Source organism: Dromaius novaehollandiae, chromosome Z (genome assembly GCF_036370855.1).
Source record: "Dromaius novaehollandiae isolate bDroNov1 chromosome Z, bDroNov1.hap1, whole genome shotgun sequence".
Lineage (NCBI taxonomy): Eukaryota > Metazoa > Chordata > Aves > Casuariiformes > Dromaiidae > Dromaius > Dromaius novaehollandiae.
The window spans coordinates 65,210,891-65,282,979 of NC_088132.1; the positions used below are offsets into that span (position 1 = coordinate 65,210,891).

At 41.7% G+C, this 72,089-nt stretch overlaps 1 protein-coding gene across 4 annotated transcripts; it reads left to right on the forward strand.

Moving 5' to 3' along the window:
• The first annotated feature begins 14,291 nt into the window (after positions 1-14,291).
• Positions 14,292-55,215, forward strand: LOC112995749 (chondroitin sulfate proteoglycan 4-like). 4 transcript variants are annotated; one of them, XM_064502428.1, is made up of 10 exons: positions 14,292-14,566; positions 25,094-25,257; positions 25,876-29,445; positions 30,334-30,804; positions 31,677-31,853; positions 37,171-37,369; positions 40,327-40,458; positions 44,725-44,897; positions 48,703-48,886; positions 49,414-55,215. In XM_064502428.1, exons 1-10 carry the CDS (start codon positions 14,488-14,490, stop codon positions 51,465-51,467), a joined length of 7,203 nt encoding a protein of 2,400 aa, XP_064358498.1. In that variant the 5' UTR covers positions 14,292-14,487; the 3' UTR covers positions 51,468-55,215. The 4 variants fall into 4 exon arrangements, with proteins under 4 accessions (XP_064358498.1, XP_025976713.2, XP_025976710.2 ...); XM_026120928.2 differs by lacking the exon at positions 14,292-14,566 and adding an exon at positions 18,627-18,716; XM_026120925.2 differs by lacking the exon at positions 14,292-14,566 and adding an exon at positions 19,586-19,731.
• Positions 55,216-72,089: the final 16,874 nt, after the last annotated feature.

The window sequence follows — 72,089 nt, forward strand, 5'->3', positions numbered from 1 at the left end:
ACAAAGACAAGATTGGTTAAGATGTGTCCAACTCCTAAGTCCATCTTCTATCCAGGTGAACAGACTGCCTGTGTTTTGAAAATAGCTGGCCACACAGCAGTTCATTTTGAAATTGGAAGGAGATGCTGGATGCTCAACACTTACAGGGAAAGAGCGGAAACACTAAGGAAATTCTTCCTTATGCTGGAAGACGGAGAGCTCAGCCATGCATACTCTGCATGGTGATATCATCAAAAGAGGAGAATAACAGAATTAGTAATTTTCCCCTTTTGTTTTACTTTCCTCTTGAGGACTGTGACACAGATGTGGCAATATCCTGCAAAAAAGGACTGTATATGAAGGAAAGAAATGCTCTCAATATGTCTGTTTTTGAAGTCATACCATATTTAGAGAATTCTGATCAGTTACAAAACCCAGCTCCAGTCCTGCCCATACTGGCAAAATCCCTGTCTATCAGGTGGAGGATTAAAACTACCACCGTGAACAAAACCAAGAGTCAAGAGTATTTTTACAATGGATGGATTCTGATGTGCAAAACAGCAGGTACTTCTGAAGTCAAAAAGACTTGGACCTCTAAGGTCCATAGGGAGCTCCTTTCCTACTTCTAATTATTTTCATTGGATCACATGGCTGAAAGCTGTGGCTTATTTAAAAAGAAAAAAAGCCTTCATGCCATATTTAAGGGAAAAATGACTATCTGCAACATAACACTACTCAAATGTCAGCTATCAAATGACTAATTCTGTTTTTTCCATACGAAAAAGCCACATTCACGCAAAGGAAAGCAACCAATTGCTTTCTTTCAAAACTCTACGCTCTTTAAGAATTACAGAAATATCTCACTTGATCTATCAAGCACTATATTTTATGAGCATCAGTTTTATAGTCCTTAAGCGGAGTCAAGAGTGGGTTGGAAAAAATGACACAGACCTGTAAAATGCACATCACTGGGTGGGTCTGATTCTGCTCTCTTTATCAACAGTTTTCAAATACTGTAATTCAACTGAATTCAGTGGTGTCACATGAGTATGAGTGAGAAAAGAGTCAGGCTCTCTGTGGGCAGACTATTCCTCAGGAAACACCCACATAAGTAGTTAGGCATGAGATCTCCTCAAAGAAATCATATTAGATTTGGCTGACCTCTGCCACTGTTAATGAGAAAACTGGGATAATACAGGGAAAATGAACCTTCTTCTAGCTTTAGTCAGTGTCCACCTCGGACAATTCTCACCGGGCGGCACAAAAGCAACCCTGCCAGGAGAAGCCCTGGTGTCTCCAGAAGTCAACTGCAGAAGTCAGTGACCCGTGAATACAGAACTGAGCAAAGCGCAATGGACATGCATGCCTATTTTCCTCATCTTCTGGATAAAAAGAGTGAGAAAGCCAAAGTAAACCAGACATGCTGTGCTTAATAGTTAAAGTGTTTACAGAAGAAACATGGCTGGAGTATGTTAGAATAAAGAGTATTGTTCTTCTACACAGAGAACACAAATCTAGAGCCTCAGGAAAATCACATTTCCTTGCAAGCATAAAAAAGAGGGAAGAGAATCTGTGTTGAAGGGGAACAGGTTTAACTGGGAGTTTGAAGGTCTGCCTTAATAAGTAGAAATAAGTATAAGCTCTGTGGATTACCCTGGCTTTAGTGAAAATGCTGACAGACAGTAAAAATAAATTATCAATGCACCTCTTCTCCAATTCATTGGATACCCTTCTTTCTGGTGTCTATATTCCAACAATACCTATACAGATATCCACCTACTACCTGCAAGGCAAACAGGAATGCAGATATAAGCAGGAATAAACTCTTTGCCTTCTGTTTCCATTCTCCTCCTTTTTTCCCTTATACTTTTTTTTGCTTTTCTTTCTCCATCAACATCTCTTTCTCATTTTCATATCCATCCCCTAAAATATTTTCTACACCCTCCTGGTTCCTCACAAAAGACAGACCAAATATTGCCATCCAGGTTCTCTCTGTTTTGAAACAATTCATCTCTGCTTGCTTTTGTGTCTCCAGTGGTGCTGCTGTGAAGAATTTTCTGCTCTGAAACTGCTTCAGGAGCAGACATATCTTCAAAGCAGCCAGAGCAGCCTGGATACAGTTCAGGAAGTGATACTGGCACTCAGCATATTTGGCCTTATTTCTGCTCTCTCTCAACACTAATTCAGGTCCATTTGTATTATGCTGCAATTTGGAGTGAAGGTGGGTCTCCACTCCCAGCTGCTGTTTACCACTGTTGTATCAACGGCCTGCTCTGGATGGCAGTCCCATACCTAGTGCTTAGAGTGTCACTGCAAGTTTAGAGACCTTGTCTAGAACAAGTGCCCAGGTTTTACTAACGCTGAGAGAGCTGATGCTGGGTTGGCTACAGTGGGAATGTGTGGAGAGAATCTGCTTATATGAGAGCTATCATTCTTAACCTATTGAAGAGAAAAGCAGTTCCCATTCAACAGAACCCCAGAGGACTAGCAGAAGAATGGCAGGACTACACCGATCTGAGATAACTGGTAATCAAGATGAAATGAGAAATTACTGTATGTCTCATTATATTTTGATACATATTTTGCATTAAAAGACATTGCAGATGGGCCCTACAATCATCTGTGATCGGTCAGGACCTGAACCTTTATTTTTTTTGTTAGAAGCAGTCCTTCGGGAACACAAGTGAGCGACCTGGCTACAGCAATTGTCAAGCGAGACATGGTTCATGTCTCTCGGTTGATCTTGTTGCCACCCTTGGCTTTTGCACCAAATTCTCCTAGCTAAATAACAGCAAGCAGGCAATCTTTCATCAGTGATCAGTCTAAAAAAGATACACAGGAATGGCATGTGACCATATACAACTGGAAAATCACACAGAGTGACAGCAACATTGGAGGAGACACAGCCCATATCTGAAGTGGTGGTGGAGCAGCCATGTGGTGTGAGGTGGGACCATGTGTGCTGTTAAAGGGTGGGGAATTGTTAGGTTTATTGCCTGCTAACAAACAAGGTAGGGAAGCGGGTAAGAGTCCAGTATCTCATAGTCTTCACCCAGAGTAGTCAAGATACTTCATACAACGGAGTAGGTATCATTGCTGCCATTTTACAGATGGGAAAATCTGTGCTTGCCCAAAATCCTAGTTTGTGTCAGTTTCAGAACATGACTTTCTCTCTCCCAGCTCCCAGGGGCCACCAAACCACTAAAACATTCCTCAGTAGTAACAGCTCAGAGTGAACTGGCTCAAATTCAGTTGGTCTGGACAGTGGAATGGGATACAATAACCAGGCTGCTTCCAAAATGTAATCTCAGGGTTGAAATACCGCACACCAGAACCAAGTGCTCCCACCAGCTGTATTAGAGCACTGAAGGATCTGCCAGACAGGATGAGTCAAACTTATGTCAGAAGCATGAAAGGGTATCTCTTAAAACTGATCCCATCCCTCTTAAGAAAATTAATGGGTTAAAAATTAAAACAATCTTGCTCAAGTAACTGTCCTGGCTGGGAGACATTAAACTGCAGCGGATGACAAGTTAGCCACAGAATGACTAAAACTGAGGCTATGTAATGACTTGTCCTTCCAGTATGTCAAAACTATAGCTGTTAGAAATTAACTTTTAACAGTGATCATGTCACCTCAAGACCTCCCACTTTTCCATGTTTCTGTGTTTACTAAATTCAAGCCTTCTGGATTAAGTCTCAGCCCTCTCTTTTGCTGATATTAGTAGGCCAATTCTGATGTTCTTTTTATCTCCTCTTCACTCAAAATGCCTCCTATATTTTCCCAGGTCCTCTTATCTGATGGAAGGCTCCCCAGCACCTGAATGCCAGGCCAGTGTCAGAGCCTTCAAATATCACTCTCTCAAACTCACTTCCACAGCAAAACATACACAAAATACATAAAATATTAACCATAACCATACTAACCAATACAGAAACATACCCCCATTACAGAAACATACCCCAAATACATACAAAACTTTAAGGCACTTTTATATAATGTCAGTTCTGCCACTTAGCTCAGCACACCTCATTTCAGTCTACCATTTGTACTATTTCTTCATTATCTCATCAGATCTATTTATTTCCTATCCCATTGGGCTGTGGTTATTTTAAACAAACTATCCAGAGAGCAGCCCAGGACTTCTATTACTTAAGGCAAATAAATGATAATGATGAAGTGACATAGGAGAACTGGCAAAGGGTTCTGAAGAAAAATCTGCAATGAGGTAACTTGTTTAGATATGGGAACAACAAAACAACACGAGTTCTAAATGTGCACAAAATGAATGACGATGTCCACATTTTAAGGAAAAAAGAGCCACAATATTGTACATAATATAGCGTGTACTAAACAGATTTAGGGTTGCCTTAAAAAGTGTGGTAAATCCTACTGTGGCACAAGGCCAACAACAATGCCAGCTGTGCTTCACACATGTAGTGTAGGGAAGCATACGCACCAGTCTGGCAATCCCTATCAGTGTAAACTGCCATTAGGGAGTCCCTATCAGACAGCACGAAGGGGAAAGGCTGGAGCTTCTCCATAGAGGGATGAAGACAGCCATTTCATGTGACAGCTGTTGTAGCTGTCCCCTCCTTTGCCAGGTTCTGAGGTAAATGGATCTCCGCTAGATTTGACAATCTGGTCCATGGAGTAATGCAGAGATAGATCTTCTGAAGGTACAAGGGGAAGGTGTGAGACAAGGCCTTGCTAAGACCAGATCTGGACTGCAGCATATAATTCTAGTCACCTGTGTTTAAGAAAGGTGGTTTCAAACCAGAAGAGGTGTACAGAAGGTTGACAGGAACACTCAGGGTATGGAGAGTCTATTTTATGGAGGAGGCTAGATGAGCACGGCTTGTTCAGCCAAGGCAGAGAGAAAAGACTGCTATCTATATAAATACACTGGGGAAAGGGCTAAACACCAAGGGGTTGGTAACTGTATAGGCTAAAAAGCCATGTTGGCACAAATGAGAGATAAGCTGGCCATAAATAACTTCAGTTGATAATTAGAAGTTTCCAAACAGTTAAAATAATCAGGTTCAGGGGCAGCTCTGCAAAGGCGTAATCAGGCATGGGGCAGGGATGAGAACAAGTCATCTGAATGTTTTTAAGATAGAGCTCAATAAATGAATAAAAGGGATTATTGTATGATGTAATGTCTGCAGTAGCTAGGAGTGAGATTTAATGATTCAGGTGGTCCCTTCCATCCTGTGTTATTATGTACCCACAGCCAACATTATTCTGTACCTATGGTCAACAGAAAAAAAGAGAGAAGCTCATTGCTTCTAACACAGGTGCTTTAATAAGCGCAAAACAGTCAAATCACAAAAACAGTGAAAATAGCTAGCTTGAGCTAGAGAGAATTCAGCAAGCCCAGCAGCACCTGCTTAAGATTGATGCAAGACAGAAATCCAAGGCAGATGTAAAAGCTGCTAGCAACAGAGGGTATTGATTTACAAGGAGAGACAGCTTTCTGCATAGCAATGGTATGAACTTACTACAGCTGCAATTTGGTAAGTATTCTCAAAAGCAAAGCAGTACAAAAAGCATTTGCAAATGCACCTTCTAATACAGGCCACAGGAATGAGAGCCATGACTTCAGCAGGATGGCTGTAGAGCTACCACTCACTTCTAACGATGTTCAAAGCAGCACATGCAACAGCACCAGATGTTTAACCAGAATAAAAACCATGACATTGAGGACAGGCTTCACCCATCCAGGATTCGCTTTGAAGGAAAAAGATATGTAACCATTATTGGAAGAATGTGGATTGTTTGCACAGGCAAATGAGAAAAACAGATCGGTGTGGATGAATATAAATTATTTTCTTAGAGAGTAAGGGTCTAACCAAAGGGGTCTGGGGAGTTACAAACAACAGTCATAAAGCTACTGATCAACTGGAGTGGCATAAAAAACTGCTGAAGCCATATAAGATTAGTAAAACTACGTAAGTCAGTGAAGCAAAGTGCATCAGAAAAATAAAACTCAAAAGATAACTGTATGAAAGCTGGGGTTTTTTTCATTACTTTTATTCATCATTCTTACACACATATTTGAAAACATGCTGCTGCAGTCTCTGATCCCCAGGTAGTCACTATCTCAGCCATGTCGTGAAATGAGATGACGTTTTTCACTAAACATAAGAACTTAATTTCTGCAGACGTCTTGAGGGACACTATGTGCCACTGCCCTGGAACTGAAGCCTTCCCCTGGCTGTTGCTTCTCTCTTTCAACACGCTGAAGCCAGGGGTATGAAAGCCTTTTCTTCACCACCATTCCTTAGAGTTCCTCAGCCTCATTCCACCTACACAGGGGCTAAATTCCAGTCTCCTCCCTGTGCTAAGATAACTCGCATAGTTTTGCCATAGCTGTGTTTCTGTTTTTGCTTTGCTGGATTTTTGGCTTTTGCTTTGGCAGATGGGGGTGAAGCTCGAGTTCAAGACTCCTACTTCTGACAGATTATCTCCAGGGAAGCTTCTGGAATAGAAGTTTTAAATAGGTTCCCTTGAAAGAAGCGGCCTGAGACTTGCATATGGATTTGTGGAAGAGAGGGTGCTAAACTGTAACACTAAACACTGAACTCAAAGCAAATGAATATTTCTAATTAAGGCCACTGTGACAATTCAGACTCTTGCACATATGTGTATCAGTAAATATCTGGGATAAAGAAACACAACTGCACATACATAAACTGAACAAAAATTGAAAAAAGTACAAACTAAGGCTATGGAATCATTCAGTGCACTTCCTACACTTGTTTTAACAACCATATTTTGATTTCAGTAATACTCCTTACTGTGCAAACTAATGTATTCAAGGGTATATTCTGTAAATTAAGGAAACTTTGGTAGAGTCAGAACAGACTAGCACACATTGCTTTTAGGGCTTTGTGAAGAAATGATGAGAAGCTGTAATCAAAGCAAAAGAAGGACAGCTTATAAACAATTCTGGATGGGTAGATTCTCATGCATAATCGATTTGGGCTGATACTCAAAAATTCAGCTGCTATCACTGAACACCATTTGATACTGCTATTGGATTTTATAAGTTCCCATTTTGGAAACCATTAGGCTACAGCATGAAAGATAGGCTGTGACGATCTAAAGATGTTCTACCGCATACAGTATCTGTTCTCCCATAAAGGCACCAGATGTGCCTACATTTTCCTGTTAGATGCTGAATGGTGTCCTCCAGACCAAAGGTGTTAACTAGGCCACACTGGCTCTTGGACCATCTTCTGGACTGTCAGGAGAACATGCCAAGTCCTTATCATAGGGGTAAAACTGCTACAGTGCCCAGCTGTTGCAGTAATTCTGGCACTTTGATTGATCTGTAACTAGGAAAGACCACATGTGGAGCGTCCTGTATGTGCTAACATCTATCCTAAGAGGCAGCAATGCAGAGTCTACACCACAGCAGCCTCGTAACACATCCTTCTTCACTGTACTGCATTAGGAAAGAAGAGCCTTCATTAGTAACAGAGCAGCCATGGTAATTCAGGTGCAAACATGAAGTGTTACTGCAGGGCCTTCATTAGGAAGGTGACCGCACAGCCTGTGGATGTGTGCAGCTGCACTTTTATGTAATGGGCCTTATTATCCACAGGAAGAAAAAAAGAAGGAAAATGCCTAGGCCCTTGACCCATGGATAACTCCAGAGAAAAAACACAGTATCTGGCCTGCCCACCTAGCTGTGATTTTCCTCTTGCCTGCCCACTTTATTCCATGGGGGATTTCCCCAGTGGGAAACTTAGCAGCTTCTTCCCAAGGGCACACCATTGCTGTGCAGGCAAAGGGCACCACTACTCACCAGTGTCATCCCACCAGTTACTTCTCTGGGTCTTCCAACAGTCAAACCTCTTCCTCCCAGGGGCAGCTGCAACCTCCTGTATTGCGTCCCTCAGACTGTGCCACTCTGGCTGAAAAAGAGGAAGATTTACGTTTCCTTGGGACCTGCTCCTGAATGCAATCTCAAAGCTCTCTGACAGAGCTCACCCAACACCAGGAGAAGAGCAAGAGCTGAGCACTCATTCTCTGATGCCTGATCTCGGAACAGGGAGGAGCTGTATGGCAAATACCTGAGTCAGGCTAAGGGGTCTTGGTCTGAGGCATGGGCTACCAAAAGGAAGAAAGGACATATTTTTTAAATCCTTAGTAGATGCCAATGCTACCCTCCTCCTTCACACAGAGCAGAGCCTTGCCTAGCTTTAGCCTTGCACAGTATGATCTCCCACAGCATAAACAGTATTGTCAATCCCACTGACACAGGATAAACTCTGCCAGTCCTTGGTGCACATAAACTTCTTTTTAGATAACCACAACTGAATTTTCAGACCGCTAAAATGGCTTAGGAACACGCATTAACTGGCATCTCAAAGTAAGTAGTATTCCCAACTCACTCATGTACTTTTGGAAAACCCATTTTTACTGCAAATATGTAACCTGCTTTTCAAAACGCTGAGTGCTGACAGCTGCTATTGACTTCAGTAAGAATTCAGCTGTCCAGTTGGAAAAGTCAGGATCGTATAGTCTAACTTGTAAGTTTTCAATGAGGGATCATGGGGGTGTGTGTGTGTGTGTCAGATTTTGCAGAACAGGACCCTTCTAATTTCAATTACCAGAACCATGGCATAAAGGATTTTTTACTCCATTTTGGATGCTGACTTCATATACCTTCTTTACTGCAAAAATGAAGCCCTTATTAGCAATGCCCTTTCTCAATTCACTTGGGTTGCTAAATGGCGCATTGGAAAATTTGGAATTTAGAACTTGAATATTGTTTGGTCCCACTTGAATTGAATGGCTCCTTCATTTTTTCCAGAAGCTGTATTTCCAAAACATTTTCATTTATAAGGCACTATTTACTTAGGAAGTTGTTACAGGAAAAAAATTTTCTTGCAGCCTCAGGACTCCCTCTAGCGTCATTACGGCCAGGCTCTTTGGGGATCAGTACGGACCACTGCAGTTCTGTGTTTTTGATGAAGACTATAGAGTGTACATCAGTAAATGCTTATTTGTATCTGAGATGTTAAGAAGCCTTGGCCAACTAGTCTGCCACTCCACTCAGAAAATTCAAGCTAAATATTTGCCATCTGATATAGTATTTAATCAAAATTAAGACTGGAAGAAAAATGCCATTTTAATGAGATAAACAATGGGTTACTACTGCTTTGTCTGAAGGCTGTTCTTCTGCACAGGTGGAGATATTTGCATGATCATCACAGGATGTCTCCTGACTCCTTCCTGCCAGCATTAAGTTCTTCGATTAGAATTATCAAGAGTTCTGAGTGTCTGTTTCATATCCACTGCTGTAGATTTAAGCATAATTTAACCCAAGCCAAAGAAATCTGATGTAAGTTGTTTCACAAGATGTGAAGATTTAGGGGTTTTTAACTTGGATGAAAGCCTACAGGAACCCTAAGAAAGTCTTTGCTGCGGCAGCAATTTGCAGAGAGTATTGTTGGCTGAAAACTGACACAGAAGTTAATCTCTAAAGTGGTTTCTGGTACCAAATGAAACTCGTTTCTTGTCAGAGAAACCTTTTTTCAACAAAATCTGATAAAAAGACACTGATGTGTAGTGTATTACATGCTCAGTAATGTCATGCATTCTACTTTAACTAACAGACAGACAGACTGAGAGATGCACACAAGCAGACCTCACCAGTAACAGGAAAGAATCTGTTAATTACATGGTCAGTTTTTCACACTTCCACAGAAGTGCTCAGCAACAGGGGCAAGACTGCTGAATATTCAGCTGGTATATGGACAGAAGCCTACAGATGAGGAAGAAAGAACAGAAAACAGAACACTTAACATTCCGGGTTTCTGCCTGTCTGACCGCATGACCAGGATTTTTGTTAAGCAAACAAGTCCTGTCATGCATTCAAGACATAAGAAATCCTTGAGTAAAAAATGCCAAAGATGATAACAAACCCAGGAACTGCAGACACCACGCTTCAAAACAAAGAAAAATTCAGACTTATATTTCTTAGGAAATGTAAGTCTTGCTGAAAGTGAGTAGAAAGGTTTGGAAATTCCTGAATGACGTATGAAAACAGGTCTTAGACTTAGGCCCTTCTCAAAATGTGGCCTTTCCCTTTTCATAAGTCTCTTGCTATTTGTTATATTGAGTCCCTCAGGCTGTGCTGCGGAGATTTCCGTCCGAGTCTCAGAATCACAGAACCGCTGAGGCTGGCCAAGGGCCTTGGAGATTGGCTGGTCCAAACCCCTCTTCCCAGCAGGGTCACCTGGAGCAGGCTGCTCAGGCCGTGTCCAGTCAGGTTTGGAATATCTCATCTCTTGGTGACTCTGCAGCCTCTCTGGGCAACCTGTTCCGGTGTTTGACCACCCTCAGAGTAAAAAAGTTTTTTCCCGTGTTTGAGTGGGATTTCCTGTACTTCACTTTGTGCCCGTTGCCGTTGTGTCCATTCACTGGGCACCACTGAGAAGAGTCTGGCTCCATCGTCTTTACTGCCTCCCATCAGGTATTTATACGCATTGATAAGATACCCCCCGAGCCTTCTCTTCTCAAGGCTGAACAGTCCCAGCTCTGTCAGTTCCTTCACATATATCAGAGGAGATTTATTATCTTTGGAAGAAAGGTGATTTTGAAATAAGCATACTAAAAGGTATTACTTAGTTTAAGGAAAATATTAGTTCAGTGATTGCTGAGCTACTCACTAGAGTTAGAGTTGATGCAATAATTGACTGATTACATTTTTGTGACTGTATCAGTGTAGCTACAATATGGAACAGCTTTGTTCTTTTAAGTTTCACATACCCTAAAATAAATGTATCATGTTCTGAATTTCATCCTATGACATGATTCATGAAGTATTTTTAAAAATGTCTACTTCTTTTTTACAAAGAACTGTCCCATTTGATACCTCCAGCCACGTTACTCACTTGTTTTCCCCTCCTCTCAATTCAGACGTCCATCTGGTGATCCCGTCCAATACAGGAGTGTCCCAGCTTACACAGCACCCTGCATGTGGCCTGACCAGCCCTGCACGCAACACCATGGCTCCTATGCTCCCTCTGCGTTCCTTCCTGCTCTCCCTTTGATAGCTGTGCGTTCAGCCCTCAAATGCTTCTGTACTATGGAATACTCCCATTTACCTACGTTTTGCCTCTCACACAAATGTCTTTCTCAGTATGACCTTTTCTCTAATGTAATTTTGAATATTACTTCTCAAGGCTTACAGTGTAAGTGGGTCTGTCCCTCTTGAGGTACATCCAAGGACTCTCATGATAACCTTCTATACACAGGCTTAGGAAGCCAGATACTCCTAACTGGGGACATACTAAGTCAGACCTGTGCAACACAAGGACAGCACAAAGGCAAAAATTTTCCCAAGGCTACTCTCAGCAGCACAGTTTCCCTGCCACATGCATCCGCTTTTCTAGCCTTAGTCATATCATGGATCATTATGGCTGGTTACATCTTTTTTGCCCTTTCTGTTCACATCTTAGATCCTCTTGATGCTTTTCTACAGACTCCTCTCCAGAGTTTCACACATCTTCCTAGAGTGCCAATCTGAAGAGAATGAAGTTTATTAGGCCTCTGCCTTTGAAATCTTTAATAAAAGTGTTTAAAGATATCTGGGTGAAGATCACTCCCTATGATTTCCCCCTGGACATGGTCTCCCCCTTCCCTCCCATATCCATGTACACTATGCTAAAAATGTAAAGGCTGCCAAAAGCTGCTAAGGAAAATCCAGACTAAATGATGACTACAAACCTCAAAGGAAGAGAAGAACCAGACAGCTGACCCAGAAAAGAGATTCATTCCATTGCAAGTTTTCTTATTTCTGCAGTTTTGGAATATTATCTAGGTTACTTATTCTGCTTATGTAGTGTCCAATTTCAGTTCACAAATTCCAGTTCCATGTGTAAGGGGAGTAACAAGTTAAAAAAAACAACAGACCTGTTGAGACACATTAAAATGCATCCTGCCAGCTGATAACATGAGAAAAAATTTTGTGACTGCAAGGCTGTTCCTGGCACAGATGATGTATGCAACTTTGAGGGTATGTCTGCATATTTGAATTAAGTATGATAAGTGGCTTATAAGCAAGTAGTTCAAGTGTGCTCTTCAAAAGATTTTTAAAACAGAAACCTTGTGCTTTCAAATACAGGACACCACTGATGAGGTTTGAAATGCAGAACTTTTGCTGTCTAATTTAGATTACATACAGGCCATAATCATCTCATTTTGTGCTCGTTTTATCTACCTGCCACATATTTCTTCTATAAATGGGGCAAATACTATGTATTTACTGACTGTATCTAGGACAAAGAAAAACTTTAGTAAGAAAGCTGATAAGAAAAACATTTTTCATATTACAATCATAAATTACAAGAGTATTTGCAGAGTTATAGAATATCTAGAATTCTGAAACTTCCTTCTATTCTCTACAGAGATGTTTTAAAAATGGCCTTGTTGTGTGCCAGGTTTATTATCTGTCACACGTCCATTTCATATGTCTCTTCCAGGTAGGGATATAGCACCCTCACTAGAATATTTTAACGGTGTACACAGTTTAATTTATTTATCCATCCTTCAGATACTTTGTTAAGTAGAAAAGTCATGGTATATCAGTTTTACAAGTAAGGATCTGAGTCATATAGCACCTGCAGAGAAACAGCAGGCCAAAAGTCAATTTTCAAAAAAACCTTATGCATAAAAACCACTGTTGAAATGTTTACTGATCTACACGGTAGGTTTAAGGTAACTCTCTCCTACAACACAAGAATAGCATAGGCTATTCATTCTCAAGACTGTCAGGCTCAATGGGTAGTGGTTAATGGCTCACACTCTACCTGGAGGCTGGTTCCAAGTGCAGTGGTCTGTACTGCATCCTGTCCTGTTTAATATTGTTATTAATCATCTGGAGGAGAGGCCAAAATGAACCCTCATCAAGTTTGTGGACAACACCAAATTTGGGAATGCAGTCAATATGCACGAGGACAGGAACTCCATTCCGGACCTAGGACAGGCTGGAGAAATGGGCTGACAGGACCATTGCAAAATTCAACAAGGACCAATGTCAAGCCCCGTTCTGGGGAAGGCAGAGCCCCTGGCAGCAGTCCAGGCTGGGCAGGGACTGCCTGGGAGCAGCTCTGTGGAAATGCCCTGGGGGACAGAAAGCTGCCCAGGAGCCAGCCGGGGCCCTGGCAGCCACAAAGGCCAGCAGCTTCCTGGGCTGTGTGAGCAGGGGCACAGCCAGGAGAGGGGAGAGAAGTGAGTCTCCCCCTCAACTCGGCACTTCTTAGGCCACACCTAGATACTGCATCCCCTGGTTTGGAGCTCCCCACTACAGGACAGACACTGCCAAACCGGAGTGAGTCCAGCGAAGGGCCACCAGGATGCTCAGGGCTGGAGCACCTGCCCTGCGAGGAGAGGCTGAAGGACCAGGGCTCCTTCAGGCTAGAGAGGGAAAGGTTTTGGGGGACCTCAGAGCAGCCTTCTTGTACGTATGAGGAGGTCAGTGAGAAAATGGAGCTAAGCTATTAACAAGAGGTGTACAGCAGGAGAATGAGAGACAACAGATGTAAACAAAAACTGGTCAGTTCCTACCTGATAGAAAGAAAAAAATTATTGCCATGAGGACAGCTGAGCCTAGCAGCAGGTTGCCGAGGGAGGCTGTGAAGCCTCCATCCCTGGAGGTTTTTAAGACCCCATCTAAAAAATCCTGAACAACCTGGTCTGCATCCAGTGTGGACCCTGCTTTCAGCAGGAGGGTGGCCTGGAGACCATCTGCAGCCCTTTCTAGCCTGAACAAGTCTGTGATGCTAAGTTAGTACCAACAACCTGAGGAGATTTTGCTGTTGTATGCTGGAGAGCAGAAAAACGTCCACTTTGTAACTCTCCCTGTGCACCATTTCTTGTGCTCAGGTGGAGCTGCCACACACCCACCTAGGCGAGCGCGGGGACGGCCACCGAAGCCACGACAAAGGCCGTGGACATGGGAGAACTGCCGCACGCTGCAGCGTGAGCAAAACCCGGTAACTGGAAGAACATCACACGCCAGCGCTTGCGAGCTCCTCACGAGCTGCGTGAGGTTCGGGGCCGCCTGGGCCGCAGCCCCGCGGGGCACCGCGAGGGACAAGGCCCAAGACGCCCGGCACCCACGAGGCGCCCACGGGCCGGCTGCGAGGGGGCAACGCTGGCGGGGGAGGCTGGGCAGCCCCTCGCCTGGAAAACCATCAACTTCCCCAGACTTCACAGCGCACTGCGCCCGTTGGGCCGCGCGGGAGCGCAAGGGCTGGCGGCGGGGCCGGGGCCGGGGCCGGGGCCGGGGCCGCGCCATGGCGGTGTTTCCGGCGCGGGGCTGCGCGGCGCCGTGCGCGGGGGGCGGGCGGCCCGGGGGAGCCGGCCCGCGCCGCTGAGAGGCTCCCGGCGCCGCTCCCCAGGGCCGCGCCCCGCCCCCGGCCCGGCCCCAGCGCCGCCGCCGGTGGTGCCCGCTCGGGCCGCGGCTCCGGCCCCGCCGTGGCAGCGGCATGGCCGGCGGGCGGGGGGGCGGCCTGCGCGCCGCCCTGCTGCTGCTGCTGCTCGCCGCCGGCCAGCCGGCGCTCGCAGGTAGGGCTGCCCGCCGGGCGCTGCCGTGGCGGCCGGGAGCCTCCGGCCTCCGACCGGCACCTGCGCGGCGCGGGAGCGGCCGGCGGGGCCGAGGCGCGGTCGGCGGGGGGAGGCGGCAGCCGGCGGCCCGAGGCTGCCGGAGCGGGCGCGGGGTCGCCGCGGGGTGGGCGCCCGCCGCCGGGGGCGCTGGGGGCGGAGCGGGGCGGCCGCAGCAGGGCGCTCTGCCGTCGCCTTTGCAGCCCCGCGCGGCACGAGCGAGTGGCTGCAGCTGCCTTTTTTTTCAGAAATGCGGAGTGGCCCGTCCGTTTGCGTTGCACTCTGACTGTGTTTTCCCAGGATTAAAAGAGTAGTTAGTTGGGAGCGAACTCCTAACATTGAATTTTAGCTTTAAACATAATTCTCTCTTCTTCAGAAACTTATAAAGGCTCCTTTGGTAGTTTAATCAATTTCAACAAACACGATTTCGGCTACGGATGCAATCCGCCCGTCTTCTCTTTCCGCAGGAGAGTCGCGGCGCCTGTGCGGAGCGCTGCGCGGTGCTCTCGCAGGTCTTGCCGAGCAGAAAGCGCCCGCGCAGGGCGGGGGTGATTTTTTTGATTGCTCATGGAAATAGCTCACAGCTGTCATGCCGTGGAGATCTGACTGCCCCTGAAATTGCTCTAGTAATAGTAGTAGTGTTGTAAATGTCATGGTCTGAGGGTCTTGTCGTTGCTTTTGCTGGCAGTGACGTTAGGCCCCCCCCCTCCCCCCATGCTGTTCTGACAATCTGAAGTGGAGGAGCCACTTCTTGCTTTCCTGTTGCAATACCCTCTCCTCCGTCCCAGGCAGCGCAAGGCAAAGCCGGAGCCTGAGGGTGCAGCTCCAGGCCGTGCCGCGGCGGGAATCAGCAGCGCAGCCTGTGGGCTCGGGGGGACCCAGGTGCCGCAGCGCAGCGCTCTGGCTGAGTTGCCTGCGAGCCACACTCCGCTCTCCCGTGCGGGCTGGCATCCCGACCCGGCCGGCTGCCGAAGAGTCAGCCCTGGCGTCTGCCTCCACTTTCTGCTACGGCTGTGGTCATACCCCGAGACAGAGAGGTCCTGCTCCCGAAATCTTATAGTGGCATGGAGAACCAGTCAGGCTGGAAGGGCGGGGGGGAAGGCACTAGCAGCTTTTTATAGGCAGTGAACTGAAATTTAGGTGATAAATGATTTTTTTCCAACTCTTAGTAAGTTTCTTTGGCAGAACAAGACGTGAATGTTGGCTTTATTCATTTGATATTTAGTTTTTTAACCACAGGACTATCTTTTCTCTGGAACTGTGGTGTGTAAAGCATTTGTAGATTCAACACAAGGATATTCCTCAGTGTGTACGTTTTAAGTGAGTGTTAAATGCTTGCAAATTCACTTAATGTTTGTTTTACCCATAAGATAACATACATCTTACAAAGAATGGATTAACCCAGAAAATTCACTTTTGAATAAAGGTTATGTTAGCCTTAAAGGGTGTTACGGACAAATCTGGCAACCCTGGTTTCCACCTCCATTCTTCCTGTGCCCCCTATGTGCTATCATCTGCTACCAGCATGGAGGACAGGAAAGTACTAATATGAAAGTGGTATTTTTTTCATTACGAACTGCCTTATTTTGGGTCTGTGTTTCCCCTCTGTCATTCTGCTGCATTGTGTCTGGTCTTTATCCTTGTAGCAAAGCATAGCTGGCTGAACTCTTCTTTTATGAAGTGTCTGCACTTGGTTTTGGAGAGTGGAGTTTTTGAGGTGTGATCTGGGTCTGGGTTCTGGGAAGAGGCATTTCCAATGGTACCCCCCAACAGGCAGTTGTGTTGTAATGGCAATTCCTTCTACTGTCTCTATGAGATTTAGAAAAACTGTGATTTCTATCACTGATGTATTATAAACCTTATATAAACCTTCCTAAAAGTTCCAACAAAGTATTAGTCATATAAGAATATGACTAGAAGAATATACTTTTGCGTGAAAGAATTTTTGCTATAGGAAAACTTCATGTAACAAACCCTTTTTTAATCTTCAGGGCCATCTTCATATCATCTTTTTTTGTACCAGTTGGAGAAGCTTATTTCAGGGGTTTGAATATAAATTAGTCATTTTTAAAGGACGAGTAATCATATAATAGTTTTAGAGCCCAATATTTATTTCTCTAAAACATTTTGTGTATATTCTGAATTTAAGACTCTCCTATAGGCACAACTATGGTTTCAGTTATGCTACTGGCAGCTTCAGGGTGGAAGAAGGGAATGCAACTACATACAGAAATATATGTGCAGATCACAACATTTTTGAATAGGTATTTGAAATCTGTAAAAGAGCTTTGGCTCTGTTGTTCTGATAAATGGTTCCAGCTAAGTATCTCAGCACAAAAAAAAAAAAGAGTGCTAAAGCTGCAGACTGGGAGCAGGAGCAGTATTTGCGGACCACGCTGTGGAATGCACTTGGGAGAGGCCTGGCGTCCCTCCGGATGAGGGGTGCAGGAGGTGGAGCCGGGGGACCTGGGTGCACAGCTCTGTTATCTGGAAGCACCTGGAGAAGCAGGTGCAGCCCTGAATTAGTAGGGGAGTGTTGGTTTGTTTCTGTGGGCTGTCTTTAAGCACGTGTCTGTAGTACAGACTATGAGCGTGTGTGATAATTGCAAATGTATTGTTTAATCTCCTCCTGACCTTTTTCTGGCAGAGCTTTCAAAGCTTCTTACATTAGGTACATGGAATTAGGTTCTCTTTTTCACTTAAGTTCTCACCCTTCCTAATCTGGCTCACTTGTACTATGCAATCAGAATAAACAAGGCATCTAAAAGTTATTAATACCACAGCAACTTATTTATATTGGTATTAATAGGCTCCAAACACTTACTTCCATCACTCAAACCCTATCCCAAGGGAGAATCTTACTATTACATTTTATGTTGGAGGTTGCATGCTCTTTTTTCCATAGTTTATGAGAACAAAGCTGGGACCTGCATGTCGTACAGCTAGCACTTCAGCCTGCAGCTCAAGATACCTGATATTTATCACCTCTGTTGTTATAATCCTACAGTTCAGTACAAAAAAGAAAGCTTTAAGGCCTGTGCTCATGTGCCCTTCTGCTCTGTGGAATGGGTGCTGCTGCTGTCCATCCTCCTGCTCTCTAGTTCCTTTGTATTTTTTACTCTCAATTATTTCATCTTAGTTACAGCAGAAGCTCTTTGGGACTAAAGCCATCTCTTACTGTTTGCCTACAAGTGCATGGAGGCACTTAATGGTGCTTCACGCTATACTTTAATGTATCCTGAAAGTATTTTTTACTATGTGGAAACCCGCCTTCGTTTTGAGACTCCACGGCCCCTCTGCCTCTCCCTGAAGGACCCTGAAAGACTCGGCAGTACAAAAGAAGTGCATCAGCACCCGAATGCAAGTAACTGTTCTGGGTTTTGAGAGGGGAGGAACGTAGCAGGGCACAAAGCTATGCCGCTTCAGGTTCCCTGCAGCCTGGAAGTGAGCTCTTCCCGCGTGTGCTTAGCCTTAACGTGAGCAGGCGTGGGGAGGGCAGTGAGGTCCGCCCTCCAGAAGGAGAGGGCACACCTTTCTCACGAAGCACAGGGAGAAACCGGGTGTGCTCTTAGCCATAGCTTCTGCTTAAACAGCTGCAAGAGTAGAGAGCCAAGAACAAACCTCGCTTCGTTAACAGACGTCTGGGAAAACACTGTCATTCTGGAGGATAGGTGCTGATTTGAGCTGTCTGTTGTGGTTGTGTTCTGCTGCCTTCATATTTTCGTGAATGAGCTGTAGGTGACAAATCTTTAAGGCCCAGATCCCAGCCGGACAGTGGGAACCTTTTAGTCCAAACAGCTAAAATGGATGTCCTAGCCATAATGCAGGCATGGAAACCAGTACTTCACCAGTCTCAACTGGTATCATATGTTTGTTGCACTTTGCCCGAGTTTGCTGTTAGGACAGAACCTCCACTTTGACTTCACATTTTCCTCATAGGAAGATATGTAACTTTGTTTTCTTGAAGGGATGTCTCACAGTTGGGATGTCCTGGGAGAGGTGTGTGTAAAACGTCTGGCAGAATGGGGACCCCCTCCATGTCTGGACCTCTTAAGTACTGGTGCAGCACACCACGGAGTAGGTGATCAGACAGTAGGCTAAAAACTGCTGAAAGGTGATTTTTTTCCTTGTTTTTAATCATGCTTTACAGCCAACCTGTAAAACTCACTGATACAGAGTATTACTGAGGCCACAGCAAGGACTGTGGGTTTTATCTGAGGAGTTCGTATTGCACAGAATTGACTCCTCCTGTCTTCACAGTGGACTTTCGTTGTTGGCAAATAAGCCAACATCATCTTCTGGGATGGCAATGCTGAAGTCTGGAGAGGATCCTGACTAAAATACCCAAGCTATGTTAGACTAAATCCTTTGCTTTTTTGATTTTATCTTTAATCACTAGATAGTGTAATAGATTGCATGACTTGTTTTACACAGAGTTTAAAAAAAAAAAGTAATGTATAGTTAATTTCAGACTGTGTAGAAAGTTACCAGGCTACATGGGAATAATTTATCTGAGCAACAGTTATTCTGTGGCCTAATTCTGGCATTTATTCTAATGTCGAACATAGAAAATCAGTATCTTGGTTATTGACATGTTTTTTGTCTGCATCAGAAAGATTCAACATTTCTGAATACACTCTGTTTTTACTTGTACTATAGGCTTATGGCCAGAACATTGTTATAACATTATTTTATCCTTAAAGGGGTCTGACACTGATACCTGCTGACCATTTTGAAGACAAAAACATTGGTCAAATGCTCTGCTAGGTGGGAAGTAAGTCTTAGTTTTTGCGAGGGGTGTGTTTTTTTCTTCTTCTGCCTGAAGAATAAATGTTGTATTTGAAGTTTTTCATATGAAAAGGTGGATACTAGGGGGTAGGGAAGGGATATAGTATAATTTTTCTCTTGTTCTGTCTTTCACCTGGCATGAATGTAAAAGCCTTTCTGGGTTACAGGTCCAGGCACAGTGGGGAAATATTTTTCCATCTGGCTTTCTTTGGGAACACGGTGAAAAAAAGATCTAAGGAAGGTTTGAGATGTGCAGAGCTTTGGCTGTTTCCTGCCCAGAGTGGAGACCAAAAGGACCTGAGCAGACATGAAGTCTGCATTAAATTTCTTCCAACTTAGAAGTGAGCATGGAATTGTGATTCCAAGATATCCTCCTTACAATCCCTGTGCATTGCCAAGAAGACGCTAAATCTAGTCTGAAGTGAGAAATACTGGTGAAAAAAAAAATCTGTCCTTTCAGTCAAAACTTTAGCTTTGATTTTGTTCTTGATGTGTGTGCATAGCTTCTGATAACTGTGCGGTGAGTCTGAGTTTGGTTTCTTGTAGATACATTTCTGGGGTTGTTAGTTTTGGAATTAGAGAGCAGACAGGGCTTTTATTGCTTTGGATTTTGGATAGAGAAAGCAAGAAAAAGATTATCTGAAGTGTAGCTGTTTATTGGTTTTGGTGATATTTTTAATAGCAGAGAACAAATGCTGATCATGAACTGTAAGTTATATATGAACTTTGTAACATGCTGGCAAAAAAAGCTAGTATGTACAATTAGATCTTGTATCTACAGTCCCAAAAGAGCAAGAGTTGCTCAGTTGCCCTACAGCTAAAATAGTCAGATACTCAGTTATGTTGTCTAGATTTTAAATAAGTATTCCATTATTCGATCTTTAATTGCTGTATGTGTATAAATCTCCATATATGAATGTATAGCAGGATGGGTAAATTTTAATGTAACATTCTTAAATATTTCCTTAGAAAGCCTCAGGAAATAGAGTCTGAAAATATTCCTTAGAGGTGGACTGGGATACCTGAATGAAGGGATAAAATGCCAGTCCAATGCTATTGCTAGATGGTAGGCTGGAGAATACTTTGCTTTGAGATTCTGAGGACTTTTGTTGTGTCTGGCCTGACTTCTTGTGATTGCATTTAAGAAGGATGTAGTGCACAGAGCTGGTCAGCAATATTCAGTAAAATTGCTTGAAAAAAAATTTTCAAAACTTAAACTTTACATTTAAATATGATCTGTTCTGATGGAAATGTTAGGAAAGATTTAGAGACCCAATGTGCAATTTCTAACCAGAGTAGGGATGGGCTCAAAGGGAGGAGAGAGAGAGAGATGGGAATCACAAATCAGCCAGTAATTCAGGTTGGACAGATCTTTAAATTGGCATCCCAAGTGATTGGGCCTTGAGGTTTTGTGTGTGCATATGTCCATGCAGGGAAATTCTTGCTTTCTAGTTGTCCTAGACCTAACTTTTATTCTGAGCTGCTTCCGCACGTCTTTTTCCCGTGAGGCATAGTGCCGTGCTCTGGAACAGACTGCCTGCCCAGGCAATCCAAAGGGATTGCTCCTTAGCTGATGTGCTGAATTCACGTGCTCCAGTAGCGAGGGAGCTTCAAGGCTGGTGGTGCTGGTTGAACTTCACTTACGTTCCTTAATGGATGTGATTCACATCAGATGGTCTGGACAGGGTGTCCCCTTTTCAAACGCTGTGGCACCAGAATAATTTTGAGGTCACTGCTAAAGTGGTTTCAACCAGAACTCATTCTAAAAGAGCCTGCTCTAGAGGAGCTTGGTTCCTTTACTGTAACAACATGCTTCTTAGTTTGGTGGGTGCCCATGCAGAAATCACGGCAAGGCACGGCAGGTGGTCTTGGCCCAAGATCTGATTTAGTACTGGATCAGTGCCTAGGCTGATGTTGGGTTTCCTGCCCCACCTTCAGTGATGGATTCTGACTCCTAAGTGTTTTGTGAAAGGCAAAAACTTTAACCTGTATTTCTTTTTTCTTTTCGAAGAAATTAGGATTGAGTATTAATACTAGACTGTGTCCCAGTGGCACACTGCAAACTATATCTTAACTCTCTGCAACTTCATTTCTCATTATTCTAAATAGCACCTAGTAATCTGTAAATCAGATTAGCTTTTTGCTCAGTGGCTTTCCAAAAAATCCAGTGCCCCGCTCCCCCCAATATTTGAGTCTAATGAAAGTGTGATGTCTTTAAAAGTTATTTTCAAGTTCCACCAGCACTCATTAGTTTTGATGCAGAAATTACCCACTAAAATTTATGGGCTCTGTTACAGTGATCATAATGAAAATTCTGACATTAAGGTCTGTGAAAGCTTTGGATTTTATTTGTTAACTTCTGAGGAACTTCATTGATAAGATGATGGTGAAATCTCATTCTTCCTGATTCCAGAGGGGTGCTAGGGTGTCGTGTAGCAATACCAGCATAACTGCTTCCAGAACCTTAAGACAGGGAGTGGAAGGGTCTGTCTTCACTAGGTCGAACCTTCTTGTACCTATAACCTTATATTGCTGTCCTGATGTTACTACAATGGCTGAAAGGAATGGAGAAGGCCTTTGATTAAGATAGGTTATTTCAGAAGGCTGGGTTATGCTTCCTGTGACTTCCAGGAAGAGCGTTATTGTCTCTGTGCCTGATCTGCTAAGATGGAGGTCAGGGTCTCTTTCTCACCTGTTTTATTAGATCCAAAGCACAATAGTGTAGGGACAATCAATTATCATTTATCTGTATGAGATAAACAGTGACATTGCTAGCCACAGTCATAATATAAATTTACCTTAATATAAAAATAACAAAAATTTAGCTTATTTCCTTGCTCATCAATGAAGTATAATCCTCATTTGTATTGCTTTTTTTTCTCTAGTTCTTTTATTTCAATGCTTTAAAATGGAGGTCTTATTTTCTTTATTACCTGAGCAATAAAAATATGCCCATATAAAACAAACCCCCAAGCAAACAGCATTTGTTCTCTTGCTGTGTAGGTTTTATGGAAGACCTGTAAAGTTATATGAAAGCTGTTTGAGGAAAGTTTCTTTTGTGCTGGAAGTAAATCAATGGAGAAGAATTCCATTCTGTTCAGCTTGGAAATAATTCTTCTGTGCACAGTGGTGATTCTTCCTTTGCAAGAAATATATGTACCTCAGTAATCTGAAAATCTTTCCTCTATTTCTCTGGGTACTTAATATAACACATTATTACCTAGCTTTTGGCTGTAGGGTTTGCAGAAGTCTTATTCCTGGGAAAGCCACCTAGAATTTCTTATGTATCCTAAAGCAAATTTTTAGATACTATTAGTGATCGTTTCACGAAACAGCTGGTTAACAAAGCCCCAGGAGGAAATGAAGCCCTTGACCTGGTACTCTGATACGCAGAATCTGAATTGAAGAGTCACCAGACTGTGTTAGATTCAGCAGAGGGACAGTCAATATAAAGACAGGAACAACTGAACTAAAGAATCCACTCCAGAACTGTGTTAAAATGAGAAAGCTGGCTAAAAATGAAGCCAGAAGGTCCAAATTAAATTTTTAACTGGTGGCATCCTTAAAGGATGCCATCCTGGGAGGTTTGGCAAAAAGAAGCCAGTAAACAAAAGATTGCTAGGAAAAATAACAAAGCATCCTCCAAAACGGTGAAGTTGTGTCCAAACAAAGCTGAAAACACAAGCTCTGGCAGATTTAATGTGAAAATAGGCCAGAAAAAAAAAAAAAAAAAAAAAAGGAAGGTCAAGGATCAGCTAGCTGAAGGAATCAAAGCTAATAGTAAATCCCCCTTAAATACATCAGGAACAGAAACCCTGCAGAGGATCTGTGAAGACAATTGATGAAGTTACCAATATAAAAGAAGCACTCAGAAAGGGCATGGCTACTGTAGAGAAGCTAAATGAATTGGTATCTACTGCATGAGAGAAGATTCCCAAACTGAAATTGCTTTTTGGGGGGCAGGGGGCAGACGGAGGAACGAGAGGGGACTTGGTAGGTAATTTGACTGAAATTGAAATAACTAGGAGAGGTAGAGACAAAATGAATGCTGACAAATTGCAAGGACTGGTAGTAATCAGCAAGGGTCCTGAGAAAACTCAAGGATGAAATAGCTTACTTGCTAAGGGTAGTGTCTGACCTTGCACTTGAAACTTCCTGGGTGCCTGAAGCCTGGAGGGTGGCAAATGTTATGCCAGTGTTTCAAAAAAGATTCTAGAGAAGGTGTGGATGACCAGAGGACTGTAAGCCTGACATCTGAACCAGACGAACTAACAGATATTTTAACAAAGGATAAAAGGCACAGGGATAAATAGGATCTCCTTGGGGAGATTTCTCCAAGGAGAAGTTCTGCCTTGCAGATCTCTTAGAGCTTTTCTGGTGGGATTGGGAAATGTGGATATGGTCTATTTAGATTTCCAAAAGACTTTGAATAAAGTTTCTCATCAAAGGCTTTTGAGCAGCAATTACGTAAGACTGTAGGTCTTTCTATGGATAAATAACAGGCTAAAAGACAGGAAGAGGAGAGTAGGGGTAAATGGTTGATTTTTTGCAAAGGAGGGAAGTTATCAGCAGAGTTCTGCACTCTGTGCTGTTCAATATAGTGATATATGAGGCTGTAAAGTGGGTGAGCAGTCAGATGAGGTAGTTTGCTGATGTTACTGCTTTTCAAGGTAGTAAAGAGAGGAACAGAGTGTGAAGAATTGCAGGAGGCCTATACAGGACAGAGTGACTGGGCAACAAAAGGCCATGTATGAAATTAACAGTGGATAGATTTAAAGAGATGTAGAAGACCACTTAAGACTATAGTCAAGACTACACATCTAAACTGATAGACAGTAAGCTGTCCATTACCACTGGGGAGGAAGGCTGTCCATGATAGAAACTTCCACAAGAGTATCAGCTCAGTGCTCAATAGCAGTCAAGAAAGCAAATGAAATATTAGAAATTATTAGGAAAGGAAAAGGGAACAAAACAGCATCACTGTGCCCCTGTCTGTGTGCATGGTTTAACCATGTGTACTGTTCCAATTCCTTCATGTCAAAAAGGATATGCTAGAAATGGAAAAGGTTCAGAGGGGGCAGCAGGGCTGGTCAGAAATTGCAAGGCTAGGGCTCTTCAGCCTGGAAAAGAGAGGGAGCAGAACATATGAAAGAATGTGTTTTTTCATGCAGTAGGCAGTAGACCTGTGTGCCATCTTCTCAGAGGATGTCACAGATGAAGGTGTATGCATGTGTCCAGAGAGACTAGACAGGTACTTCAGAGAGAAAACTTTTGGCTGTTACAAAATAATGCTGACTGTAACAAGCTCAGGAAAACACATGAAAAATAGTTGGAAACTGGGAAGGTATTAAATATGCTTGTCCTGTTCTTAGGATTCCTTGTGGGAACTATTGGAAATAAACTACTGGGCTATTTACTTTTTGTCCAAACTGATATGGCCATTATGCTCTTACCCAGTTGCTCAGGCTGGAGAGCACTGCTTTCCTTCAGTGTGAAGGAAAGGAGATTTCATCTTTTTTTTCTGATTTAGACCACACTAGATATCTGAGATCTATTTTCATATATATAAATAATTGAGTTGTAACAAATAATGAAGCTGTTATATGTATTTTTTATATTTATTTAGCTACAGATAAGAAGAAGATTTTTTTGTGTGTGTGTGTGTGACTAACCCTCCTGCTTGCTTTCCTTTTTTCATTTTAGTATCATTTTATGGTGATAGTTTTGTGGAGTTGAACATGGCAGAAGCATCCTCTCGAACATCCTTACAGTTGCGGTTTCGAACAAGCAAGCCACATGGACTGCTTTTCCTTGCAGCTGGGAAGAAGGATTATTGTTTGATGGAGCTACGCTCAGGAAATTTACGGGTATGATTTATAGCTATAACAAAAAAGTGCATGTGTGGCCAGTATTGTTTAGTGTTTTTCTTTAAGCTGTTATCTATGATAATTGTCAGAGTTTATGTTTAGAACAAAATGGAAAATTCAGGTAATCTAATTGATAATTCCAGTACTTGGTGTGTATTTCTTACAATGCTGGTTATTAAAGTTGGCCTCTAGAAGCCTATTAGATCTCGAGGGAGTCTTATGATCAAGAGCACTCCATTTAAAACATGAGGTTCATGCTTTGTAAGGACTAAATTTCAGATTTGATGATGTTAGCATCTGAGAAACTGTTTGGATCCAACTAATACTTTCAATCTAAGTTGTTCTTACAACATGATGGTCACTTGGGTTCTTAGAAGTTGTTGGTCCTAGCAGACCTGGAGAATAGTCCATTCCTGCTTCTGCAACTAATCAAGTCAAATTTGTGATAGCAAGTAAACCTATACAAACTTTTAATGTGATTTTATTAAAAAAAGGTATTTGGTAAGTTATATGATTAATAGGAAAATTTATGAAAATTAATAGATTAATTATACCTTAATCTGTGATTGTCAAAAATACAGCTTTGGATTTTGATAGTTAAAATTCTGTCTCTTACAGTTGAGAATTAACTTTGGAGTGGGGGAACAAGTACTGCATTCTCAGCAAAGTTCTCAACTGAATGATTTAGCTTGGCACCTGGTTGAACTACATCATGAACATGATAATGTCACACTGGTAATTGATAAACATGACAGAACTAGTGCAAGAATGCCTGGAATTCTGCATGAACTAAATATTGATCATGGATTCTACATAGGTGGTGCTAGTAAACTTGATGTTCCTTACCTTGATGGAGCACTGCCCAGTTTCCGAGGATGTATTGATGATGTGACATTTAATCAGCTACACATTCTGATGCCCCTGAGACCTTCTCCTGGCTTTAAAAATGTCCGTGAAGTTTCAGTGGGATGCAGTGATGAATTCTTTGCAGGCGAAGATGAACCCATCAGTTTCTTCAGTTCCAGATCTTATGTTTCTTTCCCATTGTGGAACACTGATGAAGAAGGAATTTTGGAGTACACGCTACAGACTTCAACTCCACGTGGCCTGCTGCTTTATCATCCTGGACAAGCAGGAGATTTCATTGCAATGGAAATGGAAGGTGGATTAATTAAGACCTATATTGGAAACCATAAAAGTAGAACGCAGCTTTCCTCTCGTAAGTCAGTCAATGATAGTCATTGGCACTACATTGAACTGAAATTTACTGCAGAATATGTGCAGCTGACACTGGATGAAGAAACTGTGAAAACATCACTGCCTCCCCATGGCAGGTTGCCACTTCTGAAGGGGCCTCTCTTTGTAGGTGGTGTAGATGACAGCACACGATCAGAAGTGGTTAAGTTAGAACTAGCCTCAGTGTCTGGGAAGTATGCCAGAGGAGGGTCCTTCAAAGGTTGCTTGAGAGACCTGAAAGCCAATTCAGAAAAAAAATCATTGAAGAATGTTCTGGTTACAAAGGATATTTCAGCTGGATGTGAAATGGAGAACGCTTTTAATACAAATCCTTCTTTAAAGACAGCAGTAAGGAATCCTACTGTGAAAGCAGCTCCAACATTTGTCATCTCCCGTGAAAGCTCCCCCTCCCTGGGCAAGGAAGATAAAAGTCACCTTTTAGTTCTAAATAACTTGATTGTGCTAGAGGGTGGACAAGCTTCACTCGAATCTAAGCATATTATAGTCAGCTTAGACTTTCAGAAACTAGGGATTCATCAATCAGAAATTCTTTTTGAAATAAAAGAACCACCCAGTCATGGGGACTTGAAATTAGATGTTGAACCAGTGGAGGAGGTGAATGCATTTACAATGCAGGACCTGTGGCAAGGAAAGATTCTTTACGTCCATGATGGCTCTGAGGACACTTACGATTATTTTACTTTCTCCATTTCTACCAGCAGTGAAAAGGTTGTGCCTCCATATTTGCAAGGAAATGAGCAGCATGTGTTTAACGTTACTGTCACTCCAGTAGATGATGCTCCTGAGATCACACTTCCTGAGGGAAACTTACTACTTCTGTTGGAAAACTCAAAGAAACGCTTGACTGGTGAGCTAATAAAAGTTTTAGATAGGGATACAGATCCTGTGAGTCTCAGTCTTTCAGTGCTTGGAAATCTGAATGCAGGTGCAGGATTTTTAGAACATTCAGAACATCCTGGAAGAGCTATTACTACTTTTTCTAATGAGGACTTAAGAAAAGGCAGTATTTTCTTTGTCCACACAGGTGTCAAGAACTCAAGGATTGTTCTGAGGGCGAGTGATGGTGAGAAAGTGAGCAATACTGTTGTATTACGTGTCATGGCAGTTCCTTTGGATTACAAAGTTGTCAACAACTCAGGAATAAAACTACTCCAAGGTGTTACAGCTCTGATCACACCTAGGCATTTGGCAGTTGAGACAAATGCTGTCCTACAGGAGCTGGAGATACGGTATGAGATCACAGAGACACCCCAGTTTGGGGAAGTCCAGAGGCAGCATTCAAGAGGGGAATGGAAGCAAGTCAGCTCTTTTTCTCAACGCTCTGTTCAGCGCGGCCGTGTGAGATACTGTAGCACTTTTAAAGAAATTCAGCTGGAAAATGTTACTGAACAATTTAAATTCAAGGTTAGCATAGGAAACAGAATCAGTGAAGAGTATGTGTTTCCAATCAAAGTGGAATGGTTAAGGTACCGTTTATTGAAACATACTCCTCTAGAAATTGAAAAATCAAAAAAGAAATACTTGAATTCAGATAATCTTTATGCTGTGCTTGTGGATTTAGAAGTACCTGAAGATGAGCTTCGTTTTAAGTTGCTGTCCCTACCAAAGAAAGGACAAATACTGCTTAATGACCAGCCTTTGAAAAAAGATTCAGCCTTTAGCCAGAAAGACATTACTGATCAAAAAGTGGCATACGAATTAATCAGCAGGCATCATGAAGACACCCAGGATTCATTTAGATTCCTCATTTCTACAAAATATCTGGAATCAAGTTTCTATGAATTCAAAGTCAACATCAAATCAGATATTGGAAGCATTATTTTGACTAACAATGGCTTGACTGTTACTGAAGGTGAAGGAGAATTCATAACAAGCACAGAATTGTTTGTGCAAACGCTGGATAATAAAACTTTCCAATATAAAGTTATAAAGTTTCCTAAGCATGGGAAATTAAAACTCATTAATTTTTCAGGTTCGTTTGAGAGTAGCAATAATCTCACCACTTTCACTAACAAAGATATAGTTGATAAGCACCTTATGTATGTGCATGATGACTCTGAGACAGTTTTTGATGAATTTCTTGTCAGAGCTTCCAGTGAAGAATCAGAAGAGTGGACGAACTCTGATCCAGAAGTAAGAGCTTTGTCAGTAGAAATTAGCTTCAATATTTCTGTCCAGCTGAAGAATGATGAGAAACCAGTACGTGTAGTTGATAAAGTATTTGACGTAGTGAAAAATGGGCAGCGATTATTAACTTTGGCAGATCTCTGCTATCATGATCCTGATTCTGATTTTGATGATGGACAGTTGCTGTATACTAGACGTGGCATTTCCAATGGGGACTTAGTGCTAACAAATGATACCTTTCATAAACTCTATCAGTTCAAACAAGAGGACCTGGAACAAAAGCAAGTCCTGTTTATACACCGTGGTGCAGATTTTGGGCGTTTTGTGCTCTTCGTGACAGACGGCAAGCACTATACATCTTTGCTTCTGGAAGTTAGTGCTGCAGATCCCTATGTTAGGCTGGCAAATAATACAGGCTTGTTGGTTCAGAAAGGAAAAGAGGAAACTATTACAACAGCTAACCTAAGTGCTGTTACAAACCAAGACATTAGAAGTGATCACGAGATTACATATGAGATATTCTCTTTCCCAAAATATGGAAGAATATATGTAAATAATCTGTCGATGGATTCCTTTACTCAAGTTGATCTGATAGAGGGGTGTGTGACGTACAGGCATGATGACAGCAACAACCTTACTGACACATTTAACTTTACAGTCCATGCTAAAGATGTCCATCTGGATGCTGGAGTGCATGTTCGCATATATTTGGAAAGTCATCAGTGGCCACCAAGGATTGTGAACAGTAACAATCTCTTAGTTGAAGAAGGAAAACCAGTTAAAATCAGTAAGGGAAAACTGCAAGTAAGTTAGTGATGTTTGTTTCCCTAACACCTTGTAGTGCCTTTTCTTCCCTGTGCTTACTCAGTCATTGCAGATTCTCTAATCTCTCAGTTCCACAAAACTGTCTTCTCTAACTCTTCCCCTCCCGCTCCCCCAACTAACTTGTCTGTGTGCTAGATGCTTAATTCTGGAGAGGGACTGACACCAGCAAGCTTCCATTGCTAGGAAGGAAAAAGTTATGTTAAAGAGACTGACCAAAGGCTTGGACTGGTCCTTGAGAAAGTTAAGATTTGGAGAAGCTGCACTTGTATATTTGTTTTAGTCATGACAATTTTACGTATTTATGTTAATGTTTCCTTGTTAGTTGAGTTGTTGGGAAACACCAAGAAAGAAAGGATTACATTTCATCCAGTTTGGAGCCAGCCCAGTTAACGGTATCTGAGGATTGGATCCAAAATTTTAAAGACATCAAATGTCATAACCATCAAAAGTCATAAACATTAGGTTGTATCTCTTTGATGAGCACTTTTCTATGTTTTTCGTGTCTAGCTTTACAATAACCACCACAAGGGGCTGCTGCGGCACGTTGTTGTGCAGGCTGCGAAATGCTCGCTTTAGGAACTGGTCTGCAGATCTTAGGCTATTAGTTAATTCCACAGCGTGTTGCTTTTCAAAACTTACAAAACATGTTTGCTGTTACAAAACACTCCCATGCCATGTTGTTTAATAGATATCTATTTAAAGAACTGTATTATACTAGGAATTTGCAGACAGTCCGTGTGACCCAAACAAGGAATGCCAGCTAGTTAGGTAGACAATCTCAGGGTTAGAAGTGGAAGAACTCAAGAGAATTAAAGACTTTATCCTGCTTTTGTTTAAATAATTTTATGGTATGTTTTTAAATTTCAGGTTGTTCACGAAAACAGTTCTCCATCGGAGATTGTGTTCACAGTAAGAGAGCTTCCAGTACATGGATACATTCGGAAGTTTTCATCAGAAAAAAACTATGTCGGTTCTGACCAAAAGCCAGTTTTGACGTTCACACAGCAAGATGTCGATGAGGGCAACGTTCAGTATGTGCAGACAGTTTCTGACCAACTAAATGATCATTTTTCTTTGGACGTGACCAATGGTGTTCGAGCAGTGAGTGGAATAGGGATCTCCGTAGACATCATCCCCAGAGTGATTCCACTGGACGTACAGAACTTCACAGTACTGGAAGGGGGTTCGAAAGCCCTGCTGGAAGACTATCTCAAAATTTCTAGTAGACACTTTGCAGGACTCAGCTGTGAATTTATTTTAATTGAGCAGCCAAAGCATGGGTATCTTGAAAACACTCGTGTTCCTGGAGTAGTGTTAACCAAATTTACCAGAAAACAGGTAAGGTATTTAGAGCCACTTTACAACAGTCATGAGTAGTTCTTTTGTGTGTATTGTTAAACTAATTTTTGTCTGCAGTGCAAGGACGTGGTGGGAGGTAGTAAGATGCGTGAGTTTGGGCTTTATTTTTGGCTTTGTACCAAAGATCTTGCGGCAGTTGCTGTCTGGTCATTTGGGGTGGGCAGACAGGGTGGTTGGTTGTTAGGGCCAGCCACACTTCCATGTGCACCACTGGTCGCATAAAATAGTGTGCCATAATCACAGTAGACTGGTGGGCCACATACACTCAGGCGGAGTTGTTATGCTAGGTACTCTGGAAATCTAAGAAAGATAGGCTGTGGGTATATCTTGAAAAGGTCCAAGTGGATGAAATGGTATGAACTGAACAAGGAGTGGAAACAAACTTTGCTTTTTAGGTCGTATGTTTGCTCACAGACAGCCAATATGTGTAATTCTCAATCTATTAGCCCCAGGAAACAAAACTGTATGATAAGTCATCATCCAGTAATACTCACCATTTTCAGTTCAGAGTTTCCAGGAAATATAGTGGTAAGTATAGTGGGATTGGATTTTTCATTTTCCCTTCAGGGTGAGGGGGGAGTGCCTAGGTTTGCAACAAGAAAGCAATTTAAGATAGTCTGACGGGAGGAATGGACAGATGAGCTGTCGAATTTGCTGCCATGGAGACAGAATAGAGATAGAGGGACGGATCAGATATGAGTGTAAATAAATTCTTAAAGGTCATAAAAATTTGAGGCAAGAAATCCAGGGTAGGGCCCCAGGGCACTACTAGATAGGAAGTTCTTTTTGGTTTTTGTTTTTTTTTTTCTTTTGAATGTCACCTATTATATTCAGGTCATTATGTTTTTCAGGTTGAACAAGAACTAATATACTATGTTCATGATGACAGTGAGGAACTGACAGACAATTTTACTGTGATAGTAAATAACACAGAACTTTGGAAACAAAGTTTGCCCCAAACTGTATTTGTAACTGTTATTGCAGTAAATGATGAAGCTCCTGTTATAAAAGTTAACAAAATTCTTCAGGTATGTTTGTCATCATCTTAAAATGTTGATTTTTAACCTGATATCATTTAATATACCTCCATTAATGAATATTATGTGTATATCTGGTGGGATATTCAATATACTAGAAGGTGGTCCTGACATTTAGATAAATTATTGTTAATGAAAGGAGGCATTCAGGCATATTCTAGCCATTATAAAGAATGTTTTCTGCTGTTGTAATGTAAAGCAGACTGTAAGTTTATCTAGAGGGCTGAGTGAGCTTTCTTTTAATCTTAAAAATACCCGTGAAGTCTTTTGGGCTGACATTGGGCTTATGGTGGTGGACGGCCAGATACAGAAGCTATTATTCTGTGACTTTGTGAGCTAAAAAAGGACATGCTAACTTCGGTCAAATTTCACCTCTCCCCTCCAAATGCCTGAAGACACTTTAAAGATTGTTAACTGATACTTCTTTTTTCTCTTAATAACCACAGCTAGCTTTTAATCTTCCAATATTGAAAAAAGTCAGGCTTAGTTTCTTCTCACATCTTTTCATGTGGTGTTACTCCTGTCACTTTAGTGCTTTGTCAGATTTCCTTTGTTTTTAGATGACTATTACTTGTGTTCTAGTAGCAGACAGTAACTGGAACCAATTTATTCTGGACACTGTAACCTTATAAACCAAAAAGACAGTCCCCACCTGAAAAGACTTTCACTCTGAGATCTGATGGGTAAGAACCAACTGTGTGACTGTGAAAAGCAGAATGAAATGGTGCAGGTCAGCGGATGCAACCACAGGTTCAGTAAACCAGCTGTGAGGCATCAAGACAGAGAGGACGTTTAGGAATAGATCCAAAAGAAGATAATCAGGATATTGAGAGGCTGCATCATCCCCAGTGCTGCATGATGCAGTTTACAAATTGGTGGCACCTAAAACATACATTGAGTTTTGTATATGTAGTAGTATTTTGCGTAGGGTGAATGTATTGCTGTAGAGATGATCGTAGCCTTGTGTTGTGTATGTAGGCTTTTCACATGAGAAAAGATAGAGTTTTTGAACAGTGGTAATGTAGTGTGCAGCTTCACAGTAATGGCAGGCAACCTGTGATAATCTGCAGATACCCACAACGCAGGACACTGTAGCTGTTAGATCTCTGCCCCATGCAGAGACTGCTGACAGAAGGGCAGACTCTCTTTGCAGGCAGTTGGTGTTAGAGTAAAACCTCTCCTGCTGAAAGTAATTACCGTGGTACTCCATAGACACCAGCCCAGCAGGCAGTAATGATTACCTAGTAGCAGATGAGAGGGATACGTGTCCAGTCAGATTTTTTTTGTCTCCCTTTTGGTGTGTTACTGGCTTTGAATTACAGCCTGTTCACAGAACCGAGGCTGTGCGGTGCAGCACAGCACACCGATTTCTCCAGAATCGCTGTTAAGTCCAGGCTTCCCAAGAACAAGGATAACATGGCTTACCCTAGCAAAGCTGGTCCCCTCCCTGGGCGCGCAGTCTACCTACCCAGAGCCAGGGTGTTGCATTTGCTGTGGTTTTCCTGGTCATGCATAGCTGTTGCTGAGAAATAGGCTTTATTTTTGTATTGAGTGGGTACTAAAATACACACACATAAGTGGGATTCATATGCATACAGAAACAAAGCTGGCAGTCAAGTTACATAGTGTGTGTGTGTGTGTATCTATATATATGTATATAGTATATGTGTAGTCAAGTTTTATACTGGGAGGCATACATCAACATGATCCTTCATCAGAGCAACCTTGCACATCCCTAATAGGTTGGAGAAAATGGATTTTTCTTAGTCCTACTAGACACTGAGATGAACTGAGCATTCCTGTGTAGGATGATACTTGCCGACCCCCATGTTCTAGCCAGGCAGTTTGTCCTCCTCAAGGATACAGCTAGTAGTGAAAGCTGAGTAATAAAATTTTTGTTGCTTTTAAAAATGCAGTAGCTCTTTTAGGCCTTATCTTTGGAAAGGTCAGAAATGTACAAAATATGCAAAAGTGTAAAATCAGGGACCAGTACTGTGAAAACTGAGGTATCTACAGGACATCTCGTTCAAAACACATTATTTTTAAAAAGAAAATGCTTCAATTTTATGCCTTGGATTTTTTTTTTTTTTAAGAAAATACCAAGTTCTGTGTCTTACAGTGCATGCATGTCTTTGTTTTATGCACTGTCATCTTCAGTAGGACCATTTGAGCTGCCTGAAGTTTAGCATCTCAGAATTTTTGCAGCTCTCAATCTAAAAAGAGTTCAGAAGACCAACTAACTGAATAACAGAATTAAAAAATAAGGTTCCCATATGGCCCCCTTGCTGTTGAGAAATAGGTTCCCTTGAAGAGCTGTGGTACTTGCCTGGTGATCTTGGTGAGGATATATGAAAGTTAACTGGGGCTTTGTCACGGGACTTCAGGCCAAATGCAAGAAGGTGTTGAGTCTGTATATTCATGCCAAGTGGTTCTTAACTTCCCTCACTTCTGGGGCATCTGTAACATCCCTTCTTCAATCCACAGTGTCCATTGTATATACAAGGTTATGGACACCATGGGGGGAGTTTCAATAGGACAAGCAGCCAAGTATTTGGGGGCTTGTTTCTGATTTTTTGCAAGGAAATGAAAGTAATTGAAGTTTTCTACTTTCCTTTTTTGGCTGAGCTTTTAAAACATGCTGAAGTATTTACGTTAATGTAACACATGAAATATAGAAAGTTTTACTGTACCGAGAGCTTCTGTAATGTGTGCTAGGAAACCCTGCGTTTAAGTCAAAGTATTTCTATTAGAAAAATGAGTGCTTGAGGGAGAAATGTATTTAGTAGGTGAATTTATACATCATTTTAGGGTTTATTTTATATAATTTAGGTTTGTTTTATAGTGAGAGCTTCTTGGGGGGGGGCAGGAGACAAAAATCTGATTTTTAAAGAAAATCGGTGTCCTGGCCTTACTTGTTCTATTTATGTATTTGTGTAAATATGTTTATTTGTTAATGCCACTCTGAAATGACTGTACTCTCTTTTTGCCACAAGAGGGCTGTATTTTCCTATAACTAGATTTTTTTCAAAACAAAATTCAAACGCTGATTTTTTTTCCTTTAAATCATTCACTTATGAAAATGGCTGTGTATATAGAGTATGTAATAGGATGTGTAACACAAAAGGAGAGAAACAGGTGAGCTGAATGCTGTAAGCAGACTAGAATAGATTATTTCCCAGCAGACAGGGTCTCAAACCTTTCTGTGGACTGTGCCGAAAGTGTTAGGCAAATGCAAAATTAATATAATGTTACATCCTAGAGATGGAGCATACAGCTTTCATGGTGTTCTTTGAGGAGGGCTTGATCCCAGATGTGGAAAACAAGCCGCTTGTACAGTACTTGCAGTGTTCTGAGTGTCTGCTTCCCTGCAACCCTTTTCAGCTCGTGTATCTCCTTTCATTCTTTGAGGATTATGTTACAGGTCACAGAGGACCTCAGCATGTACTGTACTTAAAAAAATATATACATATAGTAGTGCTGGAACAATAGAAATAAACACTGATGTTACAGTTGAAAAGCTCAATTTTTCCTTTAGTAAGAGAATTTTTTTTTTAAACTTATGGAAGTTTAGCCCGAGTCATATGTGGTAACATATTTCCATAGTCTTTTCTTATGTTTTTCCATACTCTATATGTGACCTTGTCTTTTTGGTGTAGAATAGTCTGAATCAAGCATTAGTGACATGAGTTGAAATGCTGTCAGAGCACCAAACTGCTGACGCTAATGCACTCAGCTAGTGACTCCGATGCACTTACTTGGGGCTGGTCATTAAGAGGTCTGCCTTTGCTGGTAGTTACCATCCTGTGTTTTCCTAGGTGATATCTTCTATCAAACTTCTCTAGTAATTACATTATAGAGAAAGACATATTTCAAGGAAGAAAATGGCTATTTCCTGATTGCAAGATGTGTTACATTTCTGTGACAGAAAACATCTCAACTTTTTTTTTTTTCAAACCTGTTTTCTTAGTTAGAAAACACACAGTATCTCGTTTTCCGTGACAAAGATTTTATGATACAATGTAGGCTGAAATCCTTCTTCTATTGAAGTGTCGTGGCAAAAATCCCAGTGACTTTTTAAAAAGTCACTATTTCATCCATAGTTTTCATTAAAAAGTAACATTAATACTTAGGGAAAAATCTGTGATTGGTGATTTTTATTTTTGGCAGATGTAAAACATCCTTTGTCAAGGATCACACATACGCCTTAACCTTTTGGTGTGATATTACTACCAGATACTTGTTAGAAGTGTCCTAAGGCCCTAGGAGGACAGGAAAGGACAATGCAGTAAGTGTTTTGAAGCCCAAGCCAAGGCTTTAAAGACTCAGGCTTTAAAGATTATACACAAAGAAATAAACTCTGCATGAAATGAATTGACATTGATGTGTTGAATGTTTAGGGACTTTATTTCATTTTAAGGGAAATATGTATTGTTTTTTGTTAGTCTTAGTGCTTGTCAGTAATTCTGAATAAATACAGCAAAGATGAAGAGTAAAGCAGGCTGTTGCTTACTGTTTCCAAACCAGAAATTAACCAGTGAGTTGTGACTGAAGCTTAGACAGCATTCCTCTCTGCTCAAAATAAGGATCTTGCCGTGTGTGCTTAAACTTAAGGTAAAAATATTGTAAGCATATTTGCTAGAATTAAGTAATGGGTTTTATACCATCTTTCCAAATACTAGTTATTTATTTTGGCTTGAAGCATGACCTTGCAAAGTGCCAAGCAGCTGTTGAAGGTACTGGTGCCCTCATCTCCCACCGGAAGGAGCACCTCTAGGAGTTCTTTAGTGCACAAAAAGGGCCTTTAGTGCATATTGTAAAAAGAAAATAATCCAGCTACAAGAAGTGTTTCATTTGTATTAAAGATTTTGTTGTCCTCGGGCTGTTTTTCTTTTTTCTTTTCCTGTAATGAAAGCTGAGTGTGTTGAATGCCTTGCCCACTGTGAAGTACGTGACACTAATGTTCATGTGTATGTGTTGGAAAGCAGTTCCTTGACTCAGTTATCAAAACACAGTTTTGCTATGTTTGTAAGAATTTGGATAGTGCCTGACAAATAGAGCACTTGTGCTGCTGCTATCTGAAATCCAAACTGATGTTGAATGTGTTTGCTAGTATTATTTCATGGTCTTGCTTTTGAAAATCATTTGCCAACATTAACCATTGCAATCCATGATCAGAAATTTGGATGGACAGTAAGGAAACATGTTATAGTGACGTACAGTAAGAATCTGTATTCTTTCTTCGTGCTTTTTTTTCCTGTTCTTCTTTTGCATACATTTCTTTTCTTTTTATTTTCTTTTATTTTCCTAGGTCTGGGTGGGTTCAGTCACAGAAATAACTGTTGACGACCTCTGTGCAGAAGACAAGGACTCCTCACCATCCGAACTGATATACACCCTTACTACACCTAGCAATGGGCACTTGGCTCTGAAGTCCTCTCCAAACAACAGCATCCTTAATTTTACTCAGGCTCATATAATAGAAGGGCAGCTGGTATTTGTGCACAGTGGTATGTGGTTCCAAAAATACAACCTCTGTTACCAGAATACTGGTTCTCTTCAGCGTTTGTAATCCTTTGAGGATGTCCTTGTAATGTCACAAAAATCTCAGAGCACTGGCTTTGTGATACATGTTCTCATAAACTGAACAGGCAAGGGTCCTATGACTATTTAAATGTGTGCCCACCAAGACCCCCCAGCTGTGTTTTAGATAAGAAGTTGAGAGAGGTACGGAGCTCTCCCACCAGCCCGGAGGCAGGGTGGAGTTAATTTTAGTGTTCTTGGGTTCAGCAGTCACTTCAGATCTGTGCTGTGACTTCATGAAGGTTGGTGCAGATTGAAGAGCTCTGACTTCAAGTGCAATATTTTGCAGAGTGTTTATGTGTTGCTGAAGTTGCTTTGCAAGCAGCGTAATGGCTGTAGGCGAGCTCTAGGTATTCTGCTCAAATAGCAGGTCAAGAACACGGCAAAAGTGAGTCAAGCTGTTTAAGCTGTTGTTCCAAGGGAGATTTTGACATATAAGACCCCTGTTGTGATGGAAAGGTAGAAGGAAGATGGTAGTCTTAGTTTGAGGAACTGAATCCGCTCTGTGTTTCAGAACGGGTAAATGCACATCTGCAGCCTTAGGAAATCTAGATTAAAAGTAGTAGAAGAAATAACAAATTTCATTTTTCAGTGAGCGGGAGTGTGGGATGTACAGTAGAACTGAAATGTAAAACTGCTCAAGTCATGTGCCTGCTCTTGCAGCTGCTCTGTCTCTGCCATCCACTCACCGTCATGGCCAGTGTTTCATAAAGGACTCTAGCTATTTCACCTTCTCTGCTTTCTCAGTCTGGGATTTTCTTTTCTCCTTCATCTTGGACTGTTGCTGGAAGTGTACTCATCTTCCTGCCTCCAGCCTTGTCCTGGGGCCTTTCCTTACCTGGTTGCTGTCATTACTCTTCTTTCCCCTACAACTGTTGTTCTGTCCCTTATCTTGGGTCTTTTAGCATATACTAACTTTTTCAGCTAGTCTTAAGTACCACTCCATTTCATGCCCTCCGCAGTCTGGCTTCTGCTCTTCCTGCTCACTCTAACCTTTTCCAAGACAAAAGGGTTTTGGGGCTGAGGTTGCTCTTCTGTCCACTGGCTACTCCTGATAGCCTTGACTGCTCCAGCTGTCAAAGGTCTTCTGCATCTGTACATTGCAATGACTCTCCGTCTTCAGATTGTTTTGTACTGCAAAAGAAAGTACTACCATACTTTTGCTTTCATGCCTCTAATATTAATTTCTGTATAACTATTTTCTTCATCTTTCCTCAGTGTTGTGAATTGTAAGTTGTTACTTACTCTGTGCTGCATTGCGAATCTGCTTCTTCGTTCTTGTGTTTTCCCCTGAAGTTTTGTGTTTGCTTCCTCAGTGATCCCTGCATGTTCTGTCAGGAGCGTAAATGCAGAAACAGAACATACCTTTCCTTTTCTGTACTCCTCTTTCAGTGTGCAAATTGCTTCCCTTGTTCCACGCTCGCTTGCACTCCAGGGTGCTGCCCACCCGCTTTGGCAGGATGGGGTCTGCCCTGACGCCCTGCCAGTGGCTTTCCGCAGGGCAGTACTGAGCCGAACTCCTGTCAGCGCCCCTTAAGCCTCAATGTCTTGCAGTGCAGTTCTTGCAACCCCCTTTCTGGCATCCTTTTTATTATTTCTGATTAGTTATTCCTTTAAAATTAATTATGCTAAAGTAATATATGCTTCAGCCAAGTAGCACTTGAGGGTTTAGTTCTGTTCCTGACTGTCAATGACAAATTTCTGATTACTTCAGTCAGAAAGTTGCTCTTTGTTAGCCAAGAGAGCAAGTAAAGCTAAGTAAGCATTTTCCTCCCAACCTGAGGCAAATCCTAGACTCCTCATTGCCACTTTAAATGTGCAACCAGTTGTGTGTTTTTATCAAGAGAAAATAAAAGCTTTAAAAATACAAAAAAATTGGCTTGATATTCCAGAGATGCTTCTGTGTTTGCTGCAGGGGATTTGTTAACTATAGTTAACTTCCCTAGGGGAGTTTTTAACTATAATCTCAGAACCAACATTGATTCTTCTGATATGTTCATTTATAGTTAGGCAAGGAGTGCTGATCTTTTTGTTAAAACTGTATGGCAACCTCACACTTTAGGATACATGTTCATGTGGCAAAGCAAGCGGAAGAGCAACAGTAACTGTTGGCAGCAGTTAATGTTGTAATTTTTCATTATCTTTTTCTACCTAAATAAACAGTTTGAGGACCCTCCATTTAAAACGCTCTACACCTCCAAAAGTCAGTTCTGAGAAATGTATTTTTACAGGAATTCACTCAGTCTCCTCGAAATATTTTACTATCGCTTATGCCAGACTACATACAGGTCCTAAGATTAAAGAAGAAAATGGGCATTTAGTATAAATACATACAACTCTGAAATAGTTTGAGCTGTGACAACATATCCTCTTCAGTAAAGCTGAATGAGAGCAAAGGAGAAGGAAACAGTTAAAGGAGTGAATCAGCTTCCAGGTTAAATCTAAACCAAAATGAAAGCCCGTTCTAGTTGTTTTTCTCCCAGAATTACATCTCTGCCAAAATGTGGCTGCTTGAGTGCTGAGGTCCCTCCTAAGATATAAAAGGAGGAGAAAACTTGGGGCCAGTGTCTCCCCAAGTTTCAGCTGGTTTCAGCTCCACTGGGTTCAGTGAAAGAAGAAAGGTAGGGGCAGTCTGCTGATTTACCTCTGGGGGATGTTTGCCCTTCAGTATAAGCAACAGCTAGTAGTTCTTCCTTGGGATGGTTCTCTGCATTATGATTTTATTTAATTCTTAGTTAAGATACAAAAATACTGATCAAAAAATGGCTTCAGGATGACTTTTTATTTCATCGTAGTCAAAAGCAAAATGTGCGCAGTTTAGGTTTGTGTGTTTTGGATGAAAAATGGGGAAATAAAAGAAAAATTTATGTTTTGTTTTCTACAGGAGCAATGTCTGGAGGCTTCAGCTTTCAGGTTACAGATGGTTTGAACTTTGCACCTCGACAGATTTTTAGCATCACAGCTCGGACTCTAATAGTTAGCCTAGAGGTGAACAAAGGCCTTGGAGTCTTTCCAGGTTTGGTTTTAACAGATTATCTTGATTTCATGTACTTGAAATAATTTCATAACCTACCAAGTATACAGTAATTGTTTAGGTAGCTGTTTGACTAAACAATAGATGACTGGATACATGGATATAGATGCATGGAAACGTCTGTCTGTCTGATTTTTAAAAGATCAGTCATGTTGTCTCAAATGTTCTCACTGTTGTATAGGGTTTAATTCTTTGATATGCTTATGTGCTGTCAGTGATGGAAATAGGCAGTGAAATATATAAGTGCAGTGTAACAGTAAACTGTCTGGCTAAGCATTGAAAATTTCCTGTTCAACTTAGTTTAAAAGCTCAATATTGCATTCATAGAAATAAAGATGCAAAGCCTCTCTCAGCTGGTTGTCATTTTGCCTAGCAGAAGCAGGGTGAAGCCCATGTCTGTGGGGCTCTGAATGGCATACTCAAATTCGAGCAAAGTTATGGAGAGCAGCTGGGACTCACTGATGAATCAGAAGGACTGAATAGCCTTGATTCATATTTGTGCATTTGGAAATAGCTGGGTCAGCAGCTTTGTATTTTTTTTTAATGAAATCCTACTCCTGCAGGAATTGATGAGTTAAGAGAGTCTCTCCCGAGTTCCTTATTGCGCTGCGCTGGCAAGAGTAATCCCTCATTGAGTTAGTAATCTAACATTAAGTACAGGATTAAAAGAGAAATAAAGATTAGTCTTCTATCAGCAACATCTTGTATCATACTTGTCCTGTAGATGTTGTTTGCACCACCTTCTTTTTTTCTCTGAATATGGTCCATACAGCTGTAGAGAGGTTCAAAACTGGAAGAGTTCTATAGATCTTAATCTATGCCTTGATTTATTAATCCTAAGCAGAAAAAGAGTACTTCAGTTTCTTAAACTTCCTGAATATAAGCTATATAAATAAAGGCTTGCAATGAAAGCCACTTAAACACAGGCAACAAAAAATGGGATCGTAGCAGCATGATCTTCTAATTCAGTCAATATAAATGGGATTCAAATAAATCCACTTACAAGGCTTATTAATCTGTCTGTGATTTTGGTGTGTAAAGGTGCCTCAGGCACAGAGGTTTACAGGAATCCTATCTTGAGCCAAAGATAATTGTAAGAAAAATGTGCCTGATACTTTTGCAGAAGAAAAAGTCCCTATACTTTCTCTCAGTTCTCCAGGTTGGAAAACATAATATTTCTCTCAGCGCTGCAAGCTGTATTCATCAAGGCCTACAGCTTTTGCTGAATTCTGACTTACTTTGAGCTAGTAATACTTTTTTAATGCTGAAAAAAAACTTTGCTACCTTTTTCACCTTTTCTGTTTTTGCCGATTTTTTGAAGACATTCTGGAGCTGTGCAGGTTTCAGTGAGCAAATACTGGTACTTGATCATCATGGACTGACTATTCAAACAGTGGTGGTGCCAGCTGCTCATCCACATGTAAACAATAACCAGTGTCCCATTATATTTTATAGCGCTGCAGGAAATACTGATTTTGAGACAGCTTGAAGGATTTTCTCTCTAGGGAAGTGGAACTTGAATATATTGTGAAGAATTTGCCATGTCTTCATGACTGGATGTTAACTATTCTCTCAAGCATATTGTTCTGCAGTTTTGTAAGCACATGTACTGCTGTCCTCTTTCCTGCTGAATATACCACATTTGTTTATGCAATTTATGGATTTCTTCTGTCCAACAGAAGTTTGTTTTATTCAGTATGCTTACTACATTGATAGATAAGAGTTTTTCCTACATAAGCTATATAACTAGACTGTGAGGATTTGCTCTCTTCTGGGAAGCAATTGCTCGAAGAGAGAATGAGCTGAGTTGCTATTTGAGAAGAAGAGACAGCCTGACTTGTAGTCACTCAGAAGCAGAGCTGTCTGAGCCAGTCAGTAGGTGAGGTGATCCATAGCTGCGCAGCAATGACAGGAAGAATGCTCATGCCAGAGTAGTCTCCCAATTTTAAATGCAGGCAGTAAAAACAGATACCAAAATTATTACAGATACCAAATTTATTAGGTACTGATAATGGTGTTATGCTGTTGTATTCTGCCCACACGGTTCAGTGCCGCTGTGCTCTGCACCACCCATCCTTGCGGTATGTCTTCCTCCTCTCTCTCTTCCTTTTCCCAGAGTTTGGAGGGTTTTGCTTGTGTGATGTCTGTGCTCCCACACTTGGGATCAGACTGTGGTCTCACTTCCCTTTCCTTTACCCGGTCTGTTGGCTAGCAAAACGCCCCCCTTTCTCTGTTCAAGTGGCAAACCAGAGCAGAACTGCTGCAGGTGCTGCAAAAGGTTTTCAGGTCTCAGGAGAAAAGTGGGGAAAGGAGGAGGTTGTCTGGGGGAGGATCCCATTTCACAGGAAACGGTGAGAAACTTTAGTATCTGTGGCCCTAAGCTATATTTCAGCCTGTGCTGTGCAGAAAAGTCCTGGCTCTTGAGTGAGATCAGGTCTGTGAGGAATAAGCCAGGGCTCTGTGGCATCGAGGTACGGGTCGCCTCCACCCTCTGCCCTGTACTGCGATGGCAGTGTTGTAATGCCATGTGTGGTATCATTATCATGAAAAATTGAAGTGGTACCATCCATCACTACAGCATAACCATTTTTGAGAGTTACTCTGTCTTGATCTGTTAGGACAGTGGGCCCTGATTTGCATAAGTGTGAGGTTATTGAGAAATAGCTGTGTTGTGCAGATAACATGTGGTCTGATTAACTGCTGCGCTCTGTTCTGCATTCCTGAACACATCTGCTGCACACACAACACAAGGTCATGCTTCCTCACCACCTTGGCACACAGAAAAGGGACAGGAAAAGTAGAGAGAGGAAGAGGAAGGGCACGTCTTGAATTAGTTACAGTGCTAGAGAATTCTAGACCTGAGGGATTGCTTTGCTTTTCTAAGGAATACGGATGCAGAGATGCATGGGAAGGCAAAAAGGGGAAAACAAACAGAGCAAGAGGATCTCATCTTGTTACAACAACTCTGTTTCAAAGGAGATGTGATTTGAGCCAGGATACAAGTACGTGTGAACAGGCAGAATCCTAAGGTTACCAAATGCTTGCAAAACATTCCCAGTTTGCTTGCAAAACATTCATCAGTTTGCTTGCTGTGCTTTTTCTGCTGAACAGCAGGAACATATTTTGTGTTATTCCTCTGCAAAGATTATGCTTTAGTGGAGATGCGTTGATAAGATATATATGGCTAGTGTCTGAAATTATATATTGATACCTATAAAGCTTGTTGCTCAAAAAACCCAAAATACAAGAAGAGTGGCAGAAGTGGGAGTGGTGGGGAACTCCTAGAATTATTCCTGTTTGTTGTTCTTCCAAATGCATCACGGTAAACATCAGATTTAGTTGCTGAGTGTATACCATGAGGAAAGATTACATCAAAAAGAAGCCAAATAAAACTCCTAATATTTTGTGGCCCTGTCATTGCTAGCTGTTGTGCAAGCAACTCCCAGCAATAAGAAGTATGTCTTTGTTTTTGTCACAGCCATGACAAAAACTGTCTTGGTTTGGCTAAAATCCAGAAAGGGCTCTACAGTCTTTAAGCCAGAATGTACTAGATAGTGCAGTGTTATGTGTTAAAAGGATTTTGTTACACCTCAGTCTCTGTCTTAGTAATACATCGTTTCAGTTCAGGCCATTATTTGTATGTGTGATGTCCTTCCTATTTTTAGTTCAGTGTTTATTTAATGATAATCATGTATTCATATTGATAAAGCGTAGTTCAGATTTCTGGTATTAATTGATTTTGGTTCATGTGTGTTCACTAGAAGCTGCTGGATTAAGGCTTCTCTGAGGCAGACCTTGCTAAATCACCCTGCCTTCTGTGAGCAAATGGGGCTGCCAGAGACATTAGCAACGGTGTCTTCAGCTGGAATCTGAATTCAGTTCTAGACATGTAGTATAGGAGCAAGACTTCCTATATGTGCTTTATTCCTTACTTGAGGTGGTTTTTTTTGCAGAAGCTAATGTTTAGCAGTTGTATTTCTTGTAGAGAACTGTATGTTTTTCATATCTGTAAAACAAAGATAGTTCATATTTATGGGGTTTTTGAGTGAAAAGTTATGGAAGAGCTGTATTATTTGAAAGTACCTAGGAAGGTAACTAGGAAAAGAAAAAGACTGTTAATCTTACAAAACATTATTAAAATTCTAAGTACCAGAATTAGATGAGTAGCTGAGTTAGGAAATATAAAACTTATTCTTTGTGAAAAATTGCAGTTGCAAATCTGAGTCACTTTTAATACACATTTTTTAGGTTCCAGGAAACCTATTTCACGACGTGATCTGAAAGCTGTGACCAATGATGTGACCAATGCAGGAAACAGAACTATAACTTTTATGATTGTAACTTCCCCAAAACTTGGAAGGCTGATCAGAGTAAATTCTGACAATACCACTCAGGAAATCCTCAGTTTTACACAGTCTATGGTAAGCATTTACTTTATAATAGTTCTGGGGTAGATTGTTACTTCAAAGGCCGTCCCAGTTGCTTGTTCTTTGTCTCATCCATCTATATCTGTTTGGTAACCAGGCATATGTGACCCATCAATGCAATTGCCCATATTTGTCGTGTCATTAAATATCTGGCATCTAGTAATGAATGCAAGAGGAGCCTTTGTTCCCCTCTTCTTGGATGCTCGCAGAGTCTTGGCACTTCCCACTGTTTTGCTTGTAACAGTATTTTTCAAGAAGAGTTGTTCTGCTGCCATCAACCAGCAGTCAGAGGTTGGAAGCCTTTAGTTTCTGGCAGAAGGAGTAGCCTTTTGCTGTGTGCAAACTCCAAGCATCGGGTTCATTTAGGCGATATGCAGTCCTCATTGGTGTCCCCAGGCGGACTTTTACTGACTTCATTGGCTGTGATATTAGGTGTTTAAAGAATCTCAGCTGTGATACAGAGTCTCATACTTGAAAGACTAAAAAGTGACAGCTCATGTAGCTTGATGGAAAGTGTCCTTTGAGAAACTGCAGAAAAAGAAATGAGTTACATCTGTGTGCAGAGTCTGACTGTAACTGTCCTCTGTGAAATAAGTTACTCTCAGTAAATTTTTTAGTAGGGGAAAATAGAAGGAACTCAATTTCTGATTTTATTGGAGGAAAGATTAAGAGATAGATTTGGTCCTAATCTACATTTACAGTTTAAGAAAGGAGCTGTTTGATCTAGTAAATGAAAAAACGAGAAAACCTGTTGGCCAGAAATTGAAATTTGACTGATAAAATCTAGAAACAAGGTTCACATTTTTAATAGTTATGGTTATCATTAGACTTTGAAACAACCTCACCAAGGGCTGTGATGGAATCTCCACCTGCCCTGTATAAACCAAGGTGAAGACAGGATATTTCTCTTAATACTGTCCTCTAATCCCATTATGTTATTGGCCTTGTTGCACTAATTCCTGAGCTGAGTTCTGTGTTTTATATTATGAGAGAGATGGACTGTATAATGACACCATTCTCTTCTGTTCCTAAGATGTATGATTTTATGAGTGTTAGATGGAACAGTTAAGCATGTGAGACAATCTTACAGCTAAAGTTTTGAAGTTTTACTCTCTTAGCCTACAGATACAATCTTTACACGTTTATGGGGCAATGCCATGCTGTACTATGACACTCTTTACCTATAGCTTTAGCTCTTACTAATGTAACTAACTTACCTTTGAACTTTAAAATTTTTTTTAAGGATTTGAGCTGTAGTAATGTGCATATTTTTCTTCCCTGTCTGAGTTATTTGTACTGGTAGTTTTCACCTCAAACAAGTAGAGCTCAGGGAGTTATTGCAGGTAAAATTCAGGTGTCTTACCAGCTTGCTATTCATTCTGGTAGAGGATGGGGAATAAGGAAGAAGAAAAAAAAAAGATCCAAAATAAACGTTCACTGTCTAGTGTGTTACAGCCACATGAAATTAAATATCAGTGAAGAAATGACATTAATATTACAGATATAGTATATTCTTCATTACGTGGAAAATAAGACATTCAGCTTATGTTGGTTACAATATGCTTGTAAATCTGATTTGAATTTACATGTATTTTGAGGTTCTTTTTGAAGAAAAGAACTCTGAGTTCTTTTGAGGTTCGTTGACTTCGGTCTGTATTATGGAACTTAAAATTTCACTTCTGACAAGCAGCATGTAGCTAGATGCTGAAAGAAGCTAGTACTTTTGCTATGGTGCTGAACTCTTCCTTATGTTGCATGGTTTATTGCCTCATTGCAAAATAGGAAAAAAAAGGTTGAAATCACTCTTGCATTCCAATGAATTTGTTCAAGGACAGTTGTTTTGCAAACAATATAAGAAAATTAAGTTCCACATTAAACAGTTTAAAAAAAAAAAGTATAGCACAGTTGTTTTCAATATGAGGTTTAGGGGTTTTTGTTGTTTTTTCCTCTGCCAGTACTTTCTATAATATCTCAGAAGTATTTTCATCTTGCAGCAAGCCACCATTTGTTCATTCTATTTGAAATCATTGCAGAGGTAAACAACAAAATCCACACTAGTGCTATTTTCTTATTAGCCCAGATATTAGTATGGGCTTGCAATTAAAAAAAACACAAAAAACAACCCCTCCCCCCCGGAAGATTAATAGTTGATAAACATTTGATACTAAACACCACAGAATTTATAGGATGCGTATTGTGCCTATCCTTGTTATGTAAATTTGCTTTCTCCAACTTAAACTTCCCACAACAGGTCTCTAGGGTTTATCCTGAACCAATGTATCCTTTTAATATCACTTTTGCATATTTTGTAACAAAATAGCCATGAAGAATTAAATCTGTATAGGGAAAGCATAAATGTGGACATGTACATAAGAGATTTTATCATGTCAGTCTGAATTTCTTAGTCAATAAGATGGGATGTTTTTGAGGCTGTTGAGAAAATTGACCCTGAAAGCCCTGTTTCCTACGTGATGTCGGTGGGGGCTCTTGCATTGGTTTCAGATTAGCTCTGTCTGTCGTTATAGCTCAGATTCTGCAGTGCTAAAGTGCTCCGCTGGCTGGGTTTTGGTTTTCTTTTTCACACCTTTCAAGCATGTGTCATGGAAACATGTACTAATGAATTCCTCCAGGGTGTTTGCAAGCTGCATAGAGCGTGTTACCGGTTCTAAACGTAGAAGCAGCACCATCTCAGATGGTGATCTCTTTGGCAATTATAAACTAACGCAGACGAGCCAGGCCAGTAGTTGCCTGGGAAGCTGCCAAGGATTTAATAGGTAGCTGTCTTCTCTCCAGGTCGGTGAATGAATTATCAAGTGGAAGCTGAATTTACTGACTGAGATTGAAGAAGTATCCTAATCTTGTGGTTATTGGGAATCTTACTGTACTTTCAATGCATTATGTTATTAATCCTTAAGTTCTGTTGTAGTTCTGGCTGATGAGAATCCTAGTATGAAATTGTTAGCCTTTGCTTTTGGACCTGAACGATTGAATGGCTGTATCTTGTACATGTATTTATTTCTCTGAAGATTTACTGCAGGATTCTCTTTTGAAGCTTGAATCCTCCCTATGAGAATGACAAGATTTTCTTGCAAGGATCTACAGGGTCAGCCAAAGCAGGAACAGGGCAAGCTCACTTCCTTCCCGTCTCTTAGGTATCCCCCTTCCTCCCGTGATACAGAAATTTTTGATTAAGCTGTCCCATTGGCTGTTTGGTTATAAAGGAGAAAATATTTTCATGGTCATTGCATCTCCTTCAGATTTCAGTAGTCTCTCACCAAGTACCTTTTGCTATCTACCATGAAACACATGATCCGTCAAAATCTTTCTCAAGCCTTCATTCTTTCATATGTTTTTCCAAGACAATTAGTCCAGTCCAGATGGTATCTTTATAAAGGAAAATCCTCTAGTCATATGGCACTCTTCTCTAAAGGTACAGTCCAGCTGAGGTCCCATTCACAGTTACCATTGCTAATTAGAGATATGTGTCTCAGTGTTTTATACATCCGTTCTTAGTGTAAGGTAGCTCTTAGAGTAAGGTAGATGAATGGTTAATGTACCAAGCATTCATCCAGGTAACATTTCCCCTACCTTCAAGTATGCTTGTCAGCCAACACAGATTTAATCTTCAGAGAAAGAGAAGTGCAAAATAATCTCTTTAGGTAAGTTATATATACAGTCATTATGCATGGCTTAATACAGTCCTCTATTGAACAGCGTTGTTATTTTTTTTTCTTTCCTTCCACCTCTGTATTTAAAATTGTTTTCCTCTTGTACCTGTGGCTTTCTTTACCCTAAACAGGTGGATGAAGGTGTGATCATGTATGAGCACTTACAAGCTGAGGCAGCTGACTGGAGTGCAGAAGATTACTTTACTTTTACTGTCTCCTCTCCACCATCAGCCCTGGACCTCCAGGTGTTCCTTATTGACATTTCATACGGAATTACCAGGCATGATCGGAACAGTCGTCTTCTAGCAAACACAGGTGAAGATGCTGTGCTCTTTGAGCCTCCAAATTGTTTTGGATCTCTTGGGTTTCCAATGAACAAATGTAAAAAACTGAAGGATAATTTTTCTTCAGTAGCAAATGACCAGAATACTTTTAGCACAGAGTGTAGTGTAGGTAGTAGTTTGAAAAACTGCATCACTGCATCTTTAAAAATGATATTAACTACATATGTTTGATCCTTGCTACTGTTGTAGTGGGTATCCTCCACTTTGCTATAATAGTAGGGATAATGAAAGCACCATCTGGAGCTGAGAGATACTGATATTTCTTTAATCCTACTCTATGCATCAATAGAAAATCTAGCCTCTTATATTTAAATCTGTATTTTAAAATAGTGGTAGTATATTTCTAGCCACGGCACATGGAAATCAAAGATACTGTGAAAGACTGTGATTTCAGTTTCTTTTCTGAGCATCATCTGTATTTGAAATGCATATCTAATTGCCGAAACATTGCAACTATAAAATATTCAATTTCTAAGATTCTGCTTTTCTTTCTGCTAGGTGCCATTGTTCAGGAAGGAGGTAAAGTCTTAATCAACAAAACAAATTTAGATGCTTCAAATCTACTGATTAAGTTACCTGAGGTACAACGCTCCATGTATGAAATCTGGTATCAAGTTGTATCTTTGCCCCGATGTGGCATGATTATTGTTGGAGAAAGAAACGTTACCAAAGAGAAACCTAACTTCTCGCAATACATACTGAACAAGTTTGGAATTGTGTACGTACATGATAATTCTGAATCACTCACCGACAATTTCACTTTTGCTGTTTGGTTAAACCTAAAGAGCAAATCTGCTACAAAGCCCCATGGCGAAGTTTTAGAGGAGATGTTTAATATCACTGTTGTTCCAGTGAATGACCAAGCTCCGGAACTGAAGACTAAAAGGCTGCACTTGAAAGTCCTGCAGGGAGATGTGGCAGTGTTGGGGTCAGAGAATCTGAAAGCTGAAGACCTAGATAACCCCCCAACTGAGCTCAAATACACTGTTATTAGCAATCCTAATAATGGTTATTTAGCAATGAAGAGCAATCTCAGTGTCTCCATACAGGATTTCACACAAGCTGATGTTGACAGTGGCAGAATTTGTTTTGTACAGGATGGAAGTTCATCCTCTGGAGTGTTTTATTTCAGTGTAACTGATGGTAAACATCGCCCTTTATACAAACTTTTCAGTCTTGAAGTCATACCAATTACTCTTGTCCTGGTAAATCATACCAATGTTGCACTTCCACAAGGCCAGACATCTGTCACTATTACTAATGTTCATCTAGCAGCCATCACAAATGGAAGAAGCAGTAACATCATGTATGAAATAACTCAGCCCCTCAAATATGGGCACCTAATGATTGGAAATGAGCAGGTTACTAAATTTGAGCAGGCAGATTTGTACTCAGAAAGGCTGTCTTACCGCCTGGCAAATCTCACTGCATTCAAAGAAGTACTGGAGTTTATGCTGTTCACTGCAGAAGGTAATCTGACAGGACAAGTGCTGAACATCACAATGAAGCCTTTAGTGCAAGTTGCTGCTGACATGCAAATTTCAAATCGAGCAGTTTATAAATTCAGAAGCAGTGACCTGAATGCTTCTGAGCTAGCTAATTTGACAAACAGTAATCCTAGATTTGAAGTGATAGTGCCCCCATGTCATGGAAGAATCATAAAGAGGAGGCTCAGGAATGATGCAGTGTTTGAAGATGCTCAGACATTCACCCAGACTGACATAGATAGTGGTGTTGTGTTCCTAGACATAGATACAAATATGACAGGCATTGATCTTTTAAATGACTCGTTCACTTTTATACTCAGGGCAGATGATGTGCAGCCTGCTGTCGGCTGTTTTCAGTACTCCATAGTGCCATATGATCCCCTGCTTGTGCAGCGTTTTACAACTGAAGTGCCTTTTTTAACCAGCGCAACCACTTTAAAGATTCTCACTACCTCAAAGGATGAGGCACCGGTTTTCTCCCACAATGATGAACCTGCAGTAGCAGCATGGAGGACTGCACCAACCATGTGGCAAGGTCAAAATCGCTGGGGAGATATACACAAGGAAGGTCCGCTGCTTAATCTGGCAGTGGGAACAAGTGGATCTACAGAGGCTGAGAGCACAATCCAAGCCAGTGCCAGGAGTCCCAGAAAGCAACCGAGTGAAAGCAGCAATCCCTGGTACATCATTATCCCCCTGGTCTTGGTGTCTGTGTTACTCATTATTGCTGTTATTTCTGTGTGCATTTTGTTAATGTGTCAGAAAAAAGAGAAGGCAAAACCACCTGTCAGAAGTCAAATGGATGCAATCCTCAGTAGTCCAGGTCATGGTCTGGAACGGAGCTTGACGGTACCGACGGTTACAGTGACCCCTCTCCTGAAGGGGGTTGAGAGAAGTACAGCCACAGCGTTCACACCAGTAAGACGTGAACAGCTGCTTCCTGCGGTAGTTTCTCCGCCTGTAAAACAGTCTTTGCAAAAGAGCTGGTTAAACCTTGATCCTGAAATGATCCAGTATTGTCGAAAAACAAACCCAACTTTGAAGCGCAATCAATATTGGGTGTAGTTTGTGGCCCGTTTTGGTCATGTGAATAAGTGTAGAAGGGAAAGGAGGGTATATATTATTTGACATATGATTTACTTTTTATTGTGCTTATTTATTATTAGTCGAATGATGCACTGTTTGTTAGCTGAAATCCAAGTAACTGTGAAATCAAAAAATCCTATTGATTACAGTGGCTTTAAAATCAATTTCCAATTGTTATTTAAGCAGAGTTCCCATTGAATTCAGTGCAGAATTTGGTCCCATAGATTTTAAGCATACCCTGTGTATGCAGTATTTTTTATTTCCCATGACAGGGATAAACTAGAATTTTCCATCATGGATTATGTATTTTTAATATAATTACTTTTTTGAAGAACCAGATTTGCTATAAAGGTCTGGTATTCTGTCCTGCAGCAGCACTTCTATTTAAAAAACTTGCCACTGTTTTTCTAAGTAATGCCATTTTGACCTAAAGGCTGTTCAAAGGCCAGAACTAAAGAAACAAAGGTGTGATTATTTTGACAGATACTCATCTGGGTCACTGAACTAGAAATCTATGCAATGACACTACAGTAATGACAGATAAAGGATTGTGGTAAAACACTGTTACTGTGAGCCGTTGTTTGTTTTTCTGAGGGTTTTTTTTCCCCGTCTTTATTATTGAACTCTAACCTTTAATGTCTGCAGACTGGTAAAATGCATCCATGACCTCTAATCCACATGGCAAAAAGCATGTATCTGCTAGTCAGCCCGTCTGCGGAATTATCTTTGGGCTTAGGTTATGTCTGGAAGTATGTATCAAATTTCCTGCTGCTGACTAAGGGCTGGATTCTGCCTTCGATGGAGCAGACGCAGCTCTCTGGAGTCTGGGAGTTCAAGCAGATGACAGTAGGACTGAGTCCTCTTCTGCACGCTAGCACCTACTGTGGAGCTGCTGGCAGAAAAAGTCCTGTGAGAAGGTAAATGCTCTGTTCTGCAGTTACTCCATTTACCTTTCTTGTCAGAGAACTCTGATCACGTGTGCCTTACACACTGTGACAAATACTGCTACTCTAATTTTAGCTCTGTTGGTAAATTGTGCAATAATTTCTCTGTAAGGGGAATGTTTCGGTTTGTAAGCAAACCCAAGCTCAATAGCAATGTGCAGTCTCCTGTTAAGGTCCAGGCTTCCCTCCGTTGAAGACAACAGCAAAATTCTTGTTGACTTTAGAGGGAATGAATTGACTTCAGGGGAATGGTGCTGTGATCATAACCAGTCTTTTACTAAACAGTGAATTTTGATCTATTTTTCTAATTAGCTTTTCTGTAAAAACATTGTACTCGGGGTCAGGATCCCACAGTACTGCTCTGAGTGAACACTGGAATAATGTTTTTGTTTGAGCCCAAGTACTGCTATTTTCACTTTTATAGAAAGGATGTATGTGCCTGAGCATCCTTGGTGCTATTCATCTCACAATACTTTGTTCTGGGTAATTATTTTTGTTATTGGTGATATTTAGCTGTGATTTTGCTATTTACTCATTTCAATTATGGGGAGTTTTCACCAGTGAGGATGGCCAGATTAAGTCTCTGCTTATTGCTTTGTCTTGGGAACTAAATTCCGCAGCAGTGAGGGCAGTTTTACTAATCTTTATCACCTCTGCCATGGTCTGCCTTAATTGTGGTGCATTTTGAAGCAATGTGTTGTTCAGAGCCCACTTCCAAGGAAGAGTTCAGTGTTAGCATAAAATATTCAGTTGATGGAGTTAGTGGAGTACTAGTGACTAAATATATGAACGCTCTATATCCTCAGACTAAAATGTATTTGAACATTAAAACACAATTTTTATTTACCTATAATTATCGTTTTTCCCTGACGGCAGTGTAAGCAGGCTTGAACTCACCCAGCACCATCATAGTAGAAGGCTGGGATGTTCCAGTGTCCCAGAAAAGCTGCTGTAGACCTGTATTACAGATCTTTGTCTGCTTTCCCAAAGAAAATCTTTGGAACTGTTTTTAGAAACTCATCTGGAGAGGTGGTGCTGCCAGCCAGAGCAGGGTCAGTCCAGCGTCCTTGTGCAGGCGCAGTTTTACGTTTCCTGCGGTTTCCTGGGACCTTTTCTCCTCATGCCAAGCAAACAGGAGCTTCCTCCAAAGGCCAGCTGTCAGCAGAGGATTCACTACATCCTGCCTCTGATGCCTTCTAGCTGGAGCAGGAATCTTATCCCTTCACACCTCCTGCAAGACTCGCTACAAGGAGGAGTAAAGAATTATAATCCAACACTTTCCTGACACTTGGAGAGGCTTGTCGCACATTTCCCAACACTGTGACCTTCCTGTCAACAGTGAAAGAGATGTTATACTTTGATACCTCCATGAGACCAAGTTATATGCCACCAATCTAGTGCCAAAACGTTGCGATACTGAAACCCGCTGGCATCTAGTGAAGAAATCCCCACTGAGGATGCCCTGACAGGTTGAATAGAAAATGTAGATGCAAAATGTGTGTTTAATGAGACTTTGCTGAACAAGCATCATCGTAAAGACAGGTAAAGTTTAGCTGTTCAGTGTGCACTGGCGATGGAACATAGCACCGCTCTAATACTGATGATGGTAAAAAGTAAAATCAGGACATAATCTTGAATGAGTCAGAAACACCAGCAATACAATTAGAACTCCAGGATTGAATGGAGCTATTTGTACACTATGAGCAAGAAATCATACATGAAAAATACAGTAAAAGTAGTAATTCTACAGAATTAGTACTGGCTTTTTTCTGATTCAAATACAGTGGGTTGAACTCTTGTTCTGTTTTCAAAATGCTTTTGGCTGACAGATTTTTCATTTCAAGTAGATCAGGCATTATAGAATTGTATTTTGAGTGCTGTTCTCAATTTATAAAGTGTCGGGTTTTTTGTTTTTTTAATAAAAACAATCTGATTCACCTAATTCATCTGTGAAGTATGCCAGCATTCGGTCTTCTCTCTCAGTTGGTGCTGCTGTGATATAATTGTTTGTACCAAAATACCTGCTGTCTTATGGGAACATTCTGGTGAGAACCATATATGGAAAAGTATGTTATATCAGTGATTACTGAGTTTCATATGAAATGCAGAAGTAAAAATGTAATTGATAACTCATGATGGATTTTACTTCAATAGCCTGTCCTGAATTCCCATTAAAAAAATCCGATTGCCTTAATCTAAGCTCTTCCTATTGACAGTACAGAAAAACAGTTTCCGGCAGAGGATGGTTCATCTTGTTCTTACGTAGATATTTGTACATATGAGATGAACAGTGCTTCTGAGGCACCTGTCTTTTTTTGTTGACCTAAGAGGAGCTGAGGTGACTCCCTCAGACTATCCAACTTTTAGACAGCCAATACAAAGTGAGATGAATCTTGTCTTGGGTTTCACAAATAGCAACGAGTATAGAAAATCCCCAAGAAAGCACACATTTTGTACTTACGGATTCTCAGCCTGATTCCAGGAGCAAACATAGTTTATGGTCAGGATCTGGTTTGAATTTTTGGTTGTTTCACTTAACTTTGCAGGTGTGTGTTTTATTTCAGAAAGATGGGGTTTTTGAAGGATTCCTTTTCCTACCAAATGGAATTCAAAACTGCAGTGTGAGAGTGCCTTGAAAACATATAATGCCTAAAAACAATAAAATGTTTTGTTTATAAACAACACACTAATATTTTTGTGTTTTCTTTAAAGACTGTCTCTAAAGTACTGCAGTGCAGACGCACAGCAGATTCCTGTTGCCAATAAAAATGTTCTATCCAGTCTTCTGATGTTTATTGTTTTAAATTACACATGTACAGAGATCACAGTAGTGCTGTACCTAGCATTTTGCCTCTAACATAATGTGTATGGCCAGAACAAGAGAGAGAGCTCACCATGCATCCAACTGACTGTCCAATACTTGTATGAGTGTAACATCAAGATAAATGCATGCATTTGAACATGCTCACAGCATTGCTTTGGGTTTATTTCAGTAAGTTTTCACTGCATAAGCCTAAAAGAATATAGAATTTCAAATTCTTAAATGTTAATACCTTAGCACTGTTTTGTTGTGAAAAACTTTTGGTTAATTTTTTTTGTCTTTCTAAAGTCTGTTAGATTTTTATGCTTAGTCAAAAATGTGCAGTCATTCCAGCCTCAGGACCTCCCTGAAACTAACCGTGTTTTCTTTCTCTGTGAAGGGTTTGCATTAGCTGTCTGACAGCATAGGCTTTTGTGCCACAGCTAGACCGCCGGTGCAGCGGAGGTGCTTCCATTGCATCAGGCAGCGGAGCAAGCCTCTCATTACCTTCAGCCATTTGAATCTGTGATGCCGAATTGCTGAGCTGTTTTAATATATTATCTGCCCAGTGACCAACCAGATACTGTAAAAACAGCTACTGTAAAAAGCAGCCTGCCCTGCAGAACTAACTGGTGCAGCTCTCGCTTCTCTGCTGCTCTGGGGAAAATAGTGCCCTCGGCTCCCACTGTGATGGGCCTGGGTCCAGCAGTGGAGTTTATTATAAGTCATTCTGTGCAAATGTTGTGAATAAGAAAACATTGATTGGTCTGAGTTAAAAATCATTCCATATATTCCTGATTATAAAAAAGGAGAAGCAGCTTAAAATTGTAAAAATAACCTTTTTTTCCTAGTTTTTTTATGAAAAAAATCTGCATCTTACATTGATATATTTAATTTACACTAAAAATGTCTCCCAAGTGTGAGAATATCATAATAAGATGTTATTATTCAATTATTACACCAAATGCTTTGTTTGACCTGATTTTGATTTTTCTTTATTCAAAACTCGCTTGCAGTTTTTTGCAATTGTTTCCATAACTTGAGATCAGGATCATTTTTCTTGAAACATCCAAAATCCTGGTGGCACAGTGTAACAGCTTCCCATGTGCTGGGCCTCAGCATCTTTCCTGTTGAGTCCTCAGTGCAGAAGTCTGTGGTGGCAGCAGGAACGTGCAGCGCCTGGGTTGCATCCCGTGCCCCAACCCAACAAACATGCATTTGTTCTTTCCACAACTCAGAAAAGGTTTTTTGGAGGACGAAAGAAAATGAGACAGAAATGGTCATAAACCTTTTATGTTTTTCTTTGTATTAAAATATTTATAAGGCCCACCTGCAACTAGCACTAGCACTGCAGTGGTCTGTTAAGACCTGCAGGGCCAAATTCAGCAGTGGATCTACCTCAGTGTCCTAAGCTGGCAGCCTCCATCCTGCTTGCACCATATCCTTGTGAGGGTACATTGAAGTACACTCTGTGAATATTTTTAAACAGGCCGAAAATAATTGTCCTGGCAAATTCAATGGAAACTCTATTAATTTATCTTCACTTGTTTCAGACTAATTCCTGCCAGAGTTTGCATATCCCAAATGCAGTTCCAGAACAAAGTGTTCTTTCACTGCAACTAGTGAAATCCGTAGCCCATGGTGAGGCTGTCGGGGAGAACTGCTTTCTTACCTGCTCGTTTACCCTGTTTTAGTCTTCCTCTTGGTTATTTCTGTGGTAATGCTTTATACCTGCTAGTAACCTAGAGGTTAAGTTGTTTGCAAACTGAGCTTTTAGCTGCACCACGTTCTCATGGCCTCCCAGCGAGAGGCATTAGGTGTCATAAACTCACTGGGGAAGGACAAAGCTTGAGCAGATGTGTCGGTGCAGCACTTTACTGTGTGTCAGAACATTCTGAAAGAACACAGGCAGCAGGTCAGATTAAATATGTGCAATTTATAGCATATGACTGACCAAATTGATTTACTCCAGCTATTACACAGTACAACTTTATTTTGCATAGCAGCTTTTATGTATGGTACCTGAAAACACTCTGCCGAGTGAAACACCACAATTCCAGAGATAATTAAAAATAGTTAGAGGAAGCGTGAGTATGCGTTTCAACTAAAATAAAAAGAAGATTGCATCAGGGAGGCAGAGAAATACAGGAAGATGGTTTCAGACATGACGAGATGCTGGGAAAGCTCCTTTGTCAGCAGGGAGTGCTGGGGAAGGGCTCGGTTGGGGAGGCAAGGAAGGGCAGGAGGACAGGACGGAGACAAGGTCTGTGAGTAGATGGAAATTCTTTTAAAAAGGGAGAATCATTTGGAACCAGACCATGGGCTTGTTTGAAAGACTGAGGCGAAGTGCTGGGCTGTGTCTGTGAGAAGTAGGCGACGATACTGTGCACCACTTGGTGAGCTCTCCTGATTGCCGGGGAAAAGGGCAGAGGAAGAATCCAGATGACAAGAAGTTTTCTTGCCATTAGAGGAAGAGCTGTGCTTGGGGGAGGTGGCAAGATTTAGAAGCTCGGTTTGCTTTGCTTCTGCATCCATCTGCAGCTGACAGCAGATTTAGTAGAAGTAAATCTGCTACAGCATGAACATTATGAATGTTGACTTATAAAAGTACCTGACTGTCCAGAAATCCATTTGTGAGGATTCATCACTGAAATCCTTCCTTATATAACCATCACCCAGTCTCGCTGAGCTGGGTTGCCCGGGGTGTAACTCAGATGTTTTAGCCTATTGGCATGAATATTGCTTCAAAATAGAGCTGCAATGTTCCTAGTGTCCTGCTTAAAGTGCAGAAAGGAGCAGAGTGCCAGAGGTTTTGACTGATTGTAATTACAATTAATGATTAATGGTAAATATGGCTAGCTGCAAACACTGAAAGGCATTTAGAAGTAAGGTAAGGCAACAGAGGTTCTGATTTCAGGCACTAAGCTACTTTTAATACAGATAAAGATTGGCCTGAGCTCATTCCTTGAGAGAAATGAAAGTAGCTTGAGGACTGTTCTCATTTACACATGGCTGCGCAAAACACTGTTAAAGGGCAGCTCTAGCACGAAGATTAGACCAGGTGTAGAAATAAGCAGAAGTGGTATGCATCGGTTATGAGAACAGCTCCTTACTTTGTAGCATGTCTTGGTCAAACTGGATTGTCTGTCTGAGGGTCTGTGTGTGGGTAGGAACGGTTCAACGTAAGCAGCAGTGAGATGAGTTGGCCGTTGTCCCTCCCTAACTCACCTTGTTCCTGGCTGTAGGACTTGGGTTCGTTTAGTCTCCCCTGCTGTGCTAATTCCTGGGACTCTGAGAGGTCTGCTTGGTGGCCCTTGGTTCTCCGTGTGGCATGTGGGCTTAGAAAACCAGGGGTACCTCTGTGCATGCCCCTGGAGCCAGCACAGTGAGCAATAACTGCTGCTCACATGAGCTGTGGCCTGCTCTGATCTGAACCCACAAGTTACCGCTGAGAACATGTCGTACCCCACTGCCATCTCTTTGGTTCCCCACTTGGTGCCACAGCTTGGGAAACCGGGCTGCTCGTTCCCGTCCGCTGCCCCACACAGCTGCTGCGCGCTGTTCCTGGCTCACAGTGGTCATTTAACAGCCGCTTTCGTGTTGTATCAGGCTCTTCCACAAACCAAGGGAGAGCCTTCGCTCTGTTAGGCATCTCTGCACTGCTTCAGACACCAGGGAGAGGTGCTGCCCTGCACCCAGGTCGGCGCGGTTGCAGAAAGTGGCAGTCGCGCCGAGGCTCTGTCAAGCAGCAGAGCCCAGCACATCCCCATTCCCGATGGGGCTCGCAGTACCGGGGCCTCCCATGGCAGGGCTTCTGCTGGTTTCACTGGTTCCCCATTTCCATGTTGCTGGGAAATTCTCAGCCAACAGCTGTGACCAAAGTGCAATACTTTGACAAGAAACCTAGACACATCCAGTTCCTGCTTTAAAAGCTTTAACTTCTATTTTTTTGTTGTTAACAATTTTTTCTTTCTTTTATATTTCAGGGAAGGCCTATCATCAATCCAGGATGACAATACATCTAAGTACATGTCTAAATCGGAGCCTCTGCTGGGAGAAATTGCAATACGTTAGTATCAAACCGTGCCTAAGCATTAGAGCCACAATCTATGTAAGGCGGATCTAAGGACATGCCCCCAGCCAGCTTTGCCCCGTTACCATGCTGACATTTTGCATCATTGCTAGAGGTCAGTGCTGGCGGTTTCTTGAAACAATTCCGAATGGTTAGGAGATTTATTTCCATTAGGAAACTGTTATATGTTTTGCTGTTCGCTATTCACAAAGTCACCAAAATGTTTCTTTTGATTACAGGAAACTTCAATGACAAGCAGTTTCAATACATAGATTTTTGGAACAAAAAGTTTCTAATACTTCAAATGGTTGAAAGACTATGTAACTGTCACTGCAGAGCTCTTATAACTGGCAAGGATATTTCAAGGAATAGCATGTCTGCTTGTTGGCATCTTCTCCATCCAATTTTTAGTGCTTTGGGGAAAAAAAATGCAATAGCTCTACTACATATGGTTAACTATGTTTGCCATTAAAATAGTTTAAAATAAGTAGCAAAATGTTTTGCCCTACCTTCTGCCCACTCTTTTCTGATGATATGAGACATAGAGGCTGTTTCCTTCTTAGCTACTGCTATCGTGCATCAAAGATATCAAAAATGATGGAGCCAGCTGTTTGTGTGGCCTGTGCAGGAGCTTCTGTGGTGATGAGTGTCTTTCTCTAGCAAGTGGAAAGCAGCTGTAGCTGGAAATGTGCTTTGGATACTGAAATCCTCCCGCTGGTTACACTGACAGCACATGCTTAAGAAATACCAGAGGTGGATCCAGTGAGAATCCCATACAACTATTTTATTTTCATGGTTGCAGTTTCCATGGAGGAGTGGAAGTTGTTTTTCTATTAAGAGATGTTTATATTTACAGAGCACTTTACTCCACTGAGCTCAGCTTTTTGTTCCCTGCTAGAAGGGGTGACTCAAGTGACTAATAGCTTCCGTAGCAGCATGTGATTAGGAATGAAGGAGATGCCTGACTCAAAGTGTCCGCAGTCTGCCTTTGAAGACTCCCCAGACACAGGAAATGGCATGGTTTCTCATAATTTTGGGACAGACATGCAGGACTCCTGCATCAATTGAAAAATAATGCTGTATCTGAAACACGCAGTTACGCAGTGCATCTGTAGCCTGGTTGGTTGGAATTGACTTCTCTGCTCCAACGTTTGCTTCCCAACCTATCTCAGAGAGGTCAGTCCTGGAAGGTGTAATGGTAGCAAGCACCATTTGCACGTGGAGTCTTCTGGGCATGCAAAATCTAGCACATTAGCCATAGCCATCGAAGCATTTAGTGAGCTCATTCCGTCAGAGTAAACCACAGGAAGGATTTAGGTATCACCATGCCTGCTTACTCTCTGGTACAGATACATCATCAGCATTCACAAAGCTCTTTATGCTTCTCTGCGATTCCCATACCTGGAGTACTTGCGATGCCTGGTGCTGCTGGCAGAGGCCGTAATCAGACCGGCCACTCTTGGGGCTTCCTTTAGACTGACCCTCTCCCCAGTGATGGGGAGGGACCCCAGCACTGGCAATTCAGGGTAGCATACGATCTGAAATTTTCATCATTTTGCTGAATTTAACCGTCAGTGTAGCTGTGACAAGTAAGCTAGAGAGCAGCAGCCTGTCCCCAGATCTCTTAATAGTTGTGTCCCTGCCACTGGGCGCATATGTACCACAACTGCTGAAGAGCAGGGAAAGGCCTGGCGCCTTGCTCTAGCCTGCACCGCGGCTGGGTCTGTAAGCTGTGTGTTTGCTGGGCACTTGGTGAACGCCGTACGCTCAGGAGGGAGGAGGTGGTGGCAGGCAGGGGTGGTTTCCATACATTCAGTGGCTGAGGCATTCATATAATACTGTAAATATCCAGGTTTAAACCTTCTTCCCCGCTCTGGGAGAGGTGCCCCCCACCCCCTGGGGAGAGCACAAAGCTGTGAGCCTGAGGTGTTCTTTGCAAAAAAATCAACCATGCAAGGAGAAAAAAGACAAAAAACCATCATTTACGGGGCTCTCCAGAGAACCAGGGTCAATGCTATGATATATCAGGCACCAGAGGGATCGGAGTATCGTCTCCTGCTTTGTGGGCGAGTGCTCTGCCCTTTCCACTAGTGGGTGTAAAGAGCGAGGGAAAGGGGTGTTCCCCTCTACAGGAACCTTCTGGGTTTTCTGCCGAAAATGACTGAGCTGGTGTAGCTGTTACCCGAGTCACTGCGGGAAGAGCAGTGGGAGAGCGTTCGGGGCCGGGAACGCGCCGAGTGCAGCCAAGCACTGTCCTGCACCGGGAAACAGCCTCCCTTAGGCAGTGCAAGCCTTGCTCTTTCTTACTGGGTAGCTCGGGCAGCTCCAGGCACTTTTCACTGGCTACTATGAAAACCTTTTTTAGATATCTAATGCTCCTTGGTACTGTATGGATAAGCCCGTGTGTCTAACTCACTGGCTTGCAATTTTTATTTTTAATTTTTTTGTATAAAGCCACTGACTCCCAGAGTGATGTTGTATGAGCATTCAAATCCTCTTTGACGAAGGCATTGTATATATTTTCTTTCTCCAGAGAACTGCCCTTAGATGTTAATAACACGGGTTTTTCACCCCACTGCTTTGCAACTTTTAGTATTTTGGATTTTTTTTTTCAGATAAACAGTCTCACAGAAGTCATATCATGTATTTCTTTGCAGTCTAAGGCAAAGCAATTTTTCTGACATTTTATTGTCACACAGCAGCTACTCGACAGACATGTTTTCCCATTGCTTCTTTCACAATGCTTGCTTTGTTTTCAAGTTTTAATGAGTTATATTCATCTATGCCTGCTTCTGTCTTGACAAGTTGTTTTCCTGTTGCTGCTCCAGCTCCTAAGGTCCCTCTAACATCTGATAAAACAGCTCAGCTGGCAGCAGATGTGAATCTACCACAGCAGATTCTCTTTCTTAGATGTGTACAATACAAAATAACAGTGTTTCTTATAATCCATGCAGGAAATGCAGGACACAGCCTTCATAGAACACTGCCTGAACTTGTTACAGAACTAACTTTTGTTAAGGGCTGGCTTTATGCGTGTAGAAATAATAATAAAAGGCTGTTGAGTTCTACTTCAAAATCCTTTGTGATTTACCATCATATTTTTGAGGTCAAAGCATCCAAAACCTGGTTCTGTATTAATCTGAAAGTGATACAAACAGCTGCATCTGCCTAAGCTAAATATAGATTAGAAGCATGGAGCGAGAAAAAAAGGCCTCTCATCAAGTATAGTGACATGATGGTTCATAGGAAGCGGATATGAAATTTAGCAGTTCAGATATCTCATGCACACCACACAGCTGTCTCTTATCTATGCTAACCATGGTGGGAGGCGATGACACCGTGCACCAGGATGAGATGCCACAAGATGGCATTCGTATAATGCCATTACCTCTTCATTGGGTTGAGTTTTGTGGGATCTCATGGAGTTTTTTAATTTCCCCGCTATGCTGACACTCCTGATTGTTGTATAATATCTAAAAGCACCGATGACCTGGCACTGTGCCGGAAAGTCATCCATGGGTCTCCTTTCCTTGGCTTCAATCTCCTGAAAAACCACAGTCATTTCTTTAAAAGAAATCAGACAAAGATGTTGAGCAGTGGGATGAATGAAGTCTAGTTTCCCAAGAATTTGTGTTTCGCAGGCCTTAGCTCTGCCCTTCCCCCGGTTCACCTTCAACTCTTTCCCATGTGTCTTATATAGAAAATTTGCAGAACATCCTGTGGCTGATGCAGCGCTGCACGTGTGCTGACAGACCAGCCAAAATGCTCACACCGGCCAGATGGCTGTTCAGCCTCTCAGACAGAGAAGATGCTGAGTTGGGCCTGTCTTTCACTCAGCAGGAGATACTAAATTGGGCTTCTCTCCTCTATTCAACTGCCAATTTTCAATTAACTTGTAAGAACTTAGCATCTCTGAGACCTTCACACCTCTTTCAAACTGGGTTGAAGTTGGCTGTTGTGCTGAAGTTGGAGTGGGGAGACAGACAGGCAGATGGCATAGTTGCACAGGGGTTTGTTCCACTGGAAAACCAGGCTAAAAAGGAAGAATAATAATTTAGAGTTCGAAGAAGTTTTCAGTGTTGCATGTGTTGAAAGACTGAAATATGTATAATAGCTACATGGAAGCAATCTGGTAAAACGATGTTTTATAGATAGCTGAAGAATGAGGAATCATGTTTTAAAGCATGTCTTAAGGTTGCCAAAAATAAACGCTGTTACCATGCCACTACAATTTCTCCCTCTCCCCTTCCCTATGGTAAGTTTAGTTTTGGGTTGTATTTTTATTCCTTTTGACCCACTTTTCCCTTTGCTGTTCTTCTGTAGCAACATTAGACTGGACTTCTGAAAAACCTACAATCAAGTTCATGCCAGGACACAACTCTATCTGAGGGAAAGGAATGTAAGTCGAAGTGGAGTCTGTCTCCTAGAAAGCAGTGACATTGAACAGGAACTACAGATGACATGGAAAACCAGTTCAACCTGGTCTGCGATGCCCTGCTTTCGATCGAAGCAAAAGATAATGCTTTGCCCTACAAGCAGAGTAATGTCAAAATGGCTTAAGGAAGAAGTATCATCTTGATACTGCATTAGTGGGAGCAGAAAGGACCAGACTTTTTCAGTGCTGATGTCTATGTTTGGAAAAGTAGTTAAAGTAGGAAAGGATCCTAAAATAGAGTGATTTGGAGAGGGGGAATATTTGCGGAAATCAAACCTCCCCCTCTTATGAGAAGACTAATAAGGTATAATTATTTTGTATTACAAAAGTATGGCCAAGATCTGACCTGATGATGGCCTAGAAGGTTAAAATAATGGAGTAAAGATTTCTGAGTACAGGTAACTCTTTACAAAAAGAACGCAGAAGGAACTCTAACATTTTGAACCTGACTGTGAAGAAGGTTACAGTCGAAATAACAGGAAACATTTCTGAGTATACAGCTTAGCTATTGCAAAAACATACTTGGGAACATCATCATGCTTTTGTTTATTTGAAAGTCTTGAAATTAAGCCTGAATGTCTTTCTTAAACATGCATTATGTCTCAGACAGGCCTAAACAAAAATGGGCTTAAACAGGTTTAAGGTCCGAAAATTTTTGATCTCAATGACTGAGTCAAGCCATATCAAGCAGAAGTGCCCCGATGAGAAGACAAGGCACAGAGGGAAAGCTAGCAGCCAAGCAAACGGATCCTACCCACCTCGCCTGCTTGGGGACCGGGAAATGAACGGGCTGGCGCAGCTCAGCGCCTGAACGCATGGCCCTGGGCACAGCTCGCAGCGTCACTCCTCCCGGCCTGCACTTTCTCCTGTCCTGACAGCCGCTGGCTCCAGGGCTGACAGGGAACTGCCTGCCTGAATACAGAGACTTTGGCAGTGGCACAAGGAAAGTGTGGCCTTTCGCTCAGCTCTTGCTCATCCCATGCCTCACTCCGCCAGGCAGAGTGGAGCCCGCAGCTCTCCTCGGATAATCAGAGCCATTGCACGCTTGTTACTGCTTGGGATTTGGCTGTTATACAGGTATTCTGCTAGGGAGTTTGGAGCCTACCTGAAGGTACCTAAGATTTTAGATGCTGCTCCTACTGCACTCATTCAGTGTCATCCCAGCGGTTCTTCTCAAAGTCCAGTGAGGCTTGGGCTTGGGAGCCTGACTTTACCGGGAGTTAAAGAGTCGGGAGGAAAGAGCAGAGTGGGAAGGGTTGCAAGTCTCTAACACTTGCTTAGGCTTTTGTTAACTAATACTTCTATTGGAAGAGGCAGGTAGGGTGCCGATGGCAGGCAGTCGTGTGCGTGAAGCACAGCAAGGAAGGCCAGCACAGTGCAGGGCTTTCAGAGCACAGGTATTCTCCTACTGCCCTATGTGGAGGTGCTTTCAGATGCTTCACCGTTTCTATAGCAAAGAAATTGATATTCATTTTCAAAAGGAAATGACACTAGAATTTGTTCCTGGATGAACTCATTACATTACCTTAAAGAGTAAGGCAAGGAAACATCTGTAACACTAGAGGAAAATGTTATAGCTGTTTCGTACTGCATTTACATGGTATGCATGCAGTTCATGCTCTCAACAACTGAGAAAAGCACACTTTGTTTCTCACTTTGGGTTCAAATTCCTAAAAGGTTTATAACAAGCCACCATCTGTCTGCCATTTAGTGCACTAAATGAAATAAGGATGATAATCTGAACTGTGTGTCCGTAGAACAGGTGTCCAAATCATAAGAAATTACCAGAATAACTGGTAAAGAGGCCAGAATCTCTGGGGGATATGCAGTCTAAGTAGCCCTTCCATAATGAATGAAGTTAATTTAATTTTTTAGGCCATTAAACTGTGGAAGGCTTCTGTTTGATTTCTTTTTTTTTTTGCAAACAAAAATGTCTTGAGAGTCCCTAAAGTATTGCCATATTTCTAATATTAGCCTCACATGATGGATTCTGTGTGCCTGTCCTGAAATTCTTACTCTGGAAGGGAAATAAATGCATTTGTCAAATAAAAGGAGGCAAAATATAAATAAAGACAAGCTGATATCTTTTTAAAAACTGCCATTTTTAATTGTGATAGTTAAACCATTAAGGTGAAAACAATGCAAACTATTCAATAGGTGAAATAGTAACAGTGGAATTACACTGACAGGCTATCGCCTAAAGGTAAAAGAGGACAAGCCTTTCCCAGAATAAAAATGTGCAGTATCTTAGTGAGCATGATATACCAGCAAAATAAATAAAATCAGCTTTTGAGAAAATCTTTTAGCATTAAAATCCCAAATTAACAACAAAAATTATTTTTAGCAAGAACAGATTGGTAGTGGGTTTTTCTACTTGTTTCTCTGAGTGAAATTTAAAATAGATTCAATAATTCGATAGTTTTCTGCCATTTGAAGTAGTAGATGTTAACCCCATCCCCACAGAAACCCATTTCAGTTTAATTAGAAAGATAAGGGACTCCAAATGGGGTGTTTCTCAACACACTGGGACACCTCAATTACACTGGTAATGGCAAGAACTGTGTATTTTAATGTACATATTCAAAGCAGAATATTTTATACATTTGGGGCTTATAGCAGATGTAAGAACCTTGAGTTTATTAATAACCTGAAAATATTTTGAATGTGACCTTTAGCTTTCAAATGTTAGAGGCAGACTGGATTTCCTCCCTCAGCATCACAGTGAATAATGCCTGCGTACTTGTGCTTACTTCTGTCTGCGATCTCTCAGCTGTGAAACCTTCCCTTTCCATTACCCAGAAATCAGTGAAGGTCACCTGCCTTCACAGGAATGTGTGAGCTTCTATCACGTTCGTGCTTACCTGCATCCTTTCCGAACAGAAAGGAAGTATCACATCCTATCAGCTGAGGGAGCCGAGGACTCCAGCCGTCAGTGTGACAGTATGCAGGAGCGGAAGGGGAGCAACTCAAATTTAGTTTATACATGAACTCTCACATACCAGTTCAAAATAAAACCCAGCTATTCTGACAAGTTTAGCATCATGTGCAAAATGCGTAGATCCATGGATCCTCCGCAAGTGCTTGTTCTAAAATGGAGGAAATAGATAATAAGATGCAGTTAAATATGGAGATGAAGATTTTAGAAATCCTGCCTTCTAATCCTAACTGGCACTGATTTACTCCATATCTTTGGGTGAAGTGCTCTAGTGAGGGGACCATTTCCACACATCCTCAGGGCCCACAGTTCCTACTGTGGAAACTCCACGGGAGTTCTGTTCCTTCTTGCAACCTGACCTAAAAATGCAAATATCAAAAACCAATGGCTAAATATGCCTTATTTTTTTTCCCCCAAATTTCTTAACTCTGAGAGAGAATACTCTTCCTCTTCACAGAACTGCCACAAAGCTTTATATATGAAAAATTTCAAAATACTAGAATTCAGTGTTTTGAATAATGCAACGGTGTTGAGCCACATGCTATCTTGGGAAACGGGGACATCATGGGAAATGAATTGCTGCTAATAGAGGAATACATAAGTGAGAATAAAATCTGGTCTGAAAGCAAAGGTGGCTGTAGGAGATTTAGCACCAGGCTGGGATGCAAAGGCAGGGGTACAGGCTCAGCGGCACCGCATTCGCAGAGCCATCCTCACCACCTCGCGTGCGAACCGCCCTGCCGGCAGCGCCCAGCGCCCCACTGCCTGCAGCGGGACCCCGCCGCACTTGCCACCGCGGAGGGGTGGAAGGACCCCCCGTACCACCAACGCTCGGTGTGGCCCCACATCTGCTCCCGCCTCTTTCCAGCCCTCTCCTCACCCTGTTCATCCCAGGCAAAGCGCACAGCTCGCTCGCCCTTCCCTCGCCTCGGCTCGCTCCGCAGAGCCCGCGCCTGGGCTAGTAACTCCCTCTAACTGAATCTAACCAAATCTGCCGCGTACCCATAACTTCTGCTTCCACTAGTGACGTTTTCTTTATCGAAGTGCTTGATGTAGTCACACAGGCAGTTCATTGTTCAGGGTTTTCTATGTCACGAGAGAATCCTTGAATACAGGATTAACACCCTTCATGGGCATTTTAAATTCTGTTAAAACTTGAATAACGACAGCAACCGGAGCAGGAAGACACGTGTCCAATCTGTCCTGGCACTTCTCCGCAATGCCTCCTTATTTGCAATAAACCTGCTCGCTGTTCACAGGATACAACCACACTATAAGCTCAAAATGTTTCTTTTCAATTTATTTGTGGAAGATGCTATTTTATTTCATGCACTGACAAGCATTTTGTCTGATTGTCACAGAGCCTTTTCAAGAAAAAAAAAAGCAGTTGGTGTCTGTGTGAAAAACACTTGCATGACCTAGTCTGCAATGCATCTAGTATGGACGGTGACTAACATTCACGCTTTTTTTTCTTCGTAACTCCGTTGTGTCAACATTTCCTGGTGGCAGGAGTCATGGGTTTCTCTTTCACTGGAACGTGCAGGGTTGCACCATGTGACCCCTTGCTGTGCAGTCTGGAGGTATGAGGTTACAGGCTGTTCCAATTTACAGCTGAAATCCGCTGTTCCTGATTCCCTTCATTCATCACCCCAACGGTCTTTTGTTTTCCTTTTTGCTCCATAGGCAGCTCTTCTTCTCTTTTCTTGTTTTTGCATGGTCTGATGTATGGTTAAAGAATGAAAGGAAAACACGGAGGGCAAAAAAGGGAGAGAGGAAAGACCAGGAAAAGAACATTGCCCAACTGCTTAAATAACAAGGCACTTTCAAAGTGCCTAAGAAAGAAGGTAGTCCTTCCCTATTAATTTTTTAAATTTATTTATTTCTGTAGGAACCCTGCTGATTGACGTGAATGAGGCAATGGCTGAAGAAGACTGTCTACTTCCCATTCCCTTTTTTGTGAACTTGCACCCCTTGCTGGGTTCTGATACAACATAGATTGTTAAAAGTGTTTGGCACAACTGTGTCTGAAGAGCTGCAGAGCAAACTTTGGAAAAGCAACAACCATGTAACCAATATTTGTAAGAATGTTTCATGCCATGTATGCAGTCTGGTCATAAAGAAATGAAGAACAAAACTCCTATTGACTTCATTGGAAATGGGATCAAGCTGCTGTTGACGGCATTTGTTCTGTCTTCCCATCCAGGAAAAGAGCGCTTTACATTTTATTCCAAAGTCACTAGAACTTGTCAGCACTCCATTTTTTTTTTTTTTTTTCCAAGGGCAAGTTCCGTTTTCCTGTGCGGGCTGCCAGGAGAGCCGTATCTGCTGGCTCCCACGTCACACTTTGGCGCTTACCAGTTCCATCACCCTGGTGGAAAGGGCTGGTGGCGAGAGATGGTCTTGCACGTCACTTGTGTCACCTTGAGAAGGAAGACTGAAAAGTTGGCTTTGGCCCAGTGTTAACTCAGGAGTCTGTGCAGACAGCGAGGCGCTGTGAACTGTGAATCCTCTGGAGGAGATACAGGGGCCATAGCATCATTTGTAGCCGCCTGCTATTGTTATCAAAAAATCTGAAGATCACAATTATGGAAATCATTAAGGGATGGGCTAGACACAGCGGTTACATCTATACTGGTAAACTGTACATGATAGAGATCTTTTTCTGCCTCTGAGGAGAATGCATATCTATCTATTAACCCCTCTCACCCTCCCAAACAGACTGGCCACAACCAGACTGCTTGTGCGGGAAAGGTCCCTAGGAAATAACCACATCCAGGAAATGCTGGGAGTGGGTTACTCGGTTTGGGCCAAAACCTTGCAGAGAACGGATCTAACTATCTAACAGCACAGGTGATAAAATGCCGGTGCCCGGGAACATCCTGCGACACTACTGAATACATTAGTCCTGGCCTAGCTAGCGCGACCTGTATGCTTTCCCCTGACCCCAGTAAAAAACTAACCCTCAATACAGAGCAGGTAAAACATAACACAGGACCACTTCAGATAACTTTTCCAGCAATGCCCGAGTGTCTTGTTTAAGTACGTACACTCCAAAACACTTTAGCCTCTTTGGAAAAAGACATTTTTCCTTGTGCGTTGGGAGACTGCACTGGAAGAGATTACAGCACGAAAACAGCAGTGCCCTGTGGCCAGAGGCTGTATATTCCCCTGCTCCATTACTGTCATGTCACAGGAAACAATAGCCCCGTCTGCTGCTGCTGTACGCAGTCCCGAGGGAAATTTCCTCATATACAATCAGGCTGGGATTCTGTTTATTGTCAAAAAAAAAAGAGAAATGACTTTGCCCCCATTAGGAAAAGACACTGACAAAATGCTTAAACTGAGCTGCATATGATAGAGGAGGAGAGTACATAATCTCAGTGGCACATATAGTTTATTATTAGCTTACTTCAGTGTGTTTTGATAGCTGGCCTTTCAAAAATACTGGCAAATATTGTTCCCATATACTGTTTAGCTGCCCTTCAGAAGATATTAAACTAAATGCTTATTTCTCACATTTAATTCTTCTGCAAGACAGGATGAGAATGGCCGGTGCATTTTTTGTCGTTGTAAGTCTAATCATTTAGGTAGGCTGTAAAGGACATTCAGGGTGAAGGAAGTGGATAAACAAGTGATCAGAGTGATTTTCACGACCTGAGGATCAAGGAAGACAAGAAGTGACTTATGCCCTTCTGCTCACAACAAGTACAATGTCTAAGGAAACCGAGTCCTGTGAAACTATTCATTTTTATGGCAGAAAAAGGAGAAACAGCTGATTAGCTGATTCACTGAAAATAAACAGGAATTTGAGATTATGACCACAGACATTCAGCATCTGATCCAAATTGCTGAATAAGTTTGACAATATTCCTTTGCTAGCAAACAGGAACTGCTTATTTATCTAATGGTTTTGCTCTGACATATTTTTAAATAAAGTATCGTAATACTAGAGGTTAGATGGTGTCCTGACAAAATAAAGGCCTGATCCTACCCTCTGCCACACATCACAAACGCTGCTGAGACTGTCCACACTAAATTCGGCTGCTTAGCAAGGTGCTCATTAACCTACAGGGCAGACCCGTAAATACTTTTCCCTGGGTAATTCTGCTCTAGTAGAAGAAAACAGAGATGGTGTGAGGTCCTGAAGGGATGGAGAAAGGTTGATCTTGTAGCTTCACACAGCTGAACTTAATGACCAAGTACATCTGTGGTATGATCTAGCAGTTCTGGTGATACAAATGAGGACCTACATATAAAAATGAAGAACATTCATGCACTTCCTAGGGAATTCAGATTGCTTCACTTCAGTAGAAAGACCCTGATTTATATATATGCAGTTCCTGAGCCTGTACTGGCCTATTCTGCCCGTAACTAGGGTCAGAAGTTTAAAAGTACAACTTCAATATTCAGAACTAATGCTGCAAATGATCACACCATTCTACAGTGATCATGATTTTAGAAGAGATATATTGGCAGCCTGGCACAGGGGTTTCAATGATTTAAAATTATTTAATGGTGCTGGATTAATTATTCATTGTGAATAATTCATCTGGCCAATGTGGGAATTACTGTACAAATAAATTATTCATGATTTTTTTTAATTAAAATTCTTATTCACCCTGCTTTCACTTTTAGCAAGGCTCAGATTTTGGCCCTGAATATTTGCTATGTCAAAGAGTATAAAAAAGATCTTTTACATTACACTGGCTGCCTAAATTAGTTTTTTTCCCTTGTTCTATTTATTGTATTTTGCAGTAGTGTGAACAAAAATAACCGTGAGTTCCAGACTGAAAGAAAGAAGTGAGAGAGCAGGAAAGTTCCTTGTCCAGACGTTAGGTCATGAATGTTTGCACTGTTTTATGCATTAACAGCTAAAACAGAGGGAAGGAATCAATTTCCGTATGCAGTTGCCTATATTGAGCAAAGTTTAACAAACCACAGCGTAGCCCTTCCTGCTTCTCCCCAGTTGCTTTAGTATTGAACTAATCGGTAAGCCAGTTCCTCAGTCCCTTTTAAGAAGCACAGGGGTTGCTTTTGGAGAAAGACCAGCACTTCATAAGTTTTCACACCGTTCTAGCTGAGGTGACACAACCTGACCCTCTGATGTCTTGATTTGCAGAGCTCCCCAGGCTCTTCCAGGCACGCAGCTCATGTAGAGGGAATTCAAGCCTGCTGGTAGCTGGATTGCTTTTTTGTTGCTGCTTGTGAATCTCACAGAAATAGTCCACTGATTGGAAGTCAAAAACAGTAAACAGGGAAACAGTATTGAAAAATGCTTTAAAGCAAATACTGGTCATTTCATCCGCAGGATACAATGTCTGAATTGCTTAGAATGAGGAAGAAAGCTCTTGCCATGACACTTATTGCCTGTCACTAATAACACAAAGGTGCTAATCCAGGAAGACTGAAACATTT

Coding starts and splice junctions, on each gene's coding strand:
- LOC112995749 (XM_064502428.1), top strand. CDS start 14,488: ATGGCCGGCGGGCGGGGGGGCGGCCTGCGCGCCGCCCTGCTGCTGCTG. Junction 31,854..37,170: donor AAGTTAACAAAATTCTTCAG/GTATGTTTGTCA, acceptor TTATTTTCCTAG/GTCTGGGTGGGTTCAGTCAC. Junction 37,370..40,326: donor GCTGGTATTTGTGCACAGTG/GTATGTGGTTCC, acceptor TGTTTTCTACAG/GAGCAATGTCTGGAGGCTTC.